This window comes from Drosophila subobscura, chromosome A, assembly GCF_008121235.1.
Source record: "Drosophila subobscura isolate 14011-0131.10 chromosome A, UCBerk_Dsub_1.0, whole genome shotgun sequence".
Taxonomy (NCBI): Eukaryota; Metazoa; Arthropoda; class Insecta; order Diptera; family Drosophilidae; genus Drosophila; species Drosophila subobscura.
This window is the reverse complement of record NC_048530.1, coordinates 3,406,086-3,477,970: the sequence shown is the minus strand read 5'-3', so window position 1 is coordinate 3,477,970 and position 71,885 is coordinate 3,406,086. Positions and strand designations below refer to the sequence as shown.

The 71,885-nt window shown below is 43.5% G+C and overlaps 3 protein-coding genes across 4 annotated transcripts; 1 reads left to right on the top strand and 2 right to left on the bottom strand.

Moving 5' to 3' along the window:
• Window positions 1-35,576: 35,576 nt before the first annotated feature.
• On the bottom strand, window positions 35,577-36,258 carry LOC117897365. Its single transcript, XM_034806158.1, has 2 exons — window positions 36,212-36,258; window positions 35,577-36,156 (listed from the first exon to the last, which is right to left on the bottom strand). The coding sequence occupies exons 1-2, from the start codon at window positions 36,247-36,249 to the stop codon at window positions 35,589-35,591; spliced, it is 606 nt and encodes a 201-aa protein (XP_034662049.1). The 5' UTR covers window positions 36,250-36,258; the 3' UTR covers window positions 35,577-35,588.
• Window positions 36,259-60,005: 23,747 nt separating this feature from the next.
• LOC117893086 (double-stranded RNA-binding protein Staufen homolog 2-like) lies at window positions 60,006-71,390 on the top strand. Its single transcript, XM_034799512.1, has 3 exons — window positions 60,006-60,141; window positions 60,255-60,612; window positions 71,261-71,390. The coding sequence occupies exons 1-3, from the start codon at window positions 60,006-60,008 to the stop codon at window positions 71,325-71,327; spliced, it is 561 nt and encodes a 186-aa protein (XP_034655403.1). The 3' UTR covers window positions 71,328-71,390.
• Window positions 65,799-67,170, bottom strand: LOC117903095. Of its 2 annotated transcripts, none has more exons than XM_034814904.1 (2): window positions 67,019-67,170; window positions 65,799-66,956 (listed from the first exon to the last, which is right to left on the bottom strand). In XM_034814904.1, exons 1-2 carry the CDS (start codon window positions 67,068-67,070, stop codon window positions 65,815-65,817), a joined length of 1,194 nt encoding a protein of 397 aa, XP_034670795.1. In that variant the 5' UTR covers window positions 67,071-67,170; the 3' UTR covers window positions 65,799-65,814. The 2 variants fall into 2 exon arrangements, with proteins under 2 accessions (XP_034670795.1, XP_034670796.1); XM_034814905.1 differs by having other exon boundaries at window positions 65,799-66,953.
• Window positions 71,391-71,885: the final 495 nt, after the last annotated feature.

Here is a 71,885-nt window from a genome sequence, read left to right as displayed (position 1 = left end):
TTTAGATCTAGTTTTATTGCAGTTTAAATAATTGCTTCAATAATAATTCATTAATAAATTAAGTTCCCATTATTCTTTTAATATTTGTGCAATTTTTAAGTCAACTTTTTGCATTTTTTAGTTCACTTTTCGACAAGTCTCTTCTGCCAGATGCTCCGCCACCCAAATAGAATTTCCTTAAACAAAGAGGATATTTATTTATCGGGGATTTCCAAATGGGGGCTTCGGTTTCGGTTCTGTCCTGGGCCTCGACGTGTTGATGTGTGGCGCCTGCTGCTGCTGTTGCTGTGAGTCATGCCTGAGGCTTCCCCACACATGTTTTATGACTCCGCAAAAGAAAGGAAAAGCACACCCCTGCCCCTAGCCCTACCCCTACCCCTACCCCTGCCCTCCCCGCTTTCATTTCCGGTTTTTGTGGCGTGGTCATTGATTTTGGGGCACCAAGCGCTAATTTAATGACATTAAGCTGGTTCCGATTTCGTTTCCTTTCCGCAGCAATGGCAACACGGCAGACAGCCCCAACCCAGTGCCACTCTCTCTCCCCCTCTCTCTCCCTCTCTTGCGTCCATGTCCATTAATTTTCTAGTTTTTCGCTCAACTTGTAATTTGGCACAGCTGCAGTTTCTGGCTATGGCGATGGCGATGGCCACCACCAACATTGAATAAATAGCAATTTCTATGCAATGTTTTTCTGCAATTTAAACTTTATTTTCATTTATGGCTGCCACTTGCCACTTGCCACTGCCCTCTCCTCCTTTCCCCAGTTTCGCTTGCACTCTTTCTGCTCCTATTTTTTGTATAATTTTCCTTTTTTTGTGCGCTTAAATGTTGAAATATTTTGTCTTTTATGTGATGGCCCGTGGACCATCAAACCATAAGAACAAGTTGACGTGAAAATTGGATTAGTTTTGTGAGTGCGGAAAAATGCATTCGAAAGGGGGGGAAGCGCTTACATATTGGAATTATTTGTATAAGATTTTATCTCGCAACTTTATGCCACATAAAATAAAATACAAATTGCGCTCTCTGCCCGGAACCTCCTGCGCCGCCGAGTCCCCACTTGCTGGTCCCCCAAAAAACTTCCTGGGAATATCCCATTAACCCTAGCCCACCATTAAGTCGCAGCTCTGCCTGCCCAGCGGTAACTCAAAGTTGCCTCAGGCCAAAACCTGCAAGAAAACGGCGCAGGCTTTGGCATAGTTTTCCCCGTGTAAAAGGTAAATGAAAATGGGAGGCAGGACCAGGAGCCATCTCTCTCTCTCTCTCTCTCTCTCTCTCTCTCTCTCTCTCTGTCTGTGTGTACTTTTCTCATTTGCTGCTGAATTTTTATTACAAATTTCTTCATGATGATGGCAGGCAGAAGGCGAAATATTCTTCTTCCCTTCATACCCTCTATGCGCCAATGCTGCGGGTATCATCATTTTCAGGCGGTGTTTGCAGCGGCCAACTCTTATTGAAATGTAGAGAATTTCTAAAGGCTTTTTGTTGCATATTTTCAAATTATTTATAAATGCCCAAAACGCAAACAAAAATCTGGGAAACCCGAAAACCAAACCCAAATGATATTTTCATAGCTTGAAATTTACTTATTTATTTGCCAGGGTATCCTCACGGTCTACCCAGGCATTCAGCCTTCCCTTGCTGTCTTTTTTTTCACTCGTGTCGACATCGCTGCTGCTGCTGGAGGGGCCGTGGGGCGGGGGGTTTTGGCCAAAATAAATAGCCGGCAAAAGAGGAAAATCATTGCAATAGGAAATGAAAATGTTGCGGGCTGCGGAGCGGCACAGAAAAGGAGGCGAATCGTGGCACGAGATAGGTGCTAGAGACAGGAATGTTGCAAAATCAATAGGAAGCAGCGTAAGGATATTTAAGCAGGATATTTAATATGTCTCCGCCGCCGCCGCTCCAGGTGTAGGGCCTGTGATGGCCTTTTGTGGGAAATACTTTCTGGCTACACAGCAGAAAAAGGTGAACATATCTAATTGAACATTTAATTGAATTTGCATCAAATGAAGTTTAAATGGCGCTGTTTTAGCTCAAAGATAAATGCATGCACCTTAATTCAATAATTACTTAAGATATTTTTGGCGCAGTGCAGAACGGACAACTCCTTGGCCTCGGCTTTGCCTCTGCCGCTGCCAAGCGGAAAGAAAAATCATCCTGCAGAGATGATACATTTTGCCAGCGTCATTTCTTTGGCGCTGGCTTTGACCAAGCCACTTAAGCCACTTTCAATTTGATATCAATAATGGGAAAGAAAAGGAGCGCGCTGGACTCAGTCGCTCTCTCTCTGTGGGTTATCTCTGTGGAGCCATCTACTCCTCCGTCTAGTTCCCGATGCCCCGTGGCGATTTCTGACGTCTGTTGCTGGTTTTCCTGCATTCCTTGGGTCGGTCTGTGCTTTCGATTTGTTGTATCTTAAAGTACGCTGGGACACACAGACACACAGCGGACACAGCTCCGACTTGAACTATTTATCTTGTTAGCGGAAATCTATTGAAAATGTTGATGTCCTTTGTTGTTCCACTGCCTGTGGGTGGTCCTGCCCGGTCGCTGCCTGTGTCTGTCTGTCTGTCTGTCTCACTGTGTGCTTGTGGGCTCGCTTGAGTGTCGAAGTATTTGTGCGAGTGCCTGCTCCATATGCTACGTTCCCCATTTTCAAAAGCCATTCCACAGATACCTACATGGATACACGGATAGATATGCGCTTCAGTTCGATTAGCAATCACTTACAGCTCTGCCACCCCCGCAGACTTATCGATTGGCAAGTTATCGTATGGCAAGGATAACAATTGGGGAACGGTTCACATTCCGCATGGAAAGAGTTCGAAGCTTTGACTAGAGTTGGAAGCATATTTATGGATAAGTTTCAGCGCCACATAATCTAATTTTGCAACACAAAAACCCATAAATCTAGTACAGTTTCTGGGTCGTTGCTTTATCTAGACATATTTTTTTTTGGGTAGAAATAATTTAAAAGAAAACCAAACAAATAGTTGCGCTTTATTTGCTAATATTTAAATCATTTAACCGAGAAACTCGTTGCATTGATTGAATTCATGGAGAAACAATTCATAAAAAAAGATGTAATTATTTTAAGTTTTAAATTTAATTTTTAAATTTTTACTTCGAGCTTCAGTTGTCAGAAGCTCAGTCGTGGGACTGCCCACCCCAAAGCTTAAGCAAAAAAGGCTAGGCAACAAAAAAAGGGGAGAAACGTTGTGAGACGCGTCTAAAGTCGGGCCACTACTTGTATACCTGCTGTATAGAGTCAAAAGTCCACGGTAACTTCTAACTATCCTGTCTTATCCAGGATTATCTTTAAATATCGCACACAAACGATAGCCCAGAGAGCAAATGAGCAAATGAGCAAATTATGTGTGCCCCCAGATAGTAGAAAATCAATAAAATGAGCAACGTTCAAGGCTTTACCTTTCGATGCCTTTTGCTGCTCCCCTGTCAGCAGAGTGGGTGACTGTCCTCTGGGTGGGCTCGGGTGTCCCCCCCGTCAGTGGAGTGCTTTCAATTATTTTGCAATTGCGCTTTTTGCCGTGTGTCTGCCTTGTGCCGGCTGTCCCCTCCCCGTCCCTCCCGAAACGGTAAGCTAAATGGTAAACGGTAAACTCTTTGCCATAACGGTTAACGGTTGTGCCATCAAGGCGGTGGCAGCCCGCACCGCAAGCTCCCAGCACCGAGCACCCAGCACCCAGCCAACTGCTCAAGCTGCTCGAACCTAGAACAGCAACAAAAAAATAATATAGACCCAAACCGAAAAGCAACAACATGTTATTGTCATAATGTATTCTGCACCCAGTGCCCCCACTCCCCCACCGACAGACAGAGCTCACGACATTTTCAACCCTTCAATGAACTGAAGCGAGCTCCCCCCCTGCCCCCGCTGGCCCCGACCCATAACATTTGTTGACTTTCCAGCGTTTTGTCTTCCCATTCATTTCGAACCCAGAACTCTCTCCCTCTCTCGCTTTCTTGCGCTCTCCCACTGACTCATACTTGCGTTCTTCCACTCACTCCTTCCAGCTCCCTCTCTCCACCGCCGCCCATTTCTTTCTATCTCTCCCACCGATATTCTACTTCTCCGCCTGCCCTGCCCATAATGTTGGCAACTTTATTTGCGGTTTTGTGTGACTGTAAATTACACAAACAGACGCGCAAATGAAACATATGTAACAAAATGTCTCCTCGATATATACAGCGCCCCCCACTCCCTCCCTCCCGCCTCTTCCAGAGCAAGTTGTGACTGGCAAGGCATAATAAATTATTAAGCAAAACTGCGAGAGTGTTCAGTGTTCATGGCAAATGCCAATGCCAAAATGCTTCACAGTGCTCACTGGCACACTCCACACTCCACACTCCACTCACCTCCCACCCTCAATCCAGCCTATGGCTCACCCCTTTAACAGCCCGTACGGCCCCCCGTTTGCCACAGCCTGCGTACTTTTGTTTTATTTGCCGCCTTTTGTTGGCCCCGGCCCACAGTCTGTTTTATTTATGCATAGGACGCGTACACACATCCAATCTATAGGCAAGTACAGCCCCCCCCCAACAACAAAAACAATCAAATGCTTCATAAAAATCCAAAAACAACAACAAAAGCAACAAATTGAAACGAGCATCGAAGCCTCGTTCACATTTTGGGCCAAAAAGGACATGTCCAAATAAATGTTTCTTGTGGCAAAGACAATTCCAGACACAAGCTGCAAATGCTTAACGAAAATCGAATTTAAATAAATCGAAATATAAATGAAAATATTTGATTTTAATTAACAAATCAAATATCCAAAAATAAAAACTTAGAAACAATGAAAACTTCGAGCTGCACACCGCCACTCCCCGCTAGCTGCTAATCGATTTATCGATTGTTTATAACTATTTTCTTATATTCTTTTTGTTGTGTTGCTTCCTTTGTTCTGTGAGCAAAGTGAGAATAAATAAAAGAATATTCCGTTTGACATTGATAATGGATTGATGGAGCCTCCAGCCCAGTCCCCAGCGGGCAGCTAATTAGCTGTGGCTCCAACTCGGGCAGAACAGCTCGCCTCGTCTTGGCCAACTGTCGTAGAGTAAGTGAAAAATGTGCCACCAATTTGCATGGCTAATGAGCAACTTCCCGAGTTTAGTCAACTTCAAAAGTTAGTTAGTTCTTCTGCTTATTGTTGGTCGTTTTTGTTTCGCCGCAGCTGCCATTGGTTTGATTGTTGTACGATTTTTGGCCGCACGCCCCGCCCCGCCCCGCAGGCTAGCACTCAATTTGAAGCATTCAAAATTGTAATTTTAATTGTATTTGGTTGGAAAATCAACAGCAGACAGTAGCTAGAGAAATGTCATTTGGGGAGAATTGCTGCAATATTTTATTGCTTTTTAATTGCAGAAAATATTCCATAAAGCCCTTAAAATTGTTTCAAAAATGTCCACGAACTAACATACAATTTTCCTTAGACAATAATTGGCTACAAAATGAACTCAAGGTTCGCGAAACAGAAAATGTCCCAACCAAATAAACAAATCAAACATTTTGGATATACAACAAAATAAAAGATTTTTATTCTGCGTGTAGCAGCTTCAGACTGACGAGTTGTAGCTGCAACAGGGGCAACAGGAGCCGCACTGCGAAATGCAATGACATTTTAATCGACAGTCGGGTTGTGCAGAGCCGCTCGCAGCATCAGCTGCAGTCAGACCCTCCTCAAGCCTGTGCTGCCATAATAGCGTTCTAGTCACCATTGACAGCTTGCAGCGACTGGCAACAGCCACAGAGAGTCCAGACTCAAAACCCAAAGGCAGCCTCGCCCTCAACAGTTGTCTGGCAGTGGCTGGGGCTGGGGCTGGTGCTGGGGCTGGGGGGCTGCTTCTTTCAGTCCTTTTTTTTCAGAGCTCCCCTTCATATTTCGGTTGGGTAGCAAGCAGCCCAGCATTCGTGTCATCATCATCATCATCATCATCATCGACTTGTGGCAGCATCAGTGCCTCGTCAAAACGTCAATCGGGTGTAATCAAGCGTTAAGTGATTCTGCGGAAGCGCAGCGAGGCCTTTACTTGACTTTGTCGTGGCATGCCACAAGGCAAGCAAAGAGCCACAGAAAGGGCTAGGGCCAGGGCTAGAACTCTAGGAGACGCCCCCCAAAAAAGTGTTTGCACAGCAGCAAAAGCAACAGAAAATCCAACACAAAAATCGAATAAACTTGGACCATTTTGATTACAAGTATTTTAAATTCGTGTCCCCGAACTACACTCCAAAATGGAGCAATCAATTGCTGATGGAAAATGGAGTAATACGCTAGAATGTTTGTTAATTTGATGTTGTTGCTGTTTTCCTGGCCTCTATGACATTTCAATTAAACGAATCATAACGATGGGAGAGAGGAGTAGGAGTAGGAGTCGGAGTCGGAGTAGTCCACAGAGCAGCTCCAACAACAGCAGGCGGTCAATGATTAATGGGCCAAAATGCTGCAAAATTTGCGCCACAGACTGCGAAAGTGTTGACTGGCTGCCGTTGTCCATCTTCAGCCGGAGGACGTCCCGTACCCATAATTTGGCTACGGCGGACAGGGGGGGTGACTGGTGGCCAGTTGCATTATCTTCATGCAACGATCAGCAGCAGCATCCTTCAAGGTGCCGCAGCCCGAAAACCGGTTTCCGTTTCTTTTTTTGCAGTGTACTTGCTGCCTCCCTTCAGTTCGTCCTCGTCTTCTGCATTGACTGCTGATTGCACACATCGAAAAAAGGAATCGAGCAATACCTGAGCAATGTTTTCGCGGCTTATTACGCGCGATCGTTCTTTCGCTCTCTCTCTCTCTCTCTCTCTCTCTCCTCTCTCTCTCTCTGGAGTCTAGTGTGGTAGTTGCAGGCAGCCACCTGTGCGCGAGTCGAACACAAAATCAAACCGAAAAGCAAAGCTCGTTATGTGCTGGGAGGGCGGCGAGTCGAGTCAGGCATTGAACCAGTTTCCAGATGGATGGATGGATGGCCAACTGCATTGGGGGACAAGCCAAACACCGCCAAAGTGGAGCAGTCAAGCAGGCTTTGAAATGCCGCAAAGCGCTGCACAAGCTGCCCCAACACAAACAGTGATGAGCAGCGGAGAGACCTCGAAGAGAAGGAAAGGGCGAAGAAAAAACAACCCTGATGCTCAGCGATTCGAATGTTCAAACATTTCTGCATTTGCTTCCTGCGATTTTCTAGCTGTTTTCTCCATTTCTAGCTATAGCCAAGTGCACAGCGCCAGCACTGGCGCACGCATGTTCAACGACGCTTGCTAGGGGCCAGGATGCCAGGGAAGAACTCCACTTGAAGCATCTGAAGAGATCTCGAGGAAGAAACATGTTACGTGTCCAGTGTCCAGTGTCCGGTGTCCAGTCCGGTTCGACCCGGTGCAGGTCCCAGTTCCCGGTCGTCAGGGGGAGCTCAGATTAAGCACTGGGCCGGGATGCTGGCAGGCTGCTGGCTCTTTTCGGTTGCATTAGACCTGCGACCACCTGGCGTCCTCCGCCAATCAGAACGCAGCTTGCGAAATTATTGTGGAACCCCAATGCAGAAGTAGTTCCAGCTTATAAATATATTTATGCCCCAGTCAGACAGTCGTACATATGGACGTACATATGTGGCTGCTTCCCCTCTGCCTCTGCCTCTGCCCCTTTGGTTTATTTTTAATATGCGTAAATTTTTACGATCTCGTGTCCTCTCATCTGTGGGGTGTCTATGGGCGGCGATTTTCCTCGCTTCCATCTGCGGCGTTCAATTTTGATTTTTTCCATCTTCTTGTGATTTTTTTTTGGCCGGTCCACGCTCCACGGACACTTGTACACTTAAGTGATTTAGTGTAAATGATTGTGGCAGCGGCTAAAATGTGAAATTTTCAATGTAATTGACGAGGAGGAAGAGCCGCTGCCTTTTTTGTGGCCATTTTAGGCAGGTGGAAATCGCTGGGATAAGTGGATAGGGCTAATAGATACTTGGCTGAGATTGTACAGACTTGCAGGAGAGACATTTGAAAGGGCTCACAATTTAATAGCCAAGTGGCTGAGCAATATTTTAATTAACATTTTTTGATGGCGGAATTTCCTTGCCGCGAATGAGTTTGGTTCATTTGCTGGGCAGCCGTTTGATCTGACGCAAGTACGCCCACATTTTGCGCATTTATCAGTGTTTTCAACACTAAATGACTGGAGGGAAAACCAGTTAGACTTGGACTTGTGGATTGTGCAACCAAATGAAACCAGTCAAGTGACAGCATCTTGTGCCACGAATGAAACTGCAGCCGCGGGCAGTGGTTTTATTTTTATTTTAACATTTTTCCTTTGTTTGCTGCTCTTGAATTTATGTTGCGCGTTCTAATTTTAATTGCCAATTTGTGGCCATAATTTGTGCATAAACCTTAATTAACGACGAAAGCCAACAGCCGCTCGTAGCCGAAAGATGTCAAAATAAAACAAACACCTCGAACGGTGGGGGGGGAGCCAAGCCGAGCAAACCCAGAAAGACTCGAGTCGGTTAGAGGCCGCCTCTGACCCCGTGTCGCTCGCTCTATTTGCATGCAAATTAAACGAAACACCAGCAACAACAAAATACAAATACAAATAAAATGAAGAACAAAATTATGGTCAGCCAGCGGACACAACGACAGTTGGATGCTCTCTGGCAAGGAATTTTATTTTCCTCTCCATCTGAAAATAATTTCACTCGGTTTTCTGTACTGAAAAATCCACTCTGTGAGAGCGAAAATATCCTATTGCAAAACGGGATACAAATTATAAATACACAAACAGGAAAAACAGTTCCAAATCGAACCAAAATACCATTAGAAAGAACAATAAACGAAGCAAAGAGAAAACGAAGACGTAGAAGACGCACGAGCAGAAGAGCAGCAAAGAAAATCACATAAAAAGAATGAAATAAAAATAAAATAAAACCAGTTGAACGTTTTATTTGGCGCGGCTCGACATGAAGATACCCGGTACTGGGCGGGAAGCTTACTCAATCGCAAGGGAGCTCGCCAGCTACATTTAAAATATGTTTCAAATGCCACTAATTGAACATACCCCGGGGCACCATGACTGGGTGCAGGGTATGCGGCAGAGACAGTGTGTTTTTTCCTCTGTGTGAATATTTTGTTGGACGGCACAACGAACGCATTTTGAATTTGATTTGATTTTGGTTCATCGTTTGTTTTTGGTCATTTCTATTTAGATTTGATTTGATTTTATTGCATTTCGTTGCACCTTTACAACAGAGAGAGAGAGAGAGAAGAGAAGAGCAGCGTAAAAATTACCAAAACAAACGAGCGACGCTTGGGTATGGCCTGGGGATCGTTAAAGAGAGAGACATGCCCCCCCCCATTCGTGATTCTAAATCAATAAAAAAAAGAAGAGATCCAAGATCCAATAATCACTGGTGAACAGTGAGCAAGTGTACGAGTGTCTATGGGTTCTATCCCCAAAGCTACTCTCTGATTAGCGGAAAATAACAAACCGCCTGGCAAAACTTGCATAAAATTTGCATTTGAACCATGTAGGGCCCTGAGTCTGTGGCGTCTGAAGAAGGGGCATAGTAAACACCTTATAAGCTTAATGTAGTCCCATTTCGAGCCGTTGAAATGTCTTTAAATCAATTAGTTATCGCCCAATGAGAATATCTCTCAATCAGTGCTTTGAAGTTTCCAACTCTGATATACTCATATCATCTCTTTTATGAATGTCCGATAGATCGTTATTCTAATCTGGAATTTGCGTAGAAATTGCTGGGGAATATCACGGGTCAATGACCTCGGGACGCAGAACTGGATTTAGTTTCACATTTTGTGGTGCGACAGTTTTGACGATCATCACTTTTATGTTGAATAAAACTGGGAAGAGAAACAAAGAGCTGGCAGTCTGTCGCTGTTGTGACTGTGTTCCGAAAATCTATTTACGATCAGCCAAAGATTAATGGAAAAAATCGAAGTGAGCATAAAGCTATTGGCAGCTCCTTAAAACTAAACCAAAAGTGATGCAAAATTATGCAAAACCCGAAACTCCACATTATCCAGCTACAATTATAATTGTTAAGCCATAATAAATGGCCCAAAAAAAGAGGACAAGCAAAAATGTGGCGGGGCTTTGCATATTTTCTAATTGCTATTCAATTTCTCGAAGACAATTTTTCAATTGTTTTAATGCCTCGATGATTGATACGCCTAATTGCCGCTTGGGCGCGCCGCAAGCCGCTCTCCACAGCCTCGGGCCTGAGCAAGTGCATCGAGAGTGCCCAGAGAGAGAGAGAGAGAGAGAGAGAGAATCAAGTTGCAAAACAGCAGCCGAGAGCTGGGCAAGCGAAACACGTTTCGAAACCTCGCATTTCGCTTGCGTCATTAAAAAGAGCCTGATTTATAGGCCCAGCTACAGTCAGAGACCCAGCCTTAGCCTCAGCCTCAGCTCCGTTCTAGCTCCAGGTCTAGGCCTAGGACCAGTCGCAGTCCCACTCCCCAGCCAGGCTGCAGCTCTGCTGGAACTGCCCGTGTTTCCACACATTGGCTACCACTTTGCCAACGACACAAGGCAAGGCCCCAAACGCACATTTTTCCCATCGAGCTACCGGGGGCTGGCTGGTGAGTAAACTATAACTATGACCATCGAGAGTCCCCTGTCCCTGTCCCCTACGCTGTACTATACTGGGCTGAGCAGCCTGTTGCTGCTGCTGCTGCTGCTGGCAGCGCAAATCAAAGCGCAATATGTTGACTACATTTGACTTCCCGGTAATTAGACGTGCATGCCAAGGCGACCGCAATGACGACGATGATGACGACGACGACGAACTAAATCTACAGTGTAACAAAAGCGAGCGAAAAGGCGGTGCATGCCTTGTGCATACAAAACGATCGAAGGCAGCGCAGTCGGCGCACGCACAGCGCAAAAGCTTCGCGTGGCTTCAGCCCATGCACAGAGAGCCGATGCAGCGGCAGGGCAGCAGCTTCGTGTGACCCATGACGCAATTGTTCGGCTGCCCGCAGCGGCAGAGAAGCAAGAAACGTTTTTGGGCTTCGTTACTGTTGTCTGTGCATAAAAAAGCATCAAAACACGTGGGTGTCTGCATGCCGACCGCTGGTATGGAGCGAAAATCGCACATGAATTGCGATTAAAAATGTTTAGTATTCAAAATCAATTGTTGTGAAACAATACCTTGATCTCCTGAATTTATTCCTTAGCTTATCAAAATGTATTTTGCCAAGCAAAATCATGGAGTTAAAATAATGTTAGGCCTATAATTTGACCAGAAATGAAGGCAAATGCCTCTATTTAAGTCCCAAATGCTGCCAACACATTTTGCTGGCATTTGGCACCACTGTAACTTATATGGCGTCGGCGTCGGCTGCCATTGATTAAGTGTTTCGAGTGTTTTGGCCAAGCCGGTGCCACGGTCTCTGGGCCTCCTTCTCTTTGATGTGAAGTGCACCTGTTTTCTAAGCCAGGGGAACTCGGACTCAAACGCGAAGCGAGCCCAGGCCCAGTCCCAGTCCAAACAGAGTCATAAAACGCCAGAGAACCGCCACGCGCACTCCACAGCTTCCAGAGGCTTGTTACAACTGGTTGTGTGATTGGTGGGGCATTGTGGGATGGGGATTGGGGACTGGGGGCCTAGAACTGGCCACAGAATGGGGCTCTGTGCTCAGTTTGGGACGCGCCGCGGGCTGCTGCTGTCGTTGCTGTACTTGAAGCTGACGTTGAGGCTGTGGTTGAGGCTGTGGCTGTGGCTATGGCTGTGTCCATGGACCACCGACGAGCGATGTCCAAACGATCGACGATCAACGATTTCGATGTCTGCTTGTTATTATTGATGCTGCAGCATATTGCCAGTGCACCGCACATAAATAACTTGGCTCATAATCAGACGCGCAGGCTTCTTCAGTGACTTCTTTGCCGTCTCGTCTCTCCTTTGCCATTACAAAGAGCAACAACAAAAAGCAGAATCCACCAAATATGGAATCATACGTAGCGCCAGTTGCTGGCAAACTTTTGCAGCTGCCGCAGCATCATCTCTCCAGCTCAGCTTCAGCTCTGCTCCTGTCCTCTGCTCTGTGCGAGTCTTGTAGGAGGCGACAGGTGCAATTATGCCGAGGCTCCTCGCTGCAGTTCGGCTTTAGGCTTTAGGCGCTGATTTCCGCATACCTCACGCAACATTTGCACATTGCCGCATTTGTCCTGAAATGCCACAAATTAAAAGTGCATTGCCATTGGGCGCTATCTTCATTTACAAGCAAAGACTCCTTTACAAACTGCAGTTTAAGTCAGTGCCAATGGCCACTGGCTCTTGCGTGAATTGAAGCACTCAAAATTGGAGCTAACATTTCTAATGGGCATTTCTTTGAGCTACTTTGTAAGTGTCTGAAAATGGGTTTATATTCATTGATATTGGTAGCAGTTTGAGGCTTAACCAACACTGGTTTCCATGTGCAGTTTTGTTTGCTCTTTGAGCTGTGATTTTTCTGGCATTTTCCATGCAATGACAGCATCTGGCCAAAGCGACACCCAGCCGAAGCCTGTTACGGCTGGATCCCGCCAAACAGACCGAGGGGCGCTGCAGCATGACGCGCGACACAAAAGAAAGTTAAATCGTCGACTGATATTCTAGCAAAATTAAAATTAAACACAACTAAAAGATCCAAACAATACCAACAAATAGTATTTCAATTAGAGCAAATGTATGCCAAAATAATGGATTTAATCTTGCAATGGATATTATATGATAGAGCAAAATTCGATCTACAATGTGGAGGGAACACAGGAATAAAGTTTTCTAGAGAATGCAAATCGTAAAGTCCAGTCAGGTTTATGTTTTGTTTTTATTTGATTTATTTAGTTTTTCGAGGGATTCTTCGTATGTTTCTTCCTTTGTTTCCTCTTTGGTTTCTTATTCATTTTCGAATTTTCTTGCCACTTTTCATGCCTTCATTCTTGTTTTTATGTTTTATTCTTCTTGTATGAATTCTATTATCTAACCGCAAGGCTTCTGTTTATCACACTTTATGGTCTGCTTCTTGTCATTTGTTGTGCCCTTCTCCCTTGCACTCATCGCTTACGCCTTTGCCTTGTGCTCTTTGCTTACCCTACTCCCGTGCACTTCTCGCTTACGCTTCCTCCTTGCACTCTTCGCTTGCTCTTATCGCTCGCTCTTCTTTCCTCTACGATCTGCGGATCTGCGCTCTTCGATCTCCGATGTCTCGGGTTACGCTGCTTATCGATGTCTGCCGATCACGCGCCATGTTGGCAGCTTTAATTATGTTGTTGTTGTTGGTCGTTCTTCTATAGCTTCTTCCCACCACCTTCTCTGCAGTGAACCCTTTGCCCACCTGCCTCCCTCCCGGCCCTGTCTTCCACACTGCCTTGTGTGGAATGTTGACGAACTGCTGTCGCAATTAATACGCATTCGCTGTCGTCGTTGTCGTTGTCGTTGTCGTTGTCGCTGCAACCGAGACTGTTTACCCATCTCGCAGCTCCCTGTCTCTTCACTCTTCACTCTTCACTCTCCACTCTCTCCCTCCCTCCCTTGCCTTGTCAACAGTATTTGCTATTTATAGATGGCTTTTGTCCCCACGCTGTCCCCACAAAACAGTTGCACAAACTGGTCCCACTGATATGGTTGGCGCTCATCGTGGGGTTTGCTTCTGTTGCTCTTGTTGCAGCTTCTGTGGCTTGGTGTTGCAACTGGTGTTGTTCTGCATGTTCGCTGCTGCTGCTGCTGCTGCTGCTGCTGCTTGAGGTTTGCTGCTGTTGCAACTAATATCACTAATGTTCTTGTTGCCGTGGTTGGCAGTGCTCCCGTGTTGCTGCCACAGTGTTTGCCTCAATCCAGATACGAAAGGGAACTGCCAAATGGGCTACGTGGTCTTGGGGGGGGGAAACAGTTCGACAACATCTTAGGAGCATAATTATAAATTGTTATTAAAGCGAGTGACAGCATAAACCTACGTGCTTATTGTGCTTGAGGATGAATGGAATACGCATCAGGGAATATACTTGCAAGAGGCAGACAAATTCTAATTCAAGTCGGGCGGTTGTTTGGGAAACTTTTAGGGCAATTTATGGGAGGTTTTTCGTGGGTTTTTTACAGTTTTTTTTTAGATTTTCGGGAGGTTATCTTAAAGGTTTCTGGGAGTTTTGTTAGCAATGTTTTAATGCGATTTTTTGGGGCTTTTAGGAGTTTTCTTAATCTATTTTATTTGGTAGGTTCCTTGAGTCGTTTCTTGGGAGATTTTTGGCCGTATTTATGGGATGTTTTCTGAAGACTGCTTGACGTTTCTTAGGTGATTTTTAGGAAATTTTCAGTAGAGTTTTCGATAGATTTTTATCAGGTTCTTTGCAGGCTTTTGGGATGTTCCTGGGAGGCTAAGCTTGTGAAATTTGTCAGCCTGGGCTCGCTCTCTCTGTGTGTGGTTTGGTATTAACGGATGGAGTCTCGACGTATTGCCGGGAGTATCTGTATCTAAGGGAATCTAAGATTTCGAGCATATTGACTGTGGTTGATGCCCCGACAGTTCTGTTATTGATATTGCTGCCACTTCTATCAGTAGTAATTATTGTGGTTGATGTTTCAGTTTCACTTCTCATACCTTTAGATGTTGCTGCTGCACTTTCCATACCCTCTGCTGCTGCTGCCTCATGCCTCATTGCTGCATGTTAGCTGCTGTTAGCTTCAGTTGTCTGCTGCCTGTTGTTGCAATCTGTCGCTCGTCCCACTCTGTTTTCTGGGCAATCAGTTCTGCATTTCAGTCTTCCCTTCCAGCTTGAGTTCCAGTTTGCTGCCTAACCTGTTGGGCTCTCCACCACCTTCCCTCCTTGGCCACATTCTCCCTCCCCTGCTCTTAGACAGCATTATAATGCAATTATTTGTACTTTTTCTGCTGCATTTTTGCTGCTGCTGCTGCTGCTGCTGCTCCAGACAGTCGCCGACATTTTGCACCGTTTGTCGGTGGCTACTTGCTGGGCTGGGGAAATGCTTTCTCTCGAACCGATTGTTCGATATTCCCCCCATAGCCCATCACCCATCCCCACTCCATGTAATTATTTGAAACTGTCTCTGCTTCCGTTGAATGTGTATCCTCAGTGCTTTCCGCACTCGCCAGCGCTCTCAGCACTCACCTCTTGTAATTTCCTATTGCCACACAGTTTTTCTTTGAGCTTAGACCAGCAGCAGGGCAGGGCACACACGTTTGCCAATTGAGCAAAGAGCTGGAGAAGGAGTGGGTCAGATCGGAAATAGGGAGTGAAGAGAGTGGAGCAGCGAGTGGCGTGAAGAGAGGGGAATAGAGAGTGGCGTGAAGAGAGTGGAGCAGCGAGTGCAGTGAAGAGCGCAGTGGAGAGTGCAGTGGAGAGTGGAGACCGTAGAGTGGAGAGTGTGGGTCGGGGTGTGTTCAATGGTGAAGCTTCAGAGCAGCTGAAAGATGAGAAATATTGTGTCAAGGCGGGTGCTGGCAAATTCGAGCTGTCCGGGGAGCGTTGTGCTCTGAGCTTGAAATGTTCATGCAAAATCAATCCGATTTCCCACCCCCTCCTCCAGCCCAAAGTTAATTTTCGTAATTGGCATCTTAACCAGGTTATCTGCATTCGTTTGCGTTTTGCACTCTCGCTGCCCCCCCTCAAGCCTTATCAATTATTCAACTGGCGTACGTCACACTCCACGCCCCCCACACACCTCCTTTCCACACCACATTAGCATCCGAACGCAAAGAGATTTCAAATGGAAAATCTCTTATTTTTTCTCTTCTTTTTTCGACTGTCAAATGCTTTTCGGATCAAACTGAAGCTCAAGAATTTTCCTTTTTGCGCTGTCCGTTTTGTTTTCGAAAAGTTTCGTCGGCTGCCGCTGCTGCATTTAAATGAAGTTGTAAGCCAAAGCCAAAGCCAAAGCGAAGAGCGAAGAGCGAAACGAAATAAATAAATGCATAATAATGTACATGTGTATGTACAGTTGTGTTCAATGAAATAGTAGTGCCGAGCCACTCAATTTTCACCACTATTTTTGAGACCCTTCCAGTTTTTCGAATTGAACAAGCGATACCTTTTTGGAAAGCCTGAAATGTTCACATTAGAACCCAGAAAGAATCCTGGAACATTTGCATTCCATCTTCTTGTTTTACATGACTTAAGAAAAATACCTATAAAAAATGCTGTTCAATAAAATAGTAGTGTTTTTTTAGAAAATTTAAAAAAACAACGAAACTGGAATTAGTGCATATGTTTCATGTTCTATATGTTTCTTGAGGTTTAATATGTAGTTTTTAATCAAATTTGTTTTCACTATGGCCTTACGCCCACCTGTCATGTGTAAATAAGGTACTGCCCAAGCTTAAATAAGATCTGAGACTGTAATTCTTAAACACCTTGGCAAAACTGTGCTCTGGTTGACGAATTTGTAACAGTAATAACACATTTCACATCTTACAATAAGATTTCGTTGGGATTTTGGTCTAGAGACTGAGCAAGACATGGAAAAGTGTCGACCTCTTCGGATAAAATTCCATTCCTAGCGAGCTTTCTTGCGTATTTCAGACCATTATCTTGATGACAGATCCTTTTGATAGGCATTTTTCAATAGTAATATTACTGTTTTGTATTAAAAAGTATGTTGGCACACACCACTTTATGAAATACGTCAGTATAAGGCTAGGAAGTAAGAGTTTATATGGGCTGTAGCCCATAAGGGTCAACCCAACATGCCCAATGTTGTTTTTTTCAAGAATTTGGGCAGTAATCAGATATCTGTGAACACCAAACATATTCTTTTGAGTCTTTCTTACCATATAAAACAACTTTACATTCATCTGTCAAAAGTATTTTTCGGACTGTGACACGGCCCAGTCCACATGCCTCAGTCCTCATTTTTCAAAACATGAGTCGTGTACCCATGTGCTTTTATTCTTAAACGCGTACCCTCCGGTGACCTCTTGCAACTAAATAATGTGTAATCAGTCGTGTATTAACTATCAAAACACTTTCAGAGCGATATAAAATTTTTTTCATAACTTTTGAGGATATTGAAGACCTTGGTCTTGCCTTCAACCATCTTCGACTATCTACTAAAAGACAATTTTTTCGCATAAAAAATCATTTTTCAGGGTGCTTCCTTTAGTTTAAACTATTTAATATAACAGTAAAAGCACATTCAAATTAGTTTTGAATTTCATTATACCTCCTGATTTTAGTTTTTAGTCGAATTCTAAAGTCTCCCATATTGGACCGTTCATTGATTACTTCTACGCTCCAAAAACAAAAGTACCGCTATATTCGAACATTTCTTTCATCAAAATATTCAATATATAAACTAAGCTTACTGATGGTAACTTTTTTGAATTGATTTAATTTGTTTTTTAATTTTTTTTTAATACTTGCACCCAGCACTACTATTTTATTGAACAGCAGTTTTCATGGGTATTTTTCTAAAGTCATGTAAAACAAGAAGATGGAATGCAAATGTTCCAGGATTCTTTCTGGGTTCTAATGTGAACATTTCAGGCTTTCCAAAAAGGTATCACTTGTTCAATTCAAAAGACTGGAAGGGTCTCAAAAATAGTTGTGAAAATTGTGTGGCGCGGCACTACTATTTCATTGAACACAACTGTATGTATGTATGTGTGTCTGTATGTACATATGAATCCATCCACATGGCGAGCGAATGAACTAAACTTTCGAAGTAGATACACTTAGGACAGCCAGAAAGGTTTTAATTAAAGTCAAAGAACTTTTTTTAGTGTGCAAAACATTTAAGCAAATATTTTGATACTTTTAGCATTGGAATATAGCATGAAATAATTAACAAACACACAACCAGGACAACAGCTAAAATCAAACAATTGCCTCGGAATATGAAAACCCAAAAAGAATTAAAATTTGAAAATGGGAACTAATGCAACACTTAAAAGACATGCAACAAATTTCGACTAAAACATATGATAATGTAAAAATATTTAGGTATCTACCTGCATAAATGTTTCAGCAATAAATGTGGAAAAAAAGTTAAGCGAATAGTTTTGAGGATTATTCAATGGCTCTATTGGAGACTTCGCTCTGCACCTGCACAATGCCCCTCATGCCTTCCCGTTTCACCAGTCACCAGTCACCAGTCACCATGCCCCATGGCATGCCTCTTCAACAACTCCCTACTTAATTTATGCATGACCAACTACTTGTCTTGCCTCCTGCGTCTTCGTCTACCCATTTGCCTAGTGCTCCATAATTTATCTTTATCATTCCTATATTATGATAATCTTGCGCGTCTTTCCCTTCTTCATTCTGCCTCGTTTTCTTTCACTCACATTTTATTCAGCCATTTTTTGATGTATGACCCATTGGGGCGAGAGCCAAACATACATACATACATTGTACATACATACATTGTACATACATACATATTTATATGGATGGAGACCTTTATGTTTGAGTGCGTGTGTCCACGTTAAGTTGTCATTATGATTGACAACAAAGTCGACGTGCCTTGGTTTTGTAATGGGGCAAAAGTCGATTAATTCAGTTTCTTTTTGGGGTGGACACTCGCGGTGCTCGGGGGAACTTAATGCAGTGCCACCTATCGAGGGATTTGTAAGAGTTCGCCTCAGGCCGTTAGTTTCGATTTGTTGGCTTACTTTTTGAAACATTTTTTGTGTATTTTATTCTGTTCTCTTGAGCACAAAAGTGATGAATTCAATGCATTATTTTACTTGTTGAGCATAATTCAATTTGACAGTTGAGCATTTTTAAAGTAAATTTGTTTATAAATAATTGCAATAAAATATTTCAATACATTTACTGATGTCTTTTCGCTGCTTAGGTATTTAGTGTTACACTTTTTAAATAGTTCTTCACAGCGCTATTAAATTACGTAAAAGTATATAGAAAAATAAATGCAATACAAAATTCGAATCTGAATTCACGCATTTTCGCTGCTTATGTAGTTAATGCTGTGTATTTTTTTTTTGTTTGCTTTAATTAGTTCTGGTAAATCATCTTGGCATTAAGTTTCAATTTCCTGATCAAGTACAGCCGCGTGGCCTGTGTTACGTAAATTGAATTTACCTTCTGTTAGGCCACAAATTGAACAATTTTCTCAGCCGCCCCTCTATTACCAAATATCCGTTTGTCCGTCTGTCTGTCCGTCCGTCCGTCCTTTAAGGCAAACGAAATCAGTAAAACTAAGTTACATTCTATATGTTTTTGTGTGTGTGTTTGTTTTTCGCTACATTTATACCCTGGCAAAGGGTATGCGAATTGGTTTGACCCAAGCCTAGCCATTAAAAAATTCGTAAATTCGCTTAATTCGTTATTTCCTTGTCGAATTGTATCATTTTGGTTGCCAAGGGGAAGGAACGTTCGTTGGAGCTGCAAAAGGGTATCAAATGTTTCGGCCCTAGAGCTTTCTGCTTAATTTGTTATTGCACGAGGTCCTTGGGCCGATTCGAAAAGACGCAGCCAGGCACAAGACATCCAAGAGGCAGGCGGAAAAAAAGCCAAGCGAAAAAGAAAAATAAAAATAAAACGCCAAGATAATCAATAAATGAAATTCAATTTGCTGCGCCATTTGCGCAGACAGTCAACAACAAGGACACGGCGGGACTTTCCCCCAGATCCTCGCTGCATTGCTACTGCTGCTAGCTGCTAGCTGCCCCAGACCCAGCCCCAGCCCCAGCCCCAGCCCCAGTGCCAGCCCCAACCACTCCTCTCTCTCATCATCATCAGAGCCCATAAAATGAGGACATCTAATGAGCAGGAGAGAGCGAGAGAAAGCGGGAGAGGGGAGGACTGGCACCGTGAGCCGTGAGCGACGCGTGACGTTCGTGTATTTTATCGATATTGCAATTTATTGTATTATCCCGCAAACGACCAAGCGGCTGGAGGGGGAGAGAACACCGAGCAAATCCCTGGCCAACCCACTGGTTCCACCCACAATCTCAATAATATTCTGACTGGCTATAAAGTGAAATATGTGTTAATTTTTTCTTACCAACGCAGCAGTGGGGGAGTGCAGGGGGGCACTCTGCCGTCACACCCAGACATCTCGAGTGTACACCCACACAAAAACGATACATCTATATATATATGTGTGTATGTGTGTATACATAGATATATCCATAAATATTTGTTGTAATGATAATATTGACATTGATAAGCGTCCACAAATTTATGCACAATTTGGCTAATTGATTGGGGCGCGTCCGGGGATCCATCTAGTCATTTATCCACTTGGCTCCTCTGCAAAATGGCAACGTCGCACGCAAAAGAGACCCGAGTGTAAGGGGCAGAACGGGGAGGGGGCTGCGGAATGGGAAATGGGAAATTGGGTTGAAAAAGGTGGAAAAACGATTGGATTTGAATTTGTTAATGGCATGAATATGCGAAGCGAATCAAAAAACAGCTCTCCTCCATGAAATTCAGTGGAATTCAAATTCCCTAAATAAAGAATTTATTTCATCCATTGAATTGAGTGTCAAAATTAAACAGTGTCCTTTGTGGACCCTTTCTGTTTGCTGAACCATTCCAGTTTGGAGTTGGAGTTGATAAGTACACGAGGAGGGGGGAATACTTTACCCATCCCAGCAAATTGTAGATGATTAGCTGGATTTTAGTTATTTAATTAATCTGCCCTGCGACCTCCAGCGGCATTTTTAGCTTACTTCAACTGAAAACTTTCGTCTCTGTGCGAGGGCAAACTTTTGTCAAACAGAAAACTTTGACTAACGGTGGGGGGAGGGGGGAGATGGAGAGAGATGAAAATGAAACCCAAGCACGGAGCTCGGGTTCTAGCCTAACCCTAGCCCTTTCTCTCCACAAAACACTGAATATGGGCAGTCGGTCCGGTCCGGTTCGGTTTGGTTCGGTTCGGCTCGGTCCGTTGTTTACTTTTCCAACTGATTGAACAGCAACGTTGCGCGGGGCGGCATCAAATGAAGCATGAAGTGTTGAGGCAAGACGCAGCAGCCACCGCAGCGCCGCAGCCGTCAGGAGGGGGGCTGAGAAGAGAGTGTCTGGGAGGAGCCGGAGCCGCAGCCGCAGCCGGAGCCGAGTCGTCAATGTCAAGTGCACAGAAGCGAACGACGCGACGATGTCGATTACCACCGAAAATCCACACAGAGATGGATGGACAGGGGGAAACGAGGTGAGTGGGAGAGAGCGCGTCACAACGCCCACGCAAGGCAAAACAAAGCGAAAAAAAAAGCTCAACAGGCGGCTACCTGCGAAGAGAGACCCCTTTAAGGCCAGGGCTGCTGAATGCGAACCAATTGCGGAGAATAAAGAAAAGGCTTTTCGGCTGAATTGCCTGTGATTATAATTAGCAATCGGCTTAACATTAAGGATTTGAAGGTTGGAAGTAGTACAAACTTTTTATTCCTAATAATACATGTACCATTATTATTTATTTATTATTTTTTGTGCACCCCTGGGTTACCTTGCCACTGGCCACTGACGGTTTCGACACACATTGAAAGCGAGCCACAAAAACGCTTAATTCAATCAAAAGACAAGAGACAAACGAACAGCAAACAAACAAGCAACAGCCAGCAGCAGCCACTAGCAAGTGCAACAAAAGCAGAAAAAGAACTTTATACAATAATAACAGTGGACACAAATTAATTTTGCAAGCCGTCGCCAGCGACACAAATTGCCGTGTCATGTCCACAGTTGAGTTATCTCTTCTTTTTTTTACACTTTGTGCACGCTCTTAAGGTGAAGAGAGAGTGAAAGAGAAAAAGGCTGAGGGAGAGAAGCACAAAAAGAAAGGAGTGGAAGCAAAAGGAAGTGCATGTACATGAGTACAAGAGAAGTACATGTCATTTCTGCTGAGGTTTGTCTGCGCTAAGAAACACAGTTCAAATTAGTTGCAGACAGTACGTCTATGTACCAGAACGAATAAATATTTGAATTCTCTCGAGTTTCTATTAATAATTCTGGATATTCTCAATAAATTGTTCATGGTATCATCAAACTGAACTCAACAGAAAGCGTATTTCCTCTTCGTTCTCCGCTTAAAGTCTTTCTTTTTATTTTCTTCAACGGTTTTGTTGGCGGAGCCAGCGGCAAAAGGTGTGATCGAGCCGCGATCGCTGTGCCTGCCTCCCGTTCATGGTAATTATTATTTCGCGCTCTCTCTCTCTCGGCACAGGGAGAACTCTTGATATTTATTATTTTTTTTTTTGGTAGATAGCGAGCCGAGAGCAGAGCAAGTAATTCCCACTAATTACGAGGCAATGAGTTGGTAAAACCAACGGCTGCTGCAGCAACTGCTCAAGGAGAGGGGAGGGTGGCATGTGGATGTGAAGATCGTCTTGGGGTGATCTTTAGTCGCATGATTTGCGTTTTGTGGCCAAAGTGTTAACGGGGACCTCTGGCAGCTTTCGACGCTGTCTTGTCGCCGGGGAAATTGCAAATTAAATTTTTTTCTCTCTCTCTCCCCACTTTTTGTGCTGCTCTTAAACACTCAACGGACGTTGGGTTAAAATCGTAAACACAAATCAAATGAATTTTCATAATTGCACTTGTGTTTTGCCTTTTTCCGTTCCACAACATACTCCTCAAAAAAGTATAAGAAAAATAAGAAAAAAACAGTTGAATGAGAAACTGCGAGAACATAAAAGACATTATGGTCAAATGTGCCGCAATCTGGGTTTTATATATGTATAAATACATATGTATGTACATATACGACGAAATGGGGCGTGGCCACTGTCTAGACGTGGAAAGTTGTCACTTGGCAAATGACATTCAGTGCCACACGGGAAAACCTTAACAGCGCCCTGGCAGACAACGTAATGGGGGGGCAGCGAGTGTTACAATCGATAGGTTCTGGCAGTATAGACAAAACACTCACAACTTCTCGGTACTATAATTATTTCGGGAATATTTTACCCATACAAAATAATATCTGTCTTGTGAGCTTTTTTTTTCATTAAAAAAAGAACCTTAACAACCCCATTGAGACAGTACAAAAAGGACCAAACCCCATGCTCTACCCAGAATTGGGTATTTATCTAGTGTTAAAAGTTTCGGCAATGCCCAATAGTTGTAAGCGCCTCAGAGGCCGTGCCGATAATAAACGCCTTGCGAGCAGACTGCGGTGTCTTGTCAGCCTGTCACTGTGCCGGCCCTTTAAATGTGGGCCAAATGTAAGTCGCTTGTCTGGTATGAAGCCCAGATTCTTGGCCTTCTTTGGTTGCTCTAGGGTAAGTTCTCCCAGCTGTATTTCGAGTTGAAGCAAGGATGGGTGGTCTTCACTGGGTTGAACTTTAAATTCCACCTCTGTGGCATGTCCCTCCCAATGTACGGCATTCTTTTTTGAAGTATCTCCAAGACGATTTGCCATAAGCCTCTCCCACACCTTGGAAATGGAAGGCAGAAGACTTATTGGCCCTTTTCATATTTGTATCTTTTATAGGTGCATTTCATATTTTATTTTTTGTTATACTTATAATTTGTTCAAAGTTTCATTTAAATAAATTATTACATGATGGGAACTACTTTTTGTTCACCACTTTTCTTGTGTATTCTTCGCTTGGTGATTATTTTTTGCTAATAATCATTTTATGCACTTTTTTCTATTGCATCCTTCAAGTGCTAATTGGCCCATAGATTTGGTGTGCCATTCGCACTCGGGCAGCACACTTTTGTCACTAAGCCCCAACCAATAGAACTCTGTGATAGTTTTATATTTTTTTGTTGTGCATGATGCCTGCCCCCTGTGCAATCTCCCATCTGGACATCCCTTTGGTCTTTTCAATCTGCGAACAAGAGCCAAGCCGGGCCGAGCCGACTGTTGCCTTAAATTTGTAAAGCTTTTGTCATATGTTTGGCCCGATGGATAAAAATGAATCTTTCGGCATTCCTTCTTCAATTTCCTCCGCTTTTTGTGTGCTGTGTGATTCTCTGTTTCATTTTTTGTTTCTCTCTCTCTCTCTGCACTGCTTTTGTTGTTGGCTTTGGTCAAACTATTTTGCATTTGTTGCACTTCGTTTCGGGTGCAGTCCCATAGCCATAGTCCATAGACCCATGGCATAGCCGTAGTGCCTTTCTTTTGTATATTTTATTTTAGTTCCTTTATGCAATTCCTTTCTGGGATTCATTTTGTGAATGTGTGTTTTAGTGTGTGGGTTTTTTGTTTGTTTGTCAATTTCACGCTCTATTTGTGAGGTTTGCTATTTGCCTTTGCCTTTTGTTTGATTTGGTGTTTTTTTGTTGGCCATTCCGTTCCCGCTCTCGCCCCCGCTCACGTTCCCTTTCGTTTTGTTCCTCTTTTGATTTTTTGCCGTGTGCCGTTTGCCTTCTGTTTTTCGCTTGTTTTTCAGCTGTTGGTATTTTCTCGCTTTCTGGTGTTTTGTGTCGAATCTTTGATATTTTTGTACTTTTGACCAATTTGCGGCGCCCAATGCAAACAAACACAATCCAAGCGGGATGCAACACACACATAGATAGGATGCAGCTACACGACTGTGTGTGTGTGTGTGTGTGTGTGTGTGTTTGGGTGGCGGAACGGGCTTTGAAGGTGACAAATGATTGGCAGCTTTTCAATATGGCGCTAATTGAGTTTTTAATTGTTTGACTTTACACTTGTTGACTTCTTCCCTTTCTTTGTTGTTCTTTTTATTTGGTGTATTTGGTACTCGTATCTATCCCAAGGTATCGCTTCAACTGCTTTGTAATTTGTTACGGCGGTGGGAATTTCATTGGGTTCGTGGCAGTAAATGAGGAAGAGCCTTGAAGGTGTCTTGCATTTTTATACATTTATCTACTTGCATACAAAAATACATATGCATAAGGGCAGGGCATTCCATGGTCGTTGGTTTTTGCTTGACTTTGTTTGTGTCTGGAATATGATGTTTATTATTTGCATCTCGGCCGCTCTCCATTTGATGCATCTGCTGCTGCTGTGCCTGCCTGCCGTCCAGGGTTCATAAGTATTTATAATTTGATACGACAACAACATCGTCGTCGCATCGTCGCATCGTCGCAGCGGCTGCAAAACAGCAATCAAAATCAGGGATGCCCCTCTCTGGCTTGCCCCTCTCTCTGGGTTGGATCCTCTGCAACCTCCTACCGTGGAGCTGGCTCTTTGCAACTGGTTTTAATGGCTCCCGTTATTTGCTGTAGACTCTTTCCAACCAGCTTTTGCGAAGGGGCGAACCACTCAAGTTGAAATAATTTTAATTTAGTTGCTTTCGGGCTCTCTGGCGCTCCAACTATAAACAGGCTGGCTCCGGCTCCGGCGTCGTCCTGGTATCGCTCCATCCTGCTTTTATGCTGGTCGCAGCCCCCCTCCTCACTCACTCAACTGCTGCTCCTTCCATCCCCATCCCTGGGTTGTCATCAGCAGTTTTCCATTGATAAGCAACACGCACTCTCAAGCCCCACAAGCGAGTGATGCCGATGCTGAGATGCCGATGCCGATGCTGATGCTGATGATGCCACGTCATGTGGTGATTATGTCTGGAAGCGTTTCCAAAAAGGGGTGAGGCAAAAGCTGGTGCTTGGGGGGGAGAATGAGTTGATGCCGCAGAAGGAGGGGAGGGTAGCTTATGCTTTGATTCACAAGAGTTTCAAGTAGATTCAATAACGTTGAAGGAGTAATGAACACTTGTCAGAAAACGCAACTCGCACAGGATAGGAAATACGAGAACAAGCAGACACATACTTTTGTACAGACACACAGATTCCCAGTTCAATTTGTGAAATACTCGACTCTGGTTACTTCTTTACACCAATTTAAAGATCACAAAAAAGTGGCCAAACGGTGGGAATGCTCCTTGCCGAATATTTCTGTAAGCAAATAAAAGCAATCAATATAATATGCGATTTATACGAACCGAAATCCGCCACTTCACATGTCGAAATTACGCACTAAATAAACAGCATTAAAACATTTTAATTGTAGTTTTAGTTCTGCCTAATAAATAACACAGTGTGGAGCATTCTCTTTTATGTTTAGAGCTGCTGGCGAGATGGCATGGTCCAAGGCTTCTAGTCTGCTTCTGACAAAGGCCTCGTAAACGCCACTGGAAGACTTTCCCCAGATGGAAGACTTGGCGTTGAAATCTCCTCCCACGACTGAAGGGTAGTCTAGGGACTCCGCAAGCTCGAACACCTATTTAATGCCCGATTTGAATTGAGAAAGTGTCATTGTTGAGGTTCAGGGTCGTCATACCTACGATCTCTAGATCACTGTCCTCTCGGAGATCTGGGTAGAATGCCAAATCGAATTTTCTTTCTAATATAGATTCCTACTCCGATTATAATCTAAGATACTGCAGTCCGCAGTCTCCGAGAGGACTGCAATGTCCATTTCGTTGTTCCTTAGAAACATATTGAGGAGCTGTTTGTTGTGGTTGTAAGTCAGACTTTGAATGTTTAGTTGAAGAGTCTTCATTGTTTGTTGTTTGGATATCCCACTTCCATCCCCTGGACAATTGGCAAACGGTCGAGTTCCGCATTGGCGGTATTAACATACTCCCAAAACTGTGGAAAAAACTTATGCACCAATTCCCCCTTTGGTTCCACCAGGACGGCTGCAAGCATGGCCCCCAGTGCGTTAAGCTTTTCCTGGGCCACAGATGTTCTCACAAATTTCTCGCCTATTCTGTTGATGTACACGACATAAGGGCCTTTGCGACCTTCGTGGTATTTGTTAACATTTGTGTTGGCTTTCAATCCGTCTTTCGTACTCACGGACGTCCGACAAGCATCCACATCAGACTTCTCTTTCCCACTCGTAATCGTTTTGGTAGTTTTTCCCGCCTTTTTTACGCCTGCCGCAAGAGCAAGTCTGACGTCTCCTTCCCTCTTTTCCGCGTCTCCACTAGGACCCTTGATCCTGTCGGCTTCTCCGTGGCCATCCTGGTCCTTCCAATGCCAGCCATGGTTCCGGATTACGCCGCACCAGATTCCGTGCTACAGGCTTTCTGGGCCTCCATTGCGGCGAGGCAAGGTTACGGATCTACTACCAGATTTTTTTATTTTTTTACTATACTCGTATACTCGTATATTACTCGTATTATACGAGTCTATAACTATGCATCTAGACTTAGTTGCTGGCTGGTTTTACTAGGCAATTTCAACATCCAGTTGACTACAAAAATACAATTGTCAGATGCAGAATTATTTGGTTTACTCTAGGGCAATGGGGTAGATTGTACATAGCACAAACTGCCGTTATGTCAAAATACAGTTCCTGAAGCGTCACTTTTTGTTTGTTTTGTGTTTATTTGAAGGTAAAAAAACAAAATGGAATCGCGCAGCAGCGCCTACCGCCGCTTAGTAGCCAAGCCCCAAGACGCTGGTGTCTATGAGGGAGGAATGCCTATGATGGACTTAAGCAGCTTGCGCAGGCCGTGGAAATGTCGGCACAGGAAGCCAATGAAGACGAAGAAAAGCTGCATTTCTGGAGTTCTTGTCCTCGCAGCCCATGGATCAACCAGCCAATCAACCATGCGCCGTCGCCGGCTCGTGCCTCGCCTGAGGATATGGATGTTGATATGGATGTGGATATCTCACAGCCTGATTGCAATAGTTCTGTTGGTGGGCCCATTCAACCGACAGTCTGTGCAACCGTACATCATGCCCTCGACTGGAGTCCTACCGCCGAGCGTCGGTCTGCACACAAGCGCAGAGCTGACAGCAACGGCAATACAGTCGCGCAATAGCAAGAGCAGCAGCGAAACCTTTTCATATGAGAGCCACGAATGAGATGCCATTGTCACGTGTTTAGTTTGTTTTATTTAAGCCTTACTTTATGTACACAGTTATACAATTATTACCGTCAGCTTTACACGTCTATGCGCTTGCGTGCAGACAACAAGGATCTTGCCCAGCACTGCCTCAATGAAGCCTAAGGAATTATTTATGTACATGCACACGTCCATGCGCTTGTCGAAGTATTGAGGCGTACGCACAATGTTGTATTATTTTTTATTAATATATCATTAATTATCTTCTCAATGTGCATCCACTACTTAGGGGCCTCCCCCAAGGCTCTTTTGGAGCTAGCTATGGCTTTTTGCACTGCGCGATTAGCGGTTTTGGTAAACTGCAGAAAGGCCTGCTGGGTCAGGCGCTCGGTCACCATTCGGGCAGACAACCCCTGAAGGAAGTTTGTTATGTCTAGGGGCGTAGCTGATTCAATAGGGGCAGTTCTGCCTCTACTACGCTTGGCCACACGCGCTCCAATGGATTCCGGATCATTGAAGTAGGCCGGTGCGGTGCGTCGACGACGAGTTGGCTGCAAATTAGCTTTAAAATTGGATGTGTTCGATATTTTTGAAGAGCTGGGCTGTGGGTTTTCGTGCATCTGTATGCCTGGAACAGCCACATCCTCGCGGTTGTCTGGAACACCCACATCCTCGAAATTGTCTGCGGTGTCTGTGGAACCATCGTTAAATTTGTCTCCTATGCATGAACTTAAGCTTGAACCAGCCATGTCGCCATTCATCGGAACGCCCTGCATGTGGAACGACGGGTTCAACACGAGATTGGAAGCATCTACCTCCACTTGCGGCTCAATAGTCGGCTCCGAATTCCTAATTTTCAGTCAATATAAAGCATTGTTTCTTTACTTTCAGTGGTACAACTTACGGAGTGTCAGCTTCAATATGGGTTTGATTATCATCCATACTGCTAGTCCTAGATATTTATAAAAGAATTGGATGGTCGCACGACGATGAGTCCAGGTACTTCCGTTCGATGATGGGGCTATCGATATTTTCTTGACTATCGATGGTTGTTAGTGAGACCGTGCATGGTGTTGCATTGGTAATTCTTATAATATAAACAAGATGATGCTTAGTTTAAACTTTAAAGTGTGGTCGTGTGCAAGAGTTTAACAAAATATATAGTAGTGGAATGAATTGATGTGTACAGTGGGGAGCAATGATGAGTACATGTTCACATTAACTGACTTTCGTCGCCCATAACTTCTAAACGCATAATGCAAACGTAACCAATTTTTTTGTAGATATCAATCACTCTATCCTTAACAAATAGGCAACACCAGAAAAATACAAATGTGAAGCTTTTAAATAGCGAAAAATAAAAAACTAAAAAAAGTCGCATGTACTCATTTATGCACTTTTCGTTGTTTTCACTTATTTAATATTTCAAAATTTTCTAATCAACAATATGCCTGCAGATTTGATGTTAAATATTTGTTTGGTTATATTCTAGTAATACTAACATCAAACTAAGACATTTCTCATAATAATCGAAGCAGATTTCATGAATTTATTAAATAGTGCCTATGTTGTACCTGAGACAGAAGAAACAATATCTAGAAAATGTAAATATTATTGTGTAGCTCACTAAAAATTGCTATAAGACAGCTAATACTGCTGAAAAACATGGCATTAGTCAATCGGTGGTGATCAGAGTGGAAAAGACGCGAAATTTTGTCGGCGCCTAAACCGCCTAAAACATACTTACACCATTTTACATCTACCGGCACTTTTCGCGTGGTAGGTAAATAATATGTCTGGACGTTGATATGCAATGACTGCACCATCAAGTGGCCCATGCGACACCAAGCCAAAGCCTGTTACGCGCGGAACCCAGCAGAACGCAGCCCTCCTTCCGCCCAACCGACCGAGGGGCGCTGCCGCATGACGCGCGGCGCGATTAACCGAACCGGTCGCGAGCATGCAGGAAAGATAGATGTTAGGCTAATATTCGAGGAAAATTAGAACTAAACACAACTAAACTAGAGCAACTATAGCTAAGCAAGCAAAATTATCAAAGTCAAAAATTAAATTAACTACGGGAGAGGTAGGCTAGTATGAGAGATTTAAGAAGAGGAAGGAGTGAGTCGAGGATATAATGTGATAGAGAGAATTATAATCCGAGCATAACACTCTAAAGGGCTCGTGCAAGGCATAATTCGATCTACACATTGGAAGGAACAAAGGAATATAGTTTCTAGTGGGTCTAATGGGAATCGTAAAGTTTACGCGGCTCAACAAGTCAGGGCTGTCTACATCCCCCTTGATAAAGTTGTGTATAAAAATTACACCAAGCATTTTTCTACGACTAACTAAGGATGGAAGATTTATTAAAAGAAGTCTACTACGGTAGCATGGCAGTCTCACAGTTGCATCCCAGTTGAGGCCCCGTAGGGCAAATAATAAGAAGTTTTTCTGTACTGATTCAATACGGTCCTGATGTATGTTGTACTGAGGGCACCATACACATGAGCCGTATTCTAAAATCGGACGAACAAGCGAGATATAGAGAGTCTTCGTTATATAGGGGTCATCAAATTCCTTTGACCACCTCTTTATAAACCCAAAGCACACCCATGGCTTTATTTACCATGGTAGAAATGTGTTCAGAAAACTTAACTTGGGGTCTAGTTTAACACCAAGATCATCAACTAATGTAATTCTCTCAAGAGAACTACCGCAGAGGGTGTAAGGTGCCAGTAAGGGGCTGGAGCGATGAAAAGTCATTACTTTGCACTTCGAGGCATTAAGGTGTAACATATTTGCGCAACACCATGACTGAAAGCTATTGAGATCAGATTGCAAGCGAGAGTGAAATGAGATGTCCTTATACTGGACACAGAGCTTAACATCATCCGCATACATAAGTATTCGAGAATTTGTTAAGACAGAAGGCAGGTCATTAATAAAGAGTGTGAAAAGTAAAGGGGCCTAAATGGCTACCTTGTGGTACTCAGAAGTAACCATGACAGGTAAAGATAAGGAGTTTTTGAAACGGACCCTTTGAGACCTAGAACACAGGTAGCTAGAAATCCATCTCAACAGATTGGGCGGAAACCCTAGAAGGTCGAGCTTTTGTGCAAGAAGAGAGTGGTTTACAGAATCGAATGCCTTACTGAAGTCAGTGTAAATAACATCCGTCTGCAAGTTACCTTGGAATCCTTTAATGACAAAGGAGGTGAACTCTAAAAGATTAGTGGTTGTTGATCGTCGCCGTATAAATCCGTGCTGAGCTGGAGATATAAGTGATTTGCAAAGATGTTGCAAGTGCGGAGTTAAAATTTTCTCGAACATTTTAGGAATAGCGGATAACTTAGATATGCCTCTATAGTTTTTTTTTTTTTTTTTGCTACCTTTCTTATGGAGAGGAATTACAAAGGATTCCTTCCAGATGGGGGGGGAAAGCTAGAAGAATGGATGGAAAGATTGAATAATTTAAGCAAAGGTCCGCACAGAGACTCGGCACAGTACCTGAGTACACAGCCGGGAACTCCGTCAGGGCCCGGTGAAAATGCCGGCTTAACTAATTTAAGTTCATGAAGTAAGGAGCCTTCATTTAACATAGGGCAGAAAATGCCATTCGACCTTGGTAAACTATATGGATACATAGTGCCTGGGTAGCTTTCCTGGGAATAGGTGGTTTGGAAAAATTGTGCAAAAAGATCGGCGATGGCCTGATCATTGTTTGCCGACATATTCAAAAATGATAGCATGGATGGATGTGCGGACGTTCTACGCTTACTGTTTACAAAGCTGTAGAACTGTTTAGGGTCCTGTGAAAAACGTATCCTGCATCGAAGTAGGTAGTTCCTATAGCATTGAGCATTAAGAACAGTGAAATTTGACCGAGCTATTAAGTAATTAGAAAGAGAAGAGGGAGAACCAACTTCTTGAGATTTTTTAAATAGTCTTGATTTTAGGTTCTTTAGACTGGATAACTCTTTGGTGAACCAAGGAGGTTTCGCAGATCTAGTCGGACATGAGAGTGGGACACACGTGTCAAAAATTGTGTCAAGTACATTGTAAAAAATGTTTGTGCCTTCAATGACGTCAGTGCACGAGTACAGAGCGGACCAATCAAAATCCCTAATTAAGTTATTGAGCTTCGTAAACTCGGCTTTACGAAAGCAGCGGACGCGTTCAGATAGCCTACCCTCACGATCCGATACAGTAGGTCCAGTATCTACCGACACTTCGAAAGTAGGATGATAGCAGTCTTCAGGAATAGTGAGCGGGAGTGCTCGTGTTAACAACGATAAGGTCGGATCCGAGACAAAGCACAGATCAAGCAATCGACCCAAGGAGTTTTTCACATGGTTGACTTGAGACAGGGATAGGTCTAATAAGCCATCAATAAAATCATGTCGTGACATGGGCACGAGGTTATTTGACTCGTTAACCGAAGACCAAACAGTACCTGGCAGGTTGAAATCCCCAAGAACTATTAAATGGTCTTTGTCAGATAACGAGGAAGATACAGTTTTTAAGGCGGACAAGTGCTGCTCGTATATTAATACATCCGAAGTCGGTGTAATATACGAGCAAGTGACATAAATAGACTGGCCGGGAAGAATCAGTCTAACACAGAGGAATTCCAAGTCTTGTGAAACCTGGACTATGAAAAGTTCCGACGTGAAGTAAGAGTTTACTGCAATCAGAACGCCTCCTCCACGCCGAGACGAACGATCATTCCTATAAATTGTGTACCTATCTGCCAAAACTTCGGAACTAAGAATGTCCGGCTTTAACCAGGTTTCGGTAAACACAATAACATGGGATGAAAATGTGAAACTATCCATAAAAAGTGTGCTCAGCTTACTACGTAAGCCGCGAGCATTTTGATAGGCTACAACGAGGGAAATTAGTTTTTTGACTGCGAGGAATTGCAGTGGGAAGAGGTGGGCAGAGCAGAGGAGGAATAAGCAGAAGAGGAAAGAGTAGAGGAGGAAGGAGCACTGGCCTCACTACTAGGAAGAGTTATGGGGGGCCTATTTTTCTTCTTAGCCTTAAACTCTTTCACAACCAGGTGCTCTGGCCAAAATTTGGATGAGCAAATGGTCTCGAAATGAGTTGGAGACACGCTAATCTTGAAAGAGGATATCTCCCTGGCACAAGAGAAATTAAACTTCTCCACCTTTAAGCCATCGGTTTTTATTTTGCTTTGTATAAAAGCAGTTACATCATTAGATGTGAGGTCAGGGGCAAGCCGAGAGACAAAAACTTGCCGCTTTGGTGGGACTCCCACCAGAGGTTTTGGCACCACAGGTCTGATACCTGTGACGGCAATATCCGGTGGTCCGGGACGTTTATTAACTGGTGGGATCGAAATAGATGGGATGGGCTTTGGAACGGACTCGACAGACACGGACGCTACAGTGCTAACTGGCTGCATGTTCTCCGAGATGATCGATTCGGTAGCCGAAACTAGATCACCAGCAGCTGTCGTTGCCATTGGGTGGCAAACGAAATTAGCTGCTGCACTATCGGAGTGGACGGAGACAGTTGATCAGCAGCGAGCGATCGAGGGACAGGCACTTGCAGATCACGAGGAGTGACTTTTTTGCGCCTAGGAGACTCATTCAGCAGTTTAAAACCACTGAACTGAGACTCCATGGCTAGAAGCCGATCGTACTGCTTCTTAAAGCCCACGGTCAGCTCCTTAAAGCCCTTTCGCGTCTGCCTCATAAATGTGACCATGTCGTTCTCGACAGACCGACATGCCTCGCAACTGTAATGCAGACCATTACGCTTTGAAATTGCGTCACCCACGAGGCCTGAAAACCCAATACATTTTGCGTGCACTACATTATCGCAGAGCCAGCATGGGATGTTCGGCTGGTCGTGGGTGATCTGCTTCTTGCAAGCCTTAGCGGAACACACAACCACGTATTCCATTATTTCTATTATTTATATTAAATATAGAAATAAAAAAACGAAATAAATAAATGAAATATATAAAAATTATTTTCTCAAAAAACAAATAGCAGTGAAACCAGTGTGCCGACAAATGCAAATAAGCTTTAAGCACAAGCGGGATCGAAAACAGATGAGCGCAGAGAGTAGAGAAAGAAGAAACGCAGCGACAGCTAGCGCGCGCTACTGCACAGAAAGTATTGAGAGCGAGAGAGGGAGAACAGTTATTCGAGCTAGAGAGTGGGAGGCAGAAGCGCAACTACAAGAGAGAGCGGCTAATAGTGAGGGCGTACTTACAAACAAGAAAAAGCACAAACACACAACCAACCGACGCACAAATTAACACGATTAAATTACAATTCTAAACAAATAAAAGGCATGCACTCGCGTATTAGCATATGAAAGAAAAGTGGCAAGTTATTAGGCAATTATTAGAAGAGTATTTGGAAAAAAAACCCGGTTGTTTATCGAAAATAGAAAGGAAAATACGGAGCGCAAAACAAAAACACGTCTGGTCACTACGAAAGAGAACGAACGAATTCTGTTGATGTACACGACATAAGGGCCTTTGCGACCTTCGTGGTATTTGTTAACATTTGTGTTGGCTTTCAATCCGTCTTTCGTACTCACGGACGTCCGACAAGCATCCACATCAGACTTCTTTCTCTTTCCCACTCGTAATCGTTTTGGTAGTTTTTCCCGCCTTTTTTACGCCTGCCGCAAGAGCAAGTCTGACGTCTCCTTCCCTCTTTTCCGCGTCTCCACTAGGACCCTTGATCCTGTCGGCTTCTCCGTGGCCATCCTGGTCCTTCCAATGCCAGCCATGGTTCCGGATTACGCCGCACCAGATTCCGTGCTACAGGCTTTCTGGGCCGCCAATGCGGCGAGGCAAGGTTACGGATCTACTACCAGATTTTTTTATTTATTTATTTTTTTACTATACTCTCGTATACTCGTATATTACTCGTATTATACGAGTCCATAACTATGCATCTAGACTTAGTTGCTGGCTGATTTTACTAGGCAATTGCAACATCCAGTTGACTACAAAAATACAATTGTCAGATGCAGAATTATTTGGTTTACTCTAGGGCAATGGGGTAGATTGTACATAGCACAAACTGCCGTTATGTCAAAATACAGTTCCTGAAGCGTCACTTTTTGTTTGTTTTGTGTTTATTTGAAGGTAAAAAAACAAAATGGAATCGCGCAGCAGCGCCTACCGCCGCTTAGTAGCCAAGCCCCAAGACGCTGGTGTCTATGAGGGAGGAATGCCTATGATGGACTTAAGCAGCTTGCGCAGGCCGTGGAAATGTCGGCACAGGAAGCCAATGAAGACGAAGAAAAGCTGCATTTCGAACGTGCCCGCTACGAGAGCGAGCTGGAGTTCTTGTCCTCGCAGCCCATGGATCAACCAGCCAATCAACCATGCGCCGTCGCCGGCTCGTGCCTCGCCTGAGGATATGGATGTTGATATGGATGTGGATATCTCACAGCCTGATTGCAATAGTTCTGTTGGTGGGCCCATTCAACCGACAGTCTGTGCAACCGTACATCATGCCCTCGACTGGAGTCCTACCGCCGAGCGTCGGTCTGCACACAAGCGCAGAGCTGACAGCAACGGCAATACAGTCGCGCAATAGCAAGAGCAGCAGCGAAACCTTTTCATATGAGAGCCACGAATGAGATGCCATTGTCACGTGTTTCGTTTGTTTTATTTAAGCCTTACTTTATGTACACAGTTATACAATTATTACCGTCAGCTTTACACGTCTATGCGCTTGCGTGCAGACAACAAGGATCTTGCCCAGCACTGCCTCAATGAAGCCTAAGGAATTATTTATGTACACGCACACGTCCATGCGCTTGTCGAAGTATTGAGGCGTACGCACAATGTTGTATTATTTTTTATTAATATATCATTAATAATCTTCTCAATGTGCATCCACTACTTAGGGGCCTCCCCCAAGGCTCTTTTGGAGCTAGCTATGGCTTTTTGCACTGCGCGATTAGCGGTTTTGGTAAACTGCAGAAAGGCCTGCTGGGTCAGGCGCTCGGTCACCATTCGGGCAGACAACCCCTGAAGGAAGTTTGTTATGTCTAGGGGCGCAGCTAATTCAATAGGGGCAGCTCTGCCTCTACTACGCTTGGCCACACGCGCTCCAATTGATTCCGGATCATTGAAGTAGGCCGGTGCGGTGCGTCGACGACGAGTTGGCTGCAAATTAGCTTTAAAATTGGATGTGTTCGATATTTTTGAAGAGCTGGGCTGTGGGTTTTCGTGCATCTGTATGCCTGGAACAGCCACATCCTCGCGGTTGTCTGGAACAGCCACATCCTCGAAATTGTCTGTGGTGTCTGTGGAACCATCGTTAAATTTGTCTCCTATGCATGAACTTAAGCTTGAACCAGCCATGTCGCCATTCATCGGAACGCCCTGCATGTGGAACGACGGGTTCAACACGAGATTGGAAGCATCTACCTCCACTTGCGGCTCAATAGTCGGCTCCGAATTCCTAATTTTCAGTCAATATAAAGCATTGTTTCTTTACTTTCAGTGGTACAACTTACGGAGTGTCAGCTTCAATATGGGTTTGATTATCATCCATACTGCTAGTCCTAGATATTTATAAAAGAATTGGATGGTCGCACGACGATGAGTCCAGGTACTTCAGTTCGATGATGGGGCTGTCGATATTTTCTTGACTATCGATGGTTGTTAGTGAGACCGTGCATGGTGTTGCATTGGTAATTCTTATAATATAAACAAGATGATGCTTAGTTTAAACTTTAAAGTGTGGTCGTGTGCAAGAGTTTAACAAAATATATAGTAGTGGAATGAATTGATGTGTACAGTGGGGAGCAATGATGAGTACATGTTCACATTAACTGACTTTCGTCGCCCATAACTTCTAAACGCATAATGCAAACGTAACCAATTTTTTTGTAGATATCAATCACTTTATCCTTAACAAATTTTCAACACCAGAAAAATACAAATGTGAAGCTTTTAAATAGCGAAAAATAAAAAACTAAAAAAAGTCGCATGTACTCATTTATGCACTTTCCGTTGTTTTCACTTATTTAATATTTCAAAATTTTCTAATCAACAATATGCCTGCAGATTTGATGTTAAATATTTGTTTGGTTATATTCTAGTAATACTAACATCAAACTAAGACATTTCTCATAATAATCGAAGCAGATTTCATGAATTTATTAAATAGTGCCTATGTTGTACCTGAGACAGAAGAAACAATATCTAGAAAATGTAAATATTATTGTGTAGCTCACTAAAAATTGCTATAAGACAGCTAATACTGCTGAAAAACATGGCATTAGTCAATCGGTGGTGATCAGAGTGGAAAAGACGCGAAATTTTGTCGGCGCCTAAACCGCCTAAAACATACTTACACCATTTTACATCTACCGGCACTTTTCGCGTGGTAGGTAAATAATATGTCTGGACGTTGATATGCAATGACTGCACCATCAAGTGGCCCATGCGACACCAAGCCAAAGCCTGTTACGCGCGGAACCCAGCAGAACGCAGCCCTCCTTCCGCCCAACCGACCGAGGGGCGCTGCCGCATGACGCGCAGCGCGATTAACCGAACCGGTCGCGATCATGCAGGAAAGATACAGAGCAACTATAGCTAAGCAAGCAAAATTATCAAAGTCAAAAATTAAATTAACTACGGGAGAGGTAGGCTAGTATGAGAGATTTAAGAAGAGGAAGGGAGTGAGTCGAGGATATAATGTGATAGAGAGAATTATAATCCGAGCATAACACTCTAAAGGGCTCGTGCAAGGCATAATTCGATCTACACATTGGAAGGAACAAAGGAATATAGTTTCTAGTGGGTCTAATGGGAATCGTAAAGTTTACGCGGCTCAACAAGTCAGGGCTGTCTACATCCCCCTTGATAAAGTTGTGTATAAAAATTACACCAAGCATTTTTCTACGACTAACTAAGGATGGAAGATTTATTAAAAGAAGTCTACTACGGTAGCATGGCAGTCTCACAGTTGCATCCCAGTTGAGGCCCCGTAGGGCAAATAATAAGAAGTTTTTCTGTACTGATTCAATACGGTCCTGATGTATGTTGTGTACTGAGGGCACCATACACATGAGCCGTATTCTAAAATCGGACGAACAAGCGAGATATAGAGAGTCTTCGTTATATAGGGGTCATCAAATTCCTTTGACCACCTCTTTATAAACCCAAGCACACCCATGGCTTTATTTACCATGGTAGAAATGTGTTCAGAAAACTTAACTTGGGGTCTAGTTTAACACCAAGATCATCAACTAATGTAATTCTCTCAAGAGAACTACCGCAGAGGGTGTAAGGTGCCAGTAAGGGGCTGGAGCGATGAAAAGTCATTACTTTGCACTTCGAGGCATTAAGGTGTAACATATTTGCGCAACACCATGACTGAAAGCTATTGAGATCAGATTGCAAGCGAGAGTGAAATGAGATGTCCTTATACTGGACACAGAGCTTAACATCATCCGCATACATAAGTATTCGAGAATTTGTTAAGACAGAAGGCAGGTCATTAATAAAGAGTGTGAAAAGTAAGGGGCCTAAATGGCTACCTTGTGGTACTCCAGAAGTAACCATGACAGGTAAAGATAAGGAGTTTTTGAAACGGACCCTTTGAGACCTAGAACACAGGTAGCTAGAAATCCATCTCAACAGATTGGGCGGAAACCCTAGAAGGTCGAGCTTTTGTGCAAGAAGAGAGTGGTTTACAGAATCGAATGCCTTACTGAAGTCAGTGTAAATAACATCCGTCTGCAAGTTACCTTGGAATCCTTTAATGACAAAGGAGGTGAACTCTAAAAGATTAGTGGTTGTTGATCGTCGCCGTATAAATCCGTGCTGAGCTGGAGATATAAGTCATTTGCAAAGATGTTGCAAGTGCGGAGTTAAAATTTTCTCGAACATTTTAGGAATAGCGGATAACTTAGATATGCCTCTATAGTTTTTGGCGTCAGACTTGCTACCTTTCTTATGGAGAGGAATTACAAAGGATTCCTTCCAGATGGGGGGAAAGCTAGAAGAATGGATGGAAAGATTGAATAATTTAAGCAAAGGTCCGCACAGAGACTCGGCACAGTACCTGAGTACACAGCCGGGAACTCCGTCAGGGCCCGGTGAAAATGCCGGCTTAACTAATTTAAGTTCATGAAGTAAGGAGCCTTCATTTAACATAGGGCAGAAAATGCCATTCGACCTTGGTAAACTATATGGATACATAGTGCCTGGGTAGCTTTCCTGGGAATAGGTGGTTTGGAAAAATTGTGCAAAAAGATCGGCGATGGCCTGATCATTGTTTGCCGACATATTCAAAAATGATAGCATGGATGGATGTGCGGACGTTCTACGCTTACTGTTTACAAAGCTGTAGAACTGTTTAGGGTCCTGTGAAAAACGTATCCTGCATCGAAGTAGGTAGTTCCTATAGCATTGAGCATTAAGAACAGTGAAATTTGACCGAGCTATTAAGTAATTAGAAAGAGAAGAGGGAGAACCAACTTCTTGAGATTTTTTAAATAGTCTTGATTGTTGGTTCTTTAGACTGGATAACTCTTTGGTGAACCAAGGAGGTTTCGCAGATCTAGTCGGACATGAGAGTGGGACACACGTGTCAAAAATTGTGTCAAGTACATTGTAAAAAATGTTTGTGCCTTCAATGACGTCAGTGCACGAGTACAGAGCGGACCAATCAAAATCCCTAATTAAGTTATTGAGCTTCGTAAACTCGGCTTTACGAAAGCAGCGGACGCGTTCAGATAGCCTACCCTCACGATCCGATACAGTAGGTCCAGTATCTACCGACACTTCGAAAGTAGGATGATAGCAGTCTTCAGGAATAGTGAGCGGGAGTGCTCGTGTTAACAACGATAAGGTCGGATCCGAGACAAAGCACAGATCAAGCAATCGACCCAAGGAGTTTTTCACATGGTTGACTTGAGACAGGGATAGGTCTAATAAGCCATCAATAAAATCATGTCGTGACATGGGCACGAGGTTATTTGACTCGTTAACCGAAGACCAAACAGTACCTGGCAGGTTGAAATCCCCAAGAACTATTAAATGGTCTTTGTCAGATAACGAGGAAGATACAGTTTTTTAAGGCGGACAAGTGCTGCTCGTATATTAATACATCCGAAGTCGGTGTAATATACGAGCAAGTGACATAAATAGACTGGCCGGGAAGAATCAGTCTAACACAGAGGAATTCCAAGTCTTGTGAAACCTGGACTATGAAAAGTTCCGACGTGAAGTAAGAGTTTACTGCAATCAGAACGCCTCCTCCACGCCGAGACGAACGATCATTCCTATAAATTTTGTACCTATCTGCCAAAACTTCGGAACTAAGAATGTCCGGCTTTAACCAGGTTTCGGTAAACACAATAACATGGGATGAAAATGTGAAACTATCCATAAAAAGTGTGCTCAGCTTACTACGTAAGCCGCGAGCATTTTGATAGGCTACAACGAGGGAAATTAGTTTTTTGACTGCGAGGAATTGCAGTGGGAAGAGGTGGGCAGAGCAGAGGAGGAATAAGCAGAAGAGGAAAGAGTAGAGGAGGAAGGAGCACTGGCCTCACTACTAGGAAGAGTTATGGGGGGCCTATTTTTATACCCGGTACTCGAAGAGTAAATGGGGTATATTGTATTTGTGCGGATAACGGTTGTATGTAACGCACAGAAGGAAACGTTTCCGACCCCATAAAGTATATATATTCTTGATCAGCATCAATAGCCGAGTCGATTGAGCCATGTCTGTCTGTCCGTCCGTCCGTCCGTCTTGTTTGTCGGCTAGTTCTCAGAGACTATAAGAGCTAGAGCCACCAAATTTTGGCACCAGACTGCTGTATGCTCACACTGAAACCAGTGTATTTCAAAAATGAGCCCCGCCTCCATCCGCCCCCGCAAAAGGGCGAAAACCTCCCAAATCTACAATTTTGAAGATAACAGAAAACTAAAAACGCCATTCCGTAGGGAGTGACCATATCTATCAGATCACCAAATTGGGATACGATTGGGTCATTATTATAGCCACAATGAAGAAATTAATTTGCAGTAGCCAAACCCACCCCGTCCCGCAGCATTCACACTCTGCTTCGCGCTGTTTATGGCCTGGCCCCTGACACGTCACTGCCTCTGCCACTGCCTCTGCCGCTGCCTCTGCCGCTGCCTCTGCCGCTGACTCTGCCCTGACTCTGCAGTGTGTGTTTCTAGGGGAGGGTGGCGAGCTAAAGGAGCGTGTTGGCGTGAGTAGTGTTGTTGATGTAGATGACAGATGAAGAAAAAATGTAAAATTTGACAAATAACCGCTAAAGGGCAGATGTAGTACTGAGTGCCGGGTATAAAAGTTGTGACGCGTAAGAAGCGTCTCACACGTCCCTTCTCGTTCTTCTTAGCCTTAAACTCTTTCACAACCAGGTGCTCTGGCCAAAATTTGGATGAGCAAATGGTCTCGAAATGAGTTGGAGACACGCTAATCTTGAAAGAGGATATCTCCCTGGCACAAGAGAAATTAAACTTCTCCACCTTTAAGCCATCGGTTTTTATTTTGCTTTGTATAAAAGCAGTTACATCATTAGATGTGAGGTCAGGGGCAAGCCGAGAGACAAAAACTTGCCGCTTTGGTGGGACTCCCACCAGAGGTTTTGGCACCACAGGTCTGATACCTGTGACGGCAATATCCGGTGGTCCGGGACGTTTATTAACTGGTGGGATCGAAATAGATGGGATGGGCTTTGGAACGGACTCGACAGACACGGACGCTACAGTGCTAACTGGCTGCATGTTCTCCGAGATGATCGATTCGGTAGCCGAAACTAGATCACCAGCAGCTGTCGTTGCCATTGGAGTGGCAAACGAAATTAGCTGCTGCACTATCGGAGTGGACGGAGACAGTTGATCAGCAGCGAGCGATCGAGGGACAGGCACTTGCAGATCACGAGGAGTGACTTTTTTGCGCCTAGGAGACTCATTCAGCAGTTTAAAACCACTGAACTGAGACTCCATGGCTAGAAGCCGATCGTACTGCTTCTTAAAGCCCACGGTCAGCTCCTTAAAGCCCTTTCGCGTCTGCCTCATAAATGTGACCATGTCGTTCTCGACAGACCGACATGCCTCGCAACTGTAATGCAGACCATTACGCTTTGAAATTGCGTCACCCACGAGGCCTGAAAACCCAATACATTTTGCGTGCACTACATTATCGCAGAGCCAGCATGGGATGTTCGGCTGGTCGTGGGTGATCTGCTTCTTGCAAGCCTTAGCGGAACACACAACCACGTATTCCATTATTTCTATTATTTATATTAAATATAGAAAAAAAAAACGAAATAAATAAATGAAATATATAAAAATTATTTTCTCAAAAAACAAATAGCAGTGAAACCAGTGTGCCGACAAATGCAAATAAGCTTTAAGCACAAGCGGGATCGAAAACAGATGAGCGCAGAGAGTAGAGAAAGAAGAAACGCAGCGACAGCTAGCGCGCGCTACTGCACAGAAAGTATTGAGAGCGAGAGAGGGAGAACAGTTATTCGAGCTAGAGAGTGGGAGGCAGAAGCGCAACTACAAGAGAGAGCGTACTTACAAAAAAGAACGAGACGGGACGTGTGAGACGCTTCTTACGCGTCACAACTTTTATACCCGGCACTCAGTACTACATCTGCACTTTAGCGGTTATTTGTCCAATTTTACATTTTTTCTTCATCTGTCATCTACATCTACAACACCAACACGCTCCCTTAGCTCGCCCCCCTTCCTTAAACCCACACACAGCAGACTCGCGGCAGAGGCAGAGGCCGCGCGAAGCATAGTGTGAATGAGAGAATGTGAAAAAAGCAACAAAAGCTGCGGGACGGGGTGGGTTTGGCTACTGCAAATTAATTTCTTCATTGTGGCTATAATAATGATCCAATCGGATTCCAATTTGGTGATCTGATAGATAAGGTCATTCCCTACGGAATGGCGTTTTTAGTTTTCTGTTATCTTCAAAATTGTAGATTTGGGAGGTTTTTGCCCTTTTGCGGGGGCGGAAGGGGGCGGGGCTCATTTTTGAAATACACTGGTTTCAGTGTGAGCATACAGCAGTCTGGTGCCAAAATTTGGTGGCTCTAGCTCTTATAGTCTCTGAGAACTAGCCGACAAACAAGACGGACAGACGGACGGACGGACAGACGGACAGACGGACAGACAGACATGGCTCAATCGACTCGGCTATTGATGCTGATCAAGAATATATATACTTTATGGGGTCGGAAACGTTTCCTTCTGTGCGTTACATACAACCGTTATGTGCACAAATACAATATACCCCATTTACTCTTCGAGTACCGGGTATAAAAAGCACAAACACACAACCAACCGACGCACAAATTAACACGATTAAATTACAATTCTAAACAAATAAAAGGCATGCACTTGCGTATTAGCATATGAAAGAAAAGTGGCAAGTTATTAGGCAATTATTAGAAGAGTATTTGGAAAAAAACCCGGTTGTTTATCCAAAATAGAAAGGAAAATACGGAGCGCAAAACAAAAACACGTCTGGTCACTACGAAAGAGAACGAACGAATTCTGTTGATGTACACGACATAAGGGCCTTTGCGACCTTCGTGGTATTTGTTAACATTTGTGTTGGCTTTCAATCCGTCTTTCGTACTCACGGACGTCCGACAAGCATCCACATCAGACTTCTTTCTCTTTCCCACTCGTAATCGTTTTGGTAGTTTTTCCCGCCTTTTTTACGTCTGCCGCAAGAGCAAGTCTGACGTCTCCTTCCCTCTTTTCCGCGTCTCCACTAGGACCCTTGATCCTGTCGGCTTCTCCGTGGCCATCCTGGTCCTTCCAATGCCAGCCATGGTTCCGGATTACGCCGCACCAGATTCCGTGCTACAGGCTTTCTGGGCCTCCATTGCGGCGAGGCAAGGTTACGGATCTACTACCAGATTTTTTTATTTTTTTACTATACTCGTATACTCGTATATTACTCGTATTATACGAGTCTATAACTATGCATCTAGACTTAGTTGCTGGCTGGTTTTACTAGGCAATTTCAACATCCAGTTGACTACAAAAATACAATTGTCAGATGCAGAATTATTTGGTTTACTCTAGGGCAGGGCTCGGCACGGCCCTATCCCATGGGTGCGGGACAAGGCGCTGCTGCTGCGCTGCGGCTGCGCTGCCCTCACGTACAAGCGTATTACAGTGATTCGTACCAATACCAATGTTCCGTTTTGCGTGCGTCTTCACACACAAACGCAAAACGGCTCGTTAATTGTATGGGTGCCGAGCCCTGCTCTAGGGCAATGGGGTAGATGTTACATAGCACAAACTGCCGTTATGTCAAAATACAGTTCCTGAAGCGTCACTTTTTGTTTGTTTTGTGTTTATTTGAAGGTAAAAAAACAAAATGGAATCGCGCAGCAGCGCCTACCGCCGCTTAGTAGCCAAGCCCCAAGACGCTGGTCTTCCTCCATGAGGGAGGAATGCCATATGATGGACTTAAGCAGCTTGCGCAGGCCGTGGAAATGTCGGCACAGGAAGCCAATGAAGACGAAGAAAAGCTGCATTTCGAACGTGCCCGCTACGAGAGCGAGCTGGAGTTCTTGTCCTCGCAGCCCATGGATCAACCAGCCAATCAACCATGCGCCGTCGCCGGCTCGTGCCTCGCCTGAGGATATGGATGTTGATATGGATGTGGATATCTCACAGCCTGATTGCAATAGTTCTGTTGGTGGGCCCATTCAACTGACAGTCTGTGCAACCCTACATCATGCCCTCGACTGGAGTCCTACCGCCGAGCGCAGAGCTGACAGCAACGGCAATACAGTCGCGCAATAGCAAGAGCAGCAGCGAAATCTTTTCATATGAGAGCCACGAATGAGATGCCATTGTCACGTGTTTAGTTTGTTTTATTTAAGCCTTACTTTATGTACACAGTTATACAATTATTACCGTCAGCTTTACACGTCTATGCGCTTGCGTGCAGACAACAAGGATCTTGCCCAGCACTGCCTCAATGAAGCCTAAGGAATTATTTATGTACATGCACACGTCCATGCGCTTGTCGAAGTATTGAGGCGTACGCACAATGTTGTATTATTTTTTATTAATATATCATTAATTATCTTCTCAATGTGCATCCACTACTTAGGGGCCTCCCCCAAGGCTCTTTTGGAGCTAGCTATGGCTTTTTGCACTGCGCGATTAGCGGTTTTGGTAAACTGCAGAAAGGCCTGCTGGGTCAGGCGCTCGGTCACCATTCGGGCAGACAACCCCTGAAGGAAGTTTGTTATGTCTAGGGGCGTAGCTGATTCAATAGGGGCAGTTCTGCCTCTACTACGCTTGGCCACACGCGCTCCAATGGATTCCGGATCATTGAAGTAGGCCGGTGCGGTGCGTCGACGACGAGTTGGCTGCAAATTAGCTTTAAAATTGGATGTGTTCGATATTTTTGAAGAGCTGGGCTGTGGGTTTTCGTGCATCTGTATGCCTGGAACAGCCACATCCTCGCGGTTGTCTGGAACACCCACATCCTCGAAATTGTCTGCGGTGTCTGTGGAACCATCGTTAAATTTGTCTCCTATGCATGAACTTAAGCTTGAACCAGCCATGTCGCCATTCATCGGAACGCCCTGCATGTGGAACGACGGGTTCAACACGAGATTGGAAGCATCTACCTCCACTTGCGGCTCAATAGTCGGCTCCGAATTCCTAATTTTCAGTCAATATAAAGCATTGTTTCTTTACTTTCAGTGGTACAACTTACGGAGTGTCAGCTTCAATATGGGTTTGATTATCATCCATACTGCTAGTCCTAGATATTTATAAAAGAATTGGATGGTCGCACGACGATGAGTCCAGGTACTTCAGTTCGATGATGGGGCTGTCGATATTTTCTTGACTATCGATGGTTGTTAGTGAGACCGTGCATGGTGTTGCATTGGTAATTCTTATAATATAAACAAGATGATGCTTAGTTTAAACTTTAAAGTGTGGTCGTGTGCAAGAGTTTAACAAAATATATAGTAGTGGAATGAATTGATGTGTACAGTGGGGAGCAATGATGAGTACATGTTCACATTAACTGACTTTCGTCGCCCATAACTTCTAAACGCATAATGCAAACGTAACCAATTTTTTTGTAGATATCAATCACTTTATCCTTAACAAATAGGCAACACCAGAAAAATACAAATGTGAAGCTTTTAAATAGCGAAAAATAAAAAACTAAAAAAAGTCGCATGTACTCATTTATGCACTTTTCGTTGTTTTCACTTATTTAATATTTCAAAATTTTCTAATCAACAATATGCCTGCAGATTTGATGTTAAATATTTGTTTGGTTATATTCTAGTAATACTAACATCAAACTAAGACATTTCTCATAATAATCGAAGCAGATTTCATGAATTTATTAAATAGTGCCTATGTTGTACCTGAGACAGAAGAAACAATATCTAGAAAATGTAAATATTATTGTGTAGCTCACTAAAAATTGCTATAAGACAGCTAATACTGCTGAAAAACATGGCATTAGTCAATCGGTGGTGATCAGAGTGGAAAAGACGCGAAATTTTGTCGGCGCCTAAACCGCCTAAAACATACTTACACCATTTTACATCTACCGGCACTTTTCGCGTGGTAGGTAAATAATGGTAAAGCAAACCCGAAATTTTCAAATTAGCATAACAATTTGACCACGGATGATTGAAAACGTGTTATCAGGTCTGATGAGTCCAAATAATCATATGGGTGGCAGTGGTGTTAGCGTAAGTCCGAAAAAAGGCTTTAAGGACAACATATCAAGCAAACCATGAAACATGCCTGTAGATGTAAAATGGTGTAAGGATGTTTCAGGTGGTGGTACGATGGCCATACTTGCCTATCTAGACCAATATTGAAAGTATTATGCGAAAAGAGCATCCTTTGGACTTAGAAAGTTCTTGTTCGCAATTTGCAACATTATAAGTGTGGCTTTTGCGCCTGCTAGCGCCTTAGGGCGACCTTGGCTCTGCTGTTGCAGGTTAAAATTTCGCGGCTTTTCCACTCTGATCACCACCGATTGACTACCACTACTATATATTTTGTTAAACTCTTGCACACGACCACACTTTAAAGTTTAAACTAAGCATCATCTTGTTTAAATTATACGAATTACCAATGCAACACCATGCACGGTCTCACTAACAACCATCGATAGTCAAGAAAATATCGACAGCCCCATCATCGAACTGAAGTACCTGGACTCATCGTCGTGCGACCATCCATTCTTTTATAAATATCTAGGACTAGCAGTATGGATGATAATCAAACCCATATTGAAGCTGACACTCCGTAAGTTGTACCACTGAAAGTAAAGAAACAATGCTTTATATTGACTGAAAATTAGGAATTCGGAGCCGACTATTGAGCCGCAAGTGGAGGTAGATGCTTCCAATCTCGTGTTGAACCCGTCGTTCCACATGCAGGGCGTTCCGATGAATGGCGACATGGCTGGTTCAAGCTTAAGTTCATGCATAGGAGACAAATTTAACGATGGTTCCACAGACACCGCAGACAATTTCGAGGATGTGGGTGTTCCAGACAACCGCGAGGATGTGGCTGTTCCAGGCATACAGATGCACGAAAACCCACAGCCCAGCTCTTCAAAAATATCGAACACATCCAATTTTAAAGCTAATTTGCAGCCAACTCGTCGTCGACGCACCGCACCGGCCTACTTCAATGATCCGGAATCAATTGGAGCGCGTGTGGCCAAGCGTAGTAGAGGCAGAGCTGCCCCTATTGAATTAGCTGCGCCCCTAGACATAACAAACTTCCTTCAGGGGTTGTCTGCCCGAATGGTGACCGAGCGCCTGACCCAGCAGGCCTTTCTGCAGTTTACCAAAACCGCTAATCGCGCAGTGCAAAAAGCCATAGCTAGCTCCAAAAGAGCCTTGGGGGAGGCCCCTAAGTAGTGGATGCACATTGAGAAGATAATTAATGATATATTAATAAAAAATAATACAACATTGTGCGTACGCCTCAATACTTCGACAAGCGCATGGACGTGTGCATGTACATAAATAATTCCTTAGGCTTCATTGAGGCAGTGCTGGGCAAGATCCTTGTTGTCTGCACGCAAGCGCATAGACGTGTAAAGCTGACGGTAATAATTGTATAACTGTGTACATAAAGTAAGGCTTAAATAAAACAAACGAAACACGTGACAATGGCATCTCATTCGTGGCTCTCATATGAAAAGATTTCGCTGCTGCTCTTGCTATTGCGCGACTGTATTGCCGTTGCTGTCAGCTCTGCGCTTGTGTGCAGACCGACGCTCGGCGGTAGGACTCCAGTCGAGGGCATGATGTAGGGTTGCACAGACTGTCAGTTGAATGGGCCCACCAACAGAACTATTGCAATCAGGCTGTGAGATATCCACATCCATATCAACATCCATATCCTCAGGCGAGGCACGAGCCGGCGACGGCGCATGGTTGATTGGCTGGTTGATCCATGGGCTGCGAGGACAAGAACTCCAGCTCGCTCTCGTAGCGGGCACGTTCGAAATGCAGCTTTTCTTCGTCTTCATTGGCTTCCTGTGCCGACATCTCCACGGCCTGCGCAAGCTGCTTAAGTCCATCATAGGCATTCCTCCCTCATAGACACCAGCGTCTTGGGGCTTGGCTACTAAGCGGCGGTAGGCGCTGCTGCGCGATTCCATTTTGTTTTTTTACCTTCAAATAAACACAAAACAAACAAAAAGTGACGCTTCAGGAACTGTTTTTTGACATAACGGCAGTTTGTGCCATGTAAAATCTACCCCATTGCCCTAGAGTAAACCAAATAATTCTGCATCTGACAATTGTATTTTTGTAGTCAACTGGATGTTGAAATTGCCTAGTAAAACCAGCCAGCAACTAAGTCTAGATGCATAGTTATAGACTCGTATAATACGAGTAATATACGAGTATACGAGTATAGTAAAAAAATAAAAAAATCTGGTAGTAGATCCGTAACCTTGCCTCGCCGCAATGGCGGCCCAGAAAGCCTGTAGCACGGAATCTGGTGCGGCGTAATCCGGAACCATGGCTGGCATTGGAAGGACCAGGATGGCCACGGAGAAGCCGACAGGATCAAGGGTCCTAGTGGAGACGCGGAAAAGAGGGAAGGAGACGTCAGACTTGCTCTTGCGGCAGGCGTGAAAAAGGCGGGAAAAACTACCAAAACGATTACGAGTGGGAAAGAGAAAGAAGTCTGATGTGGATGCTTGTCGGACGTCCGTGAGTACGAAAGACGGATTGAAAGCCAACACAAATGTTAACAAATACCGCGAAGGTCGCAAAGGCCCTTATGTCGTGTACATCAACAGAATTCGTTCGTTCTCTTTCGTAGTGACCAGACGTGTTTTTGTTTTGCGCTCCGTATTTTCCTTTCTATTTTGGATAAGCAACCGGGTTTTTTTTCCAAATAACTCTTCTAATAATTGCCTAATAACTTGCCACTTTTCTTTCATATGCTAATACGCGAGTGCATGCCTTTTATTTGTTTAGAATTGTAATTTAATCGTGTTAATTTGTGCGTCGGTTGGTTGTGTGTTTGTGCTTTTTATACCCGGTACTCGAAGAGTAAATAGGGTATATTGTGTTTGTGCGGATAACGGTTGTATGTAACGCACAGAAGGAAACGTTTCCGACCCCATAAAGTATATATATTCTTGATCAGCATCAATAGCCGAGTCGATTGAGCCATGTCTGTCTGTCCGTCTGTCAGTCCGTCCGTCTGTCCGTCTTGTTTGTCGGCTAGTTCTCAGAGACTATAAGAGCTAGAGCCACCAAATTTTGGCACCAGACTGCTGTATGCTCACACTGAAACCAGTGTATTTCAAAAATGAGCCCCGCCCCCTTCCGCCCCCGCAAAAGGGCAAAAACCTCCCAAATCTACAATTTTGAAGATAACAGAAAACTAAAAACGCCATTCCGTAGGGAATGACCTTATCTATCAGATCACCAAATTGGAATCCGATTGGATCATTATTATAGCCACAATGAAGAAATTAATTTGCAGTAGCCAAACCCACCCCGTCCCGCAGCTTTGTTGTTTTTTTTTTCACATTCTCTCATTCACACTATGCTTCGCGCGGCCTCTGCCTCTGCCGCGAGTCTGCTGTGTGTGGGTTTAAGGAAGGGGGGCGAGCTAAGGGAGCGTGTTGGTGTTGTAGATGTAGATGACAGATGAAGAAAAAATGTAAAATTGGACAAATAACCGCTAAAGTGCAGATGTAGTACTGAGTGCCGGGTATAAAAATTGTGACGCGTAAGAAGCGTCTCACACGTCCCTTCTCGTTCTTTTTTGTAAGTACGCTCTCTCTTGTAGTTGCGCTTCTGCCTCCCACTCTCTAGCTCGAATAACTGTTCTCCCTCTCTCGCTCTCAATACTTTCTGTGCAGTAGCGCGCGCTAGCTGTCGCTGCGTTTCTTCTTTCTCTACTCTCTGCGCTCATCTGTTTTCGATCCCGCTTTAAGCACTGCTTATTTGCATTTGTCGGCACACTGGTTTCACTGCTATTTGTTTTTTGAGAAAATAATTTTTATATATTTCATTTATTTATTTCGTTTTTTTTTTTTTCTATATTTAATATAAATAATAGAAATAATGGAATACGTGGTTGTGTGTTCCGCTAAGGCTTGCAAGAAGCAGATCACCCACGACCAGCCGAACATCCCATGCTGGCTCTGCGATAATGTAGTGCACGCAAAATGTATTGGGTTTTCAGGCCTCGTGGGTGACGCAATTTCAAAGCGTAATGGTCTGCATTACAGTTGCGAGGCATGTCGGTCTGTCGAGAACGACATGGTCACATTTATGAGGCAGACGCGAAAGGGCTTTAAGGAGCTGACCGTGGGCTTTAAGAAGCAGTACGATCGGCTTCTAGCCATGGAGTCTCAGTTCAGTGGTTTTAAACTGCGAATGAGTCTCCTAGGCGCAAAAAAGTCACTCCTCGTGATCTGCAAGTGCCTGTCCCTCGATCGCTCGCTGCTGATCAACTGTCTCCGTCCACTCCGATAGTGCAGCAGCTAATTTCGTTTGCCACTCCAATGGCAACGACAGCTGCTGGTGATCTAGTTTCGGCTACCGAATCGATCATCTCGGAGAACATGCAGCCAGTTAGCACTGTAGCGTCCGTGTCTGTCGAGTCCGTTCCAAAGCCCATCCCATCTATTTCGATCCCACCAGTTAATAAACGTCCCGGACCACCGGATATTGCCGTCACAGGTATCAGACCTGTGGTGCCAAAACCTCTGGTGGGAGTCCCACCAAAGCGGCAAGTTTTTGTCTCTCGGCTTGCCCCTGACCTCACATCTAATGATGTAACTGCTTTTATACAAAGCAAAATAAAAACCGATGGCTTAAAGGTGGAGAAGTTTAATTTCTCTTGTGCCAGGGAGATATCCTCTTTCAAGATTAGCGTGTCTCCAACTCATTTCGAGACCATTTGCTCATCCAAATTTTGGCCAGAGCACCTGGTTGTGAAAGAGTTTAAGGCTAAGAAGAAAAATAGGCCCCCCATAACTCTTCCTAGTAGTGAGGCCAGTGCTCCTTCCTCCTCTACTCTTCTGCTTTCCTCTTCTGCTTATTCCTCCTCTGCTCTGCCCACCTCTTCCCACTGCAATTCCTCGCAGTCAAAAAACTAATTTCCCTCGTTGTAGCCTATCAAAATGCTCGCGGCTTACGTAGTAAGCTGAGCACACTTTTTATGGATAGTTTCACATTTTCATCCCATGTTATTGTGTTTACCGAAACCTGGTTAAAGCCGGACATTCTTAGTTCCGAAGTTTTGGCAGATAGGTACACAATTTATAGGAATGATCGTTCGTCTCGGCGTGGAGGAGGCGTTCTGATTGCAGTAAACTCTTACTTCACGTCGGAACTTTTCATAGTCCAGGTTTCACAAGACTTGGAATTCCTCTGTGTTAGACTGATTCTTCCCGGCCAGTCTATTTATGTCACTTGCTCGTATATTCCACCGACTTCGGATGTATTAATATACGAGCAGCACTTGTCCGCCTTAAAACTGTATCTTCCTCGCTATCTGACAAAGACCATTTAATAGTTCTTGGGGATTTCAACCTGCCAGGTACTGTTTGGTCTTCGGTTAACGAGTCAAATAACCTCGTGCCCATGTCACGACATGATTTTATTGATGGCTTATTAGACCTATCCCTGTCTCAAGTCAACCATGTGAAAAACTCCTTGGGTCGATTGCTTGATCTGTGCTTTGTCTCGGATCCGACCTTATCGTTGTTAACACGAGCACTCCCGCTCACTATTCCTGAGGACTGCTATCATCCTACTTTCGAAGTGTCGGTAGATATTGGACCTACTGTATCGGATCGTGCGGGTAGGCTATCTGAACGCGTCCGCTGCTTTCGTAAAGCCGAGTTTACGAAGCTCAATAACTTAATTAGGGATTTTGATTGGTCCGCTCTGTACTCGTGCACTGACGTCATTGAAGGCACAAACATTTTTTACAATGTACTCGACACAATTTTTGACACGTGTGTCCCACTCTCATGTCCGACTAGATCTGCGAAACCTCCTTGGTTCACCAAAGAGTTATCCAGTCTAAAGAACCTAAAATCAAGACTATTTAAAAAATCTCAAGAAGTTGGTTCTCCCTCTTCTCTTTCTAATTACTTAATAGCTCGGTCAAATTTCAGTGTTCTTAATGCTCAATGCCATAGGAACTACCTACTTCGATGCAGGATACGTTTTTCACAGGACCCTAAACAGTTCTACAGCTTTGTAAACAGTAAGCGTAGAACGTCCGCACATCCATCCATGCTATCATTTTTGAATATGTCGGCAAACAATGATCAGGCAATCGCCGATCTTTTTGCACAATTTTTCCAAACCACCTATTCCCAGGAAAGCTACCCAGGCACTATGTATCCATATAGTTTACCAAGGTCGAATGGCATTTTCTGCCCTATGTTAAATGAAGGCTCCTTACTTCATGAACTTAAATTAGTTAAGCCGGTATTTTCACCGGGCCCTGACGGAGTTCCCGGCTGTGTACTCAGGTACTGTGCCGAGTCTCTGTGCGGACCTTTGCTTAAATTATTCAATCTTTCCATCCATTCTTCTAGCTGTCCCCCCATCTGGAAGGAATCCTTTATAATTCCTCTCCATAAGAAAGGTAGCAAGTCTGACGCCAAAAACTATAGAGGCATATCTAAGTTATCCGCTATTCCTAAAATGTTCGAGAAAATGTTAACTCCGCACTTGCAACATCTTTGCAAATCACTTATATCTCCAGCTCAGCACGGATTTATACGGCGACGATCAACAACCACTAATCTTTTAGAGTTCACCTCCTTTGTCATTAAAGGATTCCAAGGTAACTTGCAGACGGATGTTATTTACACTGACTTCAGTAAGGCATTCGATTCTGTAAACCACTCTCTTCTTGCACAAAAGCTCGACCTTCTAGGGTTTCCGCCCAATCTGTTGAGATGGATTTCTAGCTACCTGTGTTCTAGGTCTCAAAGGGTCCGTTTCAAAAACTCCTTATCTTTACCTGTCATGGTTACTTCTGGAGAACCACAAGGTAGCCATTTAGGCCCCTTACTTTTCACACTCTTTATTAATGACCTGCCTTCTGTCTTAACAAATTCTCGAATACTTATGTATGCGGATGATGTTAAGCTCTGTGTCCAGTATAAGGACATCTCATTTCACTCTCGCTTGCAATCTGATCTCAATAGCTTTCAGTCATGGTGTTGCGCAAATATGTTACACCTTAATGCCTCGAAGTGCAAAGTAATGACTTTTCATCGCTCCAGCCCCTTACTGGCACCTTACACCCTCTGCGGTAGTTCTCTTGAGAGAATTACATTAGTTGATGATCTTGGTGTTAAACTAGACCCCAAGTTAAGTTTTCTGAACACATTTCTACCATGGTAAATAAAGCCATGGGTGTGCTTGGGTTTATAAAGAGGTGGTCAAAGGAATTTGATGACCCCTATATAACGAAGACTCTCTATATCTCGCTTGTTCGTCCGATTTTAGAATACGGCTCATGTGTATGGTGCCCTCAGTACAACATACATCAGGACCGTATTGAATCAGTACAGAAAAACTTCTTATTATTTGCCCTACGGGGCCTCAACTGGGATGCAACTGTGAGACTGCCATCCTACCGTAGTAGACTTCTTTTAATAAATCTTCCATCCTTAGTTAGTCGTAGAAAAGTGCTTAGTGTAATTTTTATGCACAACTTGATCAAGGGGGATGTAGACAGCCCTGACTTGTTGAGCCGCGTAAACTTTACGATTCCCATTAGACCCACTAGAAACTATATTCCTTTGTTCCTTCCAATGTGTAGATCGAATTATGCCTTGCACGAACCCTTTAGAGTGTTATGCTCGGATTATAATTCCCTCTATCACATTATATCCTCGACTCACTCCCTTCCTCTTCTTAAATCTCTTATACTAGCCTACCTCTCCCGTAGTTAATTTAATTTTTGACTTTGATAATTTTGCTTGCTTAGCTATAGTTGCTCTGTATCTTTCCTGCATGATCGCGACCGGTTCGGTTAATCGCGCTGCGCGTCATGCGGCAGCGCCCCTCGGTCGGTTGAGCGGGAGGAGGGCTGCGTTCTGCTGGGTTCCGCGCGTAACAGGCTTTGCCTTGGTGTCGCATGGGCCACTTGATGGTGCAGTCATTGCATATCAACGTCCAGACATATTATTTACCTACCACGCGAAAAGTGCCGGTAGATGTAAAATGGTGTAAGTATGTTTTAGGCGGTTTAGGCGCCGACAAAATTTCGCGTCTTTTCCACTCTGATCACCACCGATTGACTAATGCCATGTTTTTCAGCAGTATTAGCTGTCTTATAGCAATTTTTAGTGAGCTACACAATAATATTTACATTTTCTAGACATTGTCTCTTCTGTCTCAGGTACAACATAGGCACTATTTAATAAATTCATGAAATCTGCTTCGATTATTATGAGAAATGTCTTAGTTTGATGTTAGTATTACTAGAATATAACCAAAAAAATATTTAACATCAAATCTGCAGGCATATTGTTGATTAGAAAACTTTGAAATATTAAATAAGTGAAAACAACGAAAAGTGCATAAATGAGTACATGCGACTTTTTTTAGTTTTTTATTTTTCGCTATTTAAAAGCTTCACATTTGTATTTTTCTGGTGTTGCCTATTTGTTAAGGATAAAGTGATTGATATCTACAAAAAAATTGGTTACGTTTGCATTATGCGTTTAGAAGTTATGGGCGACGAAAGTCAGTTAATGTGAATATACACTCATCATTGCTCCCCACTCTATGTGTAGGTGTAGGTGTGTAAGGCAAGAGAAGGTCGCCTCAGAAAGTAGGAACAACAGAAGGTTGCTCCTCAAGGTGACTTCCGTTGGCACCGAGTTAACCCGACCTGAATAAAATCCAGTGTGTTTCGATTCACAACTCCAAATTAGCCTCATTCATAAATTTGGCCAATTCTCTCAAAAAAGAGGCTCCTTTGTGAGCAATAACTCCTTAAGATCTTTAAAGCGATGAAAAATAATAGCATGTCGTTGGCAGGAGAAGATTCCATGTTCCGCATTGTCGAGAACGTTGCAAACTTCGCAAATGTTGGTGTTTCTGGCTTTGAGTTTGTGTAAAAAAACGTTATCATAGGTTCGATTAATTAACAGTCTATTTATGACCTTTTTGTTTTTATACCCGGTACTCGAAGAGTAAATAGAGTATATTGTATTTGTGCACATAGTGAATGTATGTAACGCACAGAAGGAAACGTTTCCGACCCCATAAAGTATATATATTCTTGATCAGCATCAATAGCCGAGTCAATTGAGCCATGTCTGTCTGTCCGTCTGTCCGTCCGTCCGTCCGTCCGTCTTGTTTGTCGGCTAGTTCTCAGAGACTACAAGAGCTAGAGCCACCAAATTTTGGCACCAGACTGCTGTATGTTCACACTGAAACCAGTGTATTTTAAAAATGAGCCCCGCCCCCTTCCGCCCCCGCAAAAGGGCGAAAACCTCCCAAATCTACAAGATAACAGAAAACTAAAAACGCCATTCCGTAGGGAATGACCATATCTATCAGATCACCAAATTGGGATCCGATTGGATAATTATTATAGCCACAATGAAGAAATTAATTTTCAGTGGCCAAACCCACCCGGTCCCGCAGCTTATAGCAGCACACTCTGCTTCGCGCAGTTTATGGCCTCTGCCCCTGACACTTCTCTGCCGCTGCCTCTGCCGCTGCCTCTGCCCTGACTCTGCAGTGTGTGTTTCTAGGGGAGGATGGCGAGCTAAAGGAGCGTGTTGGCGTGAGTAGTGTTGTTGATGTAGATGACAGATGAAGAAAAAATGACAGATGAAGAAAAAATGTAAAATTTGACAAATAACCGCTAAGTTGCAGATGTAGTACTGAGTGCCGGGTATAAAAGTTGTGACGCGTAAGAATCGTCTCACACGTCCCTTCTCGTTTGCACTCCAGTCGAGAGCCCAGTGCCATGTTTTGACTGGAATTTCATTGTAAATTGGCGCAAAATAAATTCCTTTTGTTTTTGATATTTCCTTGCATTCATTGTTCCAATCCGTCTGAACTTTTATTTCAACTTTTCTTATTAGTTCATCGAATGTTAGGGGTAAATTAAATAGTTTGCCTACATTAGTGGCTGATTTTTTGATCATCACCACCCATGTATTGTGCATGGATGGGAATCACATTCTTGGATTGGCTATCCGTATTGACTGGGGAAGTGACTGGCTGACTATCCCCTGAAGAATGGTAGTGGGATCCACTGATCGCGCACTCTGTATTGGCATTGGCGTATTGGCAAAGACCGTCGTTTGTTTTTGGCTAGTATATCAGTCTTTTCATTAAAGGCAATGCTCTTGTGACCGGGTATCCAGTGCACAATAAAGTTGCTAGTGAAGGAATTGTCCATGTTGCGGTGGATTTCGTCTGTTAAGTATGAGTTTGATTCATTTCTCTTCAGAGCCCCTAAGGCGCCTTGACTATCGCAGAGAATTACAGTTTTACTGTATCTTTTTATGTTAGATATCTTAACTGCCGTTAATATACCTACATTGATGGATGCATCAGTGGAAAAAATGTTCCATCCACCTGACACCCATTCTTCAAGCTTAGCTTGATATATCGCATTGCATTCTTCGTATGAGATGTCAGTTTTTTTCCTGTCAAAGACTGACAGAAAAATTAAGGCTTTGGGACTGTGTTTGTACTTCTTGGCTTCATTATAATTGTCGAAAAGATTACTATACTCTTGGTACACAGCTCTGTAGGCAGTCTTTGCAGAGGATTTAGTGACATCATTATACAAGGTCGGGTTTAGAGACTTTACTTTAAGTAGTTCTCTGACTGTGAGAATTTTAGCTCTGTGTTTGGGAGGTAAAATACCAGCCAGAGCAAAAATCAGATGCGTAGACGTTTTTGGAGGCACACCCACGCAACGGCGAAGGCAGTCCGTCTGTGCAGTGTTAAAGTGCAAGTTAAAGCCAGGCTTTCCTTGAGTTTGGCTTTTGATTAAGTACATCGATCTTGCGGGCGTAAGCGTTTCTTTTCGCAAGTATTACTGCCTTCTTCCATTCTACTCTCAGGTTAACCGCTTTTATGTAGCTTGACAGACTTGGAACTCTTTGTGCCTGAATCTGTGCTTCGGTATATTTAGAGTACAGCAGTTGCAGTTCTGGATTCCACCAAGTCTTGGGGCATCTATTGCTGCTCAAGGAGTAGGTGGAGGCCCTAATGTTGTTTGTGAAGCTTTCTGTGATGTTTGAAATGTCTCCTGAAGGCGTAGCACCTGTTAGCCTTCGAAGCAGTCTATTCTTGGCGAGAAAGAACTTGGGCTTCTCTTGGCACTCCGGAATTTCTATGGAAATAGGATGATGGTGGCTGCCTCCAACAAAAATTGAATTGCAGCTCCAGGTGACATTATCGGTGCAGTTTGAAAAGGTCAAATCCAACACAGAGCCAATTTGTCTGTCGATGTGACGTCTAAAGGTGCACCTTCCATCGTTCAAACAATTATAACCAGAGGTACTCATGTAGTTCTCTAGGAATCTGACATTGTCAGCAAAGCAAGTGTTTCTGGCGTTAAAATCCCCAGCAAAAATCACATTGCTCCATTTCAACTATGGTTTGAAAAGCATCTTGAAAGGTGTTAGTCTTCATGGAGGGTTCAAAGTAGACTGAGACAATGGTGATATTTTTATTGAGGTTGCATGTCTTGGCGATGATAACATCGTGCTCCGAACTAAAGGCTTCCTTTTTAAGCTTAATGCCTTTTTTAACAGCAATGGCTACACCTCCGTAGCCATCATCTCTATGTTTTTCTAATAGATCGTAGTTGATTAAATTTCTGTATGACATGTCATGGGAGAAAACTTCTGAGAAGATGGCTATGCCATATCCACCAGAGTTCAAGGTGTATTCTATGTCATTTTTGTTGTTTTTGAGTGATTGTACATTAAGCTGTGAAATCTTAATGGACATATTAGTGGATGAGGTTTGTATTGTTACCAACATCATGTTTTCCATGTTTCGAACTGCTCTGTAGGAGTTTTCCTTTGATGCTGAATTAAGTTTGTTCCATTAGCTGACTTAAGCAGTGTGGGAGTGAGTAATTCAAGAATTTCCTGAACTATGCTGCTACTGACACTGCTAATAGTGTCATGGTTTTCTTTTCTTGGGAATTCATATGCATGATCACTAGACTCATTTGTGGACTCCAGCGAGTGGTGCGGTTTTTGCTCTCTCAAAGCCTGCAGTGCGTTGAATCACTCTGCTGCTATATGAATGTTTTTTTAATACCTGGTTTGCTTTTTCATTATTGCTTATAACTTGCGGTATTTGCTCACATGCATTTTTGTTGTTGTTGTTGTTGCAGTTGTTGTTATTTTTATTTGTCATTTGAGGAAAGTTTTTGTCTCGAATTTGATCAAAGTTTTGTTGAAAGGAAAACTGCTTTAGAGCTTCCTTTCTTGCCAGTCTCTTAATGGCCATGATTTTATTTATGTCGCCTACTCTGGCCCACACCTGACACTTGTTCCTTTCAAACGCATTGTGCCCATCACCTTGACACAAGATGCACTTGTTTGTATTGCAATTTTCGTTGCAAGTGTTATTGCCACATTTCTTGCATCGCATTTGTGACTTACATCGCGCTGCTGTATGACCCAAGCGACCACAGTTATAGCACTGCCTAATCGCAGGAATGTAATGGGTTACCTTTGACGAGCAAATGCCATTAATTTGAACGGCCGATGGAATTTCGGTACCCGCAAAAGCAACTTTAACTGTCTCGGTTGGGACGACCACAGATTCATTCATTTCGTTCTTCGTTTTCCTAAAGATTCTTTCCACTGTGTTTATCTTAATAATTGAATCGAGATTGTCCAGCAGTTTCATATCTGAGATGTTTGTTGGAATGCCCCTGATGACACCCACAGACTCAGTGTAATTTTTTGGGATAAATACATCGATGTTTAATTTTTTAAATTCATCGCTTTGAACCATTTCATTTGCTTCATAAGGACCACCGAAATAAAGTTTGTAAAGAGTGGCAGCAAGAGGGGTTATGCGTTTAAGACCAACAAGATTGATTTTTGAAGCAATTTTTCTGTCTGAACCGGACTCAGACAAACGCTTAACGCCTGACGCCGACTGCTCGGCGTCAGCCATCTTCACTGGTGGTTTCACCAGCCTGCCAGCGACTCACCCTCTTCGTTTATTTAAAAACAGCTGAAGTCGCGCTCAAAAAGAAAATATATCAAAAAAGAGCTTTACAAGAGCAATTGCTCACAAACAAAAAACCCGGATGGAAGGAGTGGAAACGAACACTGAAAGGGTGCCCCCTGATAGGTCTGTCACACGCGGTTGCCAAAACGGAAGTGTTGCTTTTTATTAGCGAGTTTAGGCTAAATTTCGCGAATTAGACAAGTTTTTCCTTTTCGCGGTAGCAATTAAATTTATTATTTTTTTTTTTTTCTTTAATCGCTACAGCGAAATTAGTTGGTCGCAGACGATGAGTCCGCATTGACCAGGTACAAATGTTTCTAAAAACGTTTAACTCTAAAAAGAGTTGTTTGCCGAACGAACACTAGAAAGAAAATTCAGCGATTAAAAAAAAAAATTGTTTTCCTCGGTATATTTTGCGGTATATTTTGAAAATGAAAAAGTATATTTCGGTATATTTTCGAGGCCCTGATCGATAATTCCGCGGTCACACTGGCGGAAAGTCATTTTGTGTAATATTGAAGAGAAGGACAAAATGTCTGCCGTTTCAAGCTTGGAAGAATTCTGCGCCAAGAGCAAGACTCCGGCGCCGAAGTACGATTACATTGACGGAGAAGACGGAGGATACGTTTGCAAAGTCATTGTAATGGAAATCGAAGCCAATGGCAATGGTAAGTGCGCTCAAGTTATACTCTTCCCATTGCAAGTACACCATACATACAAATACATATGTACATATATATTTTACCTTACTTCATATCCATTTCTCTATACTCTCTATCAGGTCGCTCAAAGCGCGATTCCCGACATTCTGCGGCCGCGAATATGCTGAAGAAACTGCGCACAATGCCGGGACTGAGCAAGCATATGTCGGATGATGCCGTTGAAAATGGCTTTGACAACGGTTCGGATTTGTACGATGAGCTGGGGAACCTAAAGCGCGATATGGTGAAGGAGCTGCGCGACTACTGTCTTCGCCACGAGACGCCGCTGCCCTTCATCGAGATTGTGCAGCAGTGCGGCACCCGAGATGCACCCGAATATTTGGCCCGCTGCACGGTGGCCTCAATCATGCGTTACGGCAAGTCGGACACAAAAAGGGATGCTCGCCAGCGTGCGGCCATCGAGATGCTGTCGGCCATCTCGGCCAAGCCCTCGGACGTGAGTGCAGCTCCCGCTGATGCCATCAACGATCGTGAGGCCGAACGTCATCCGCCGTGCACCACTGGCCGCAAACTGTGCGATAACCACAACTACTACAAGAACTTCTATCCGAATCTGAAGAAGGCCGCCTTCGATGTCATCAATTCCGAGTCCTATGACAACGAAAAGGATCAGCTGATGGACTTGCTGAGCGCGCTGAAAATAACGCCTAAAATCTCTACAGCTCCATCGGAAACCGATCAAGTAATTGTTAAAGTTGAGCTAGACGTTGATTTTAATAACTTGTTTCTGGAAACCGAGGACAGGATCTATGGCCATATGATTGGCTATTTTAAGGATATGCTTGTCTAGGCCCACCCCTTTATATGGCTTACAACGAAATAAACTTGAATCCTATTTACACTCTAAATGAGTCTGCATAATGCACATACATTTCGTTCTTTAATGCAATCCAACAAGGGTTTCGTTCTGGTTGTGTGATAAAACATTAAGAGGTACAAGCGGCACTTTGACCAATCAATTTATCAATTGTTTTTTTGGTCATTGCACAAATTGGGATTGGGAAAGCACGTGTTCAGTTCCAGCAAAACGATCAAAACAGACTCAGTGGGACCCTGCTCTATTGTGTTCAATGTGACCATTTCTATTTGCATTGTTTTCAATGCATGAAATAAGGGTACTCAAAACCAATTTGTTTATAATTCTGGTGGCCACTTATACCTCTGCAATCGATATTAAAATAAACTGATGGGAGGGGTTTTATTTTGAGCCCAGTACTCTGATCCGCAATACGTCTGCTAGCAAATAGTGCAAAATAATTTGCAAGCGGCAGAGTGTGACCAGAGGGGAACACTGCATTCCACACGGTAACACTTCTCAGCCAGCTGTTTTGCTTTGCTTACTTTGTGAAAGCTGAATACAAAGCAAGGACAACATTGAATAAGAAATGGATCCAAGCAGGAGATTACTTACAGGAGGACAATCAACGCCGACAACATTGAGTCAACCTTTATCTGCGGGAAAGGAACATGAAGGGTCGTTTGTCCATACAAATATAAGTTATAAATAATGTAAATATGGGTATATGAATGGAAACACATCTAGCAATAGCCTTTGCACATTCCGCAGTTGAATAATAGGGCACAAAAACCATCAGTAATCTTTGAGAATTTGCATACGTCTGAAGAGAACTTATGCAGCCTCTTTGCATTGAAGGAGGATTGCGCCCGGGCAGAACAAAATTGTTTCCTATTATATATTTATTATTTTTGTTTAGACTAAGTACTTTCTAGCAACGCGCAATAGGAATATTACAGCCCAGAGACATCGCAGCTATCGATAATCAAATTGGATAATCAAATTGGCATAAAGCTGGAAACAGCTGATGAGGAAAACAAACAATTTCTGAATATTAACCATGTTATGGGAAAGTTACAGGTAAATAATACAGACATCTTACGATCTTACCTGGTACAAAATTGGACCGTCAAGATGAAATGCTCAAGAAGTCGGCAATTTGGAAGGCTGCATGGGGAGCGACTCTCAGTTTAGCCACGTTGAGAGCTGAGAGTTAAGCGACTTTGTTTTAAGTTAAGTTTTACCCACGAAGTAGTCTGCAGTCCGATGGCTGGCGTTGGACAGTTGGCATTTCCTTTGCTAGTTCCTGTTGCTCCTTGGCATCTGCGACCAACTCAGAGCACTTCCTCAGAGGAAGTGAGCTTCTTTTAGTGCATCACTTTGAGCTGTAACTGACCGATTGGTCCTTTAGCCTTCATCCTTGGTGCATCCATTCTTTCCGGGTAGTGTTCTTTCCGGTGTATCGTCCTACTCGTCGGGCGGCAGCGGCAGCAGCTACGGCAGAGAGCCAATAAAATAATTCTCTGAGGAGGATGCATATTTCCACGAACCATCTTCCATTTATCTAACTAAATATTATCCGCCTTTTTTATTAGATTCCATTTTGATTAGATTTTATTTAAACTGTTGGATGGGCTGTTGGTTTCCCCTCTTTAATTTCTTCGTTGTGAGTGCCAATTATTTATGGTTGTATTTGAAAATAAACGAATAAATTTCGCATGGGAACGTGCAAATTGGGAACATCCCAGATGGATGGTGGATGCTGGATGCTGGATGGTGGCCAGTGTGAAAGGCTTTAATCTCCAAGGCAGTGAGAGGACCCTTGGGATGGGATGTGAGCAGAGCAGCGAACCATCGATATCGCACACTCAATCAAATATTTGATTTATCGACCCATTGCCCATCTCTAAGCAGAGTGACAGACCATTTTCTTGCGCCCTTCATTTTATTTTCGTTGTGCAACGTGCAAAAGTTTCTGAACGAAATGGACCCGTCTAAAATTAAAATTAAGGTTGAGAAGGAGGAAGAGGAGGAGGAGGCCCGATTGTCGTATATGATTATCTCGCTCGACGACATGCCTCAACAACTCACGATACTCCGCAGAAAGCACTCTACTTCAGCTGACGCTAGCAATGTGGCCACGACCACTCAGACTGGAGGCTCCACATTAAGGTCGAAGGCGCAGATGGCCAAAACTAGTTTTGTGCAGCGATTCAATTCGAAAAAAATAAAATGTACGATTTATTTATTGGTGTTTTTTGTTAACTTATTATTTGGTTTTGGTGGCATAAACTCGCTGGAGTCCGCCTCGCCTCGCCACAACGCGACCACTGAACATTTCCTCTCGCTAATCCTCGTTGTCGGCATCCGGTGAATGGGCACTCCACTCGCCGTGGCCAAGTAGGCAAGAAGCATGGGAATGTTTTGGTCAATGTGGACAAGATAATGGCCAAGAAATGGATACGCCAACGCCACAGCCGACACCAATTCGAGCTCGAGCAGTGGCATATCCCAGTCCTGATATTAATTAAAGCTCCAATAACTATGCATTAATTATTTCTTTTTTTTGTGTGGCTTACAATTTTTTGGACCTTCTCAATCGTTCCAAAGTCTTTGGAAATGTAAAAGTTGGCCAAGTTTTCAATTATTATAATCGCTCTTTTCAGTAAGTATTCTTGGCATCAATTAATTATGTTTAGCGAGTGGCAAGTGCCTCCGTAATGCGGGTTTTAATCACTACGCGTTGAGCAGTTGCTTGATTTTTGTTCTTACATTTTACATTTACAATTGGAGGTGCACTCACTGGCGGGCAGTACATTAACATTGAGCTTAACATTATACAAAAATAGATACATAAAAAGGAAGAATATCCGGCGAATTATTTACGGCACAAGTCGTGCATTCGCATCATCGCCTGCGTAGTCTGCCCATCGTCAGTGTCTGCCACCAGGATGTCCTGCACCCAACCGCCTCCTCCTCCTGCTGCTTTCCGTCCATTGTCCAGCGTGTATGTAGCATTCGCTGGAGAACATTCGGCAGGCCAAATTGCTGAGCCGCAAAGGAGGACGATCATCTCTGGCTGATCCTCTCGAGGGTGCGGCTGTGCATGTCCAGATGGCAGAGCTGTCCTTGTACAGCTGAGTACTACTCGGTATCCAGGGTACATCCACTCCACTTGCCATAACAATTTTGTTCAAATCAACAAGAGTTTTCCTCCTTCTTAGGCGTTCTTGCCATTACCATTGGGGTCGTGAGCGAAGCTTCTTCCTATGGCAGACAAGCCGCATATCGGGGAGGGAGCTGGGTGTTCTGTGTGTCTGTGGGAAAGTAATTAATTTCAATTTGTAAAGTTCACAAGTTGTGCCCCAACCCAAGCGCCAGCCAACCCAAGACAAGACTTCGTTGCACAATGCCCGTTTGGCTTCCCCCTGACAAGCTGAAATAATTGTGGTGCATTCAGATAAGCTCTCAACGAGCAAAACAAGGACAACAAGGACAACTTAATATGCATTGGGTGCATTGGCTCCTCTCTAACCCCGAACCCCAAACCCCAAAGTGAACAGCAGAAAAAGAAGAGTTCTCGGGCGGGTTTCTATTCATTTCTGGCTCATGCCCCTCGACCTCTTTTTGCTTTGGTTGATTTCAATTTTTTGAGCCATTTCAGTTGAACTTCAGCAGTCCCCCAACTGACAGACAGCAGACCACCCCAGACCCATCTGGAAACCCTCACGCCGCCCGAAACGAATGCTATAAATTTATTTGCCATAAATTTACGACCTGCTGCAATGCAGGCAATTGCAACAGTAACTATAACAATAGAAACAGAATTAGAAACAGCAATAGAAAAACAAATACAAATACAAATACAAATAGAAATGGAGCAAATGACAATCGAAAACGTTGCACTTCTCGTTTGCTTGAATTTTTGAAACAGTCTGGCAAAAGTTTACTAATGAAGATAAATGGATAATGGATCGAATGGGAATGCAAATATGAGACCAGGGAATGGATATATATGGCAAGGTTCAAGATCTTTAGAGAATATCTTCATTAACGCAGATGAGGCACAACATTGTGATATTTTGTGAAGACTATTAAGAGATATAGTTAAAAAGGGAAGGCAAACAAATCTAGAAAATTGTTTTGCATTCAAATATCTGGCAAGAAGATGTGTAAAAAAATGAATAAATATGTATAAGGAAAATAAATTAGAATTTGTGTATATATTTTAAATAAATAGTTACCTTTATTTTACTAATTAAACGCATACGACAGTCGAAACAGTTTTTGTACTTAATATATGAAATATATTTCATATTTATTTTATTTAAGTTTAACTCATTGTGGCAATGACATATGTTTGCCAGGGGTTTCATTCCGTATCGGTAATTGCGCGAGTACCAAATTAAAATTAAATGGGATTTTCTACAAAAGAGTTCAAGGAACAATGTTAAAACCTTATAGAAAACGAACTCTTTAAGAATAATAGCTTCAAGCTAAGAAATAAAAGGGGAACAACATGCAGCACACAATTTATTTTGGAATTTATGCAACTCTCTGTTTAAATTCGAATTATTCCGCAATTGTTTTTTTTTCGGGCTATATCTTATCTTAAGAATTTTTGAGTTTAAATTTAGACACCCAAGACTCAATTTGTACGCACATAAGGGTCCTTCCTATGGGCCAAAATGAACAGTCAATTAAAATGAAAAGCAAATCCCCCAATTTCTATTCCAATAGTAATTTAAAATTAAAATATACATTTATTGAATTATCAACTACTTATTAATTTGTAATTTCTGGCTAGTTCTCAAGTGCGGAGCTTACTTGCAGAACGGAAACCAGCGCCCTTTGTGTTTTACCTCCACAGGTTGGCTTAACATGATGAGGCCAATGTGGACAATGAGAAAGCCACTCAATATGGCCATGCAAATGTACACGACAGTAGAACTCAAAAACTGTCCACACCCAAGTAATCGCTGCAAGGGGTTGCATCTAAGGGTTCGGGCGGGCGTGTTCGGTCGCACATTTGTAGCCACTTCGGCGCCACAGGGACAGATCAGCCTATTACCCCGAAAATGCGGGCAACTTGCTAGATGATATCCAGCTGGGACACGACCTTGTGGTAGGTTGGGACGATCGGGTTGTTGTCGCTGTCTAGCGATTGCCTCTGCTTGTGCCGAACGCTGAGCAACGCCTTCCACCGCTTCTGCAAAACGCTGTCGAACCTCTGCCGCCGCTTGAGCCCAATGCTGACGAACCTCTGCCGCCGCTTGAGCCGAACGCTGACCAACAGCTTCCCCCGCTTGCGCCAAACGCCGACCCAGCTTTGCCTCTGCTTGTGCTGATCGCTGACGAACCTCTGCCTCTGCTTGCGCCGAACGCTCCACGGATCGAACGGTTGCTGTCTCGGGTTGTCGATTTCGCGCAGTCACCAATTTAGCTGGCGCCTGAGGTGGCTTCTTTGGTGGTTCTGGCTGTGCTTCTGCTTCTTGTACTGCTGCTGGCTCTGGTTCCTGGACTGCCATAGTACTTAGTTTTAAAGCTCTGAGCTGGCATCCTGCTTCCTGCTGACTTGTTTCTGCCGGTTCGGCAGCGGGTGGCATGCGAACTCGAACCTGTTGTCGTGTGGGCAGATTGTAGGCCCTTAGCCTTGGTTGTCGATTGTGCCAGTTGTTCACGTTGAGATTGGCCCGCCATCGCATTATCGATGATGAACTACTACAAAAGAGTGTCGAACTTGTACCGCGTTGCAGGTATGCACTGGGTTGTGGCAGGCCGCTTTTTCGGTTATCCGAAGTGTCTTCGGACGTGCTTTCGATGCTACGTTGAGGAATGTTGCTTTGCTTACGGTTGTCCCCCGGCATCCTTCTCTGTGGGTTATGGTCAGCACGAGGATCCAACCGCTGATCTTCCACTGTCTGCCGCCTCATCTGCCTTGCACGATGATGTTGCTGCTCAGCTGCTATGGGATAGGGAAAACATTTTTAGTGATAAGTTTCAACTTAATCCTTAGCCTGCACTTACGAGCCGCTGTACTGCGCTTCCCATAGTGTGGTTTATCTTTGTGTTGTGGCATTTTCTACAATCAACAACTTATGCATGAAATAAAATTATTTCAATTAAAAAACAAAAAACAATTGCAGCGTATGAACTGAGAACTAAATTTATACTGAGAAATCGAGACAGTTCTAGGGGTACATGAATTTGACACTAGCTTAAGGAGGCCTACTTGGATTTGTACTTTGGGGATGAACCCTCAAGTAATATCAAAGTCCATTAAATAAAGAGCTACTCTAACAGGCAGCAATTCGATTTCCCTTTCCAGCTGGATCCTGAACGCCTTCGCCGGCAGAGCAATTAGGAGGAGAAGCTAATCAGGGAGTTGGTCAGATGGCCGCCAGATGGCCGATGGTGCCTATTCCAATTGGATGGTGAACGTAGAGAGCTGCAGAGGGCTTTGACTCGCTGCGTGGCACTACGACAAAGATTTTCATCAATCCCAGCGAGTGAGATTCGAGCATTGATAATCCGCCAGATGCTCCCGACGTTTAGCCAAACAAAACGAGAAGGAAAGTTTGTGAGACGCTTCGTACGCGTCACAACTTTTATACCCGGTTCTCAGTGGTATCTTAGTAGGTTTTTTTTCGAATTTTATATTTTGTATACATCTGTCATCTACATCTACATTACTTCATGAGGCAGAGCGTGCGAGCGGATAGCATACTGGCTTTAATAATGATCAAATCCACTCCCAATTCGGTAATCTATTTTTATTTTATTTTACGGTATTTATTATTGTAAGTAATCCATAAATGAAAGTCAGTAACTAAGCTTAAGCCATATTCCTTTCTTAGTCCTTCTCAGGTTTATCGCAACCCGGAACATTAATCACTTTATTTCTGCCCCCTTATTTATTTATTTATTTCAGTTAACAATTATCTGCTAATTATGGAATAGGAATAATAATAAACTAATTATATATGTACAAGAGAGAAAAGGAAAGATACAATTTACACATTTTCTAAACTAAGGTAATGACAAATGTTAAATATAATTTTTTCAAGCGATAATTCGGGGGATAATAAATGGTACATATAATTATAATTATTTCATAAAACCCGGAAAGGCTCACGCTGGGAGTAGTTAGATCTACATATGGATAATCGGATGGGGCGGAAAGTGCGGGTTGGTCTGGAGGGAACCAAAAAATCAATTCGTCCCAACAGCGTTTGGGGGTCCACAATCCCGAGAATGAGCTTATGCATGAATACCACCCCATTGCAATTCTGCGATGGTGTAATGAGGGTAGGTTCAGTAGTTTTAGCCTAGATAGGTATGGTGGAAGGAGTCTGTTAGAGTCCCAGTTTAGATGTCTAAGGGCGAATATTAAAAATTGCTTTTGAACGGATTCAATAATAATTTGTTGCTCCTTGTATTGTGGACTCCACACACAAGAACAACACTCCAATATCTGGCGAACCAACGAGACGTACAGTGCTTTAGTTATATACGGATCGTCAAACTCTTTTGACCAACTCTTAATAAACGCTAGAACTCCCTTAGCTTTGTTAACGGTTGAAGCAATATGGCTATTAAAACATAGCTTGTGATCGAAAAGGACTCCTAAGTCATTTGATGTGGAGATTCGGTCCAGAACATGGTGTCCTAGAGAATAGGAGACAAAGTGTGGTGCACGGCGGTGAAAAGTCATAAGTTTGCACTTAGAATGGTAGGTTATTTGAACACCAAATGCTTAATTCATCAAGGTCAAGTTGTAGGCGAGTATGCAAGTACCAGTCGGAAAAGGAAAAAAAAATTTCAATGTCATCAGCATACATTAAAGTAACTGAGTGCAAAATAACTTGGGGCAGGTCGTTCACAAACAAATTGAAAAGAAGCGGACCTAAATGACTTCCTTGAGGAACTCCAGAGGTTACTTTCACAAAATTCGACTAGACATTGTTAAACAAAACACGCTGTGTGCGATTCGACAGGTACGATGATATCAAATTTACAAGATTTGTGGGAAAACCTAATAAAGAGAGCTTATGGGTCAGCAGAGTATGATTAACAGAATCAAAAGCTTTACTGAAATCTGTAAAAATGACGTTAGTCTGCAAGCCACTTTGAAATCCTCGGTTGATTCGAGACGAGAATTCTAAAAGGTTAGTAGATGATGATCGATGTCTAAAAAACCATGTTGCGTCGGGGATATAGTGCTAGAACATGCATGTTGCAATTGACGAGTGACAAGGTGCTCGAGCAACTTCGGAATGGCAGATAGTTTAGCAATAAGTACCACGATAATTTTGGATATTAGATCTGGACCCTTTCTTGTGAAGAGGAATAAGGTAGGATTCATTCCAAATCATGGGAAGGCGAGAATGCTCCAGGGATAAATTAAATAACATCACCTTAATGCCTCGAAGTGCAAAGTAATGACTTTTCATCGCTCCAGCCCCTTACTGGCACCTTACACCCTCTGCGGTAGTTCTCTTGAGAGAATTACATTAGTTGATGATCTTGGTGCTAAACTAGACCCCAAGTTAAGTTTTCTGAACACATTTCTACCATGGTGAATAAAGCCATGGGTGTGCTTGGGTTTATAAAGAGGTGGTCAAAGGAATTTGATGACCCCTATATAACGAAGACTCTCTACATCTCGCTTGTTCGTCCGATTTTAGAATACGGCTCATGTGTATGGTGCCCTCAGTACAACATACATACATCAGGACCGTATTGAATCAGTACAGAAAAACTTTTTATTATTTGCCCTACGGGACCTCAACTGGGATGCAACTGTGAGACTGCCATGCTACCGTAGTAGACTTCTTTTAATAAATCTTCCATCCTTAGTTAGTCGTAGAAAAATGCTTGGTGTAATTTTTATGCACAACTTGATCAAGGGGGATGCAGACAGCCCTGACTTGTTGAGCCGCGTAAACTTTACGATTCCTATTAGACCCACTAGAAACTATATTCCTTTGTTCCTTCCAATGTGTAGATCGAATTATGCCTTGCACGAGCCCTTTAGAGTGTTATGCTCGGACTATAATTCTCTCTATCACATTATATCCTCGACTCACTCCCTTCCTCTTCTTAAATCTCTTATACTAGCCTACCTCTCCCGTAGTTAATTTAATTTTTGACTTTGATAATTTTGCTTGCTTAGCTATAGTTGCTCTAGTTTAGTTGTGTTTAGTTCTAACTTTCCTCGAATATTAGCCTAACATCTATCTTTCCTGCATGCTCGCGACCGGTTCGATTAATCGCGCTGCGCGTCATGCGGCAGCGCCCCTCGGTCGGTTGGGCGGGAGGAGGGCTGCGTTCTGCTGGGTTCCGCGCGTAACAGGCTTTGCCTTGGTGTCGAATGGGCCACTTGATGGTGCAGTCATTGCATATAAACGTCCAGACAATTATAAAAAAAAAGAAGGTCAAAGGATGAGATAGGGCTTGAGCGCAATATTTTAAAATACAGCTCGGAACTTTATCTGGACCCGCAGAGAAACAGATGTCAATTGATGACAACCCTTCGAAGACTGTACTTTCATCAAGGAAGGGAAGAAACATGTTATTAACATGAGGTAGATGGTATGGATAAGGGGTGGAGGAGTCATAAGTATCCGAGGAGTACGTCAATTGAAAGAAGGTGGCAAATAAATTTGCAATTCCTTGATCTGAAGTTTCTGTTATAGACTGTAACTGAAGGGAAGAAGGGAACGCGCTAAACTTGCGTTTTGAGTTGACGAACGAAAAAAATTTTTTAGGATTACTACGGAAATTTTTGCCACATTGGGAAAGATATACGTTATAACATTTCTTATTGACCGTAAGAAATTGAGAGCGAACCGAAGAATATTGAGCAAAGACAGACAAAGTACCAGTTATCTGGTACTTTTTGTAGAGCCGAGATTTTTTATTTTTTAGGCCAGATACTTGGAAAACCACGTAGGTTTAGAGGGAAGAGTATAATGTATTGTAAAACAGATTGACAGTAGGCTCTATATGTGATGAGGACTGAAGAAAGGACCAATCCACTTGCGAGAGATGTAGACAAAGATCGATAAAATTAGTTTTGCGAAAACATTTCATACGACTTTTTGAAGGTAAAATGGTGTTAGTAATAGAGAAAATTAGAGAAAAATATAGATAAAGTAGGATGATGCGGATCTTCGGGAAAAGATATCGGATTGCCTCTTAAAACCGTTGTACGAGAGGCATCGCTGACAAAGATGAGATCTAACAGTCTATCTCTATTATTTCTGACACAGTTAATTTGGGCAAGCGAGACGTCAGTTACCCCCTCGACGAAATCATGTTGACTTCCAGGTAGCAACATGTTTGAATCATCCTGTTGCCAAGATAGAGATGGGATGTTGAAGTCACCCATAACTAGTATCTGACCAGCACAGCCTAAAGCAGAAACAACAGATCGAATTGCAGAAAGGTGGTTCAAATAAACAACGGCATCAGACCTGGGTGGGATATAAGAACAGGTCAAAAAGATATATGCTGTTCCAATACGGATTTTGACTGCAACGAATTCGATAGCATGGATGTTGTTGAATGGAAACAGCTCGGACGCAAATGCAGTTTTCACTGCAATAAGAACCCCACCAGCGAATGATAAACGATCCATTCTATAAGTGGTGAACTTGTGGACGAGAATTTCGTGATCGGAGACAGAGGAGTTGAGCAACCATCTTCCTTTCTTAGTCCTCAGTTCTATCGCAACCCGGAACCCTAATCACTTTATTTCTGCCCCCTTGGCGACCATTTACGAACTGATCTATCCACGTTGGGTTTGGGTTAGCCTTAGGTGACTTCTTCGCAGCCTACTGGAGTACGAATGATCAACGATCATCTTTCCCATCAATAAGCTCTTCTGGCG

Excerpts from the sequence above, each read along its gene's own strand:
- LOC117893086 (XM_034799512.1), top strand. The coding sequence starts at position 60,006 with ATGTCTGCCGTTTCAAGCTTGGAAGAATTCTGCGCCAAGAGCAAGACT. Across the intron at positions 60,142-60,254 it reads AATCGAAGCCAATGGCAATG|GTCGCTCAAAGCGCGATTCC; the intron begins GTAAGTGCGCTC and ends ACTCTCTATCAG. Across the intron at positions 60,613-71,260 it reads ATCGAGATGCTGTCGGCCAT|CACAGTTAATTTGGGCAAGC; the intron begins CTCGGCCAAGCC and ends TATTATTTCTGA.
- LOC117897365 (XM_034806158.1), bottom strand. The coding sequence starts at position 36,249 with ATGGATGATAATCAAACCCATATTGAAGCTGACACTCC. Across the intron at positions 36,157-36,211 it reads CATATTGAAGCTGACACTCC|GAATTCGGAGCCGACTATTG; the intron begins GTAAGTTGTACC and ends ACTGAAAATTAG.
- LOC117903095 (XM_034814904.1), bottom strand. The coding sequence starts at position 67,070 with ATGCCACAACACAAAGATAAACCACACTATGGGAAGCGCAGTACAGCG. Across the intron at positions 66,957-67,018 it reads GAAGCGCAGTACAGCGGCTC|CAGCTGAGCAGCAACATCAT; the intron begins GTAAGTGCAGGC and ends CCTATCCCATAG.